The following is a 52,728-nucleotide window of genomic DNA, read 5'->3' as shown; positions in this document are numbered from 1 at the left end:
ACATGCTGCCGCAAAGACCCAGTGCAGCCAAAAAATAAAATAAATTAGATCAATATGTGGTGAAATTTGGTGTCTGCTGAGAATTTTGTGTTTTTCTGTGTGTGTGCTCAGTCGTGTCTGACTCTTTGTGACCCCATGGACTGTAGCCCATCAGGCTCCTCTGCCCATGGGATTCTCCAGGCAAGAATACTGGAGTGGGTTGCCATTTCCTCCTCCAGGGGATCTTCCCAACCCAGGGACTGAACCCATGTCTCTTTCACCTCCTGCAATGCAGGCAAATTCTTTACCACTAGCACAACCTGAGGATATGCCTCCAGATCCATGGAAGACCATCTCCTTCTGGCTATGTCCTCAGGTGGCAGAAGCAGGGAGAGAGCTCTCTGGTGTCTTTCTTTTAAAATAAAATTTTTAAAAAATTTTATTTGGCTGTGCGGGTCTTAGTTGCAACGTATGAACCTTTGGTTGCAACATGTGGGATCTAGTTCCCTGACCAGGGATTGAACCATGTAGTCCTCTGCTTTGGGAGTTTGGAATCTTAACCACTGGACCACCAGGGAAGTCCCTGGGGTCTCTTTTATAAGAGTGTTGATCCCATTCTTGATCTAATTACTTCCCAAATACCCCACTTCTGAATATCATCTCATTGGGGATTAGGTTTCAAAGTAGGAATACCAAGGTGGGGATGTTGGACACAAGCATTCAGTCTATGATACAGACCCACCTCACAGGTCTGTCATGAGAAAAGTTAGGTCTCTTGGCACCAAACAATTGCCCAATAAAATTCATTTCTTTCTCTTCTTTAAAAAAACTTTTTTTTTTTTGGCCATAGCCTGTGGGATCTTAGTTCCCCAGCTAGGGATCGAACTTGTGTCCCCTGCATTGGAATGCACAATCTCAGCTACTGGACCCCCATGGGAGTCCCATTCCTGCTCCTTTTTTTAAAGAGCAAAAACTCCTCCAAAACACCTTGAACATGTTGCACAGCTATATCTCCCATGCTCTGTCCAACCATCCCACCAGCACTGCTCACTCTGGTTGTATCACTACTTTTCCATCAAGAATATACAAGCAATGGGATTTCCCTGGTGGTCCAGTGGTTAGGTAATATTCATTGGAAGAACCAATGCTGAAGCTGAAGCTCCAGTACTTTGGCCACCTGATGCGAGGAGCTGACTCGTTGGAAAAGACCCTGATGCTGGGAAAGATTGAGGGCAGGAGGAGGGGTGGGCGACAGGATGGCATCACCGACTCAATGGACATGAGTTTGAGCAAACTCTGGGAGATAGTGAAGGACAGGAAGCCTGGCGTGGTGGAGTCGGACGCAACCTAGCAACTGAACAACAACAAGTGGTTAGGAATCTGTGCTTTTGCTGCTAAGGGCGGGCATTCAATTCCTGTTTAGGGAGCTAAGATCCTTCAAGCCACATGGCGTGCCCCTCCCCCCCCCCCAAAAAAAAACTTAAAAAAAGAAAGAGATAAAGGGAAAAAAAGAATATACAAGTGATAATTCGTTTATTATCATCTTTGAATTGCCCATTACTTGCCAGTCAGTGTTCCTAACACTGGGATGTAGTAGTGAATAAAACAGAGTTGGTCTCCTTCCTCTGAACAGCTGGCTCCAGCTGTTTTTATAAATAGTTTAGTGAAACTCAGCCCCACCCAGCCACTGATACATATTGTCCCGGTTTTTACAGGGTTACAGTGGGAGTAACTGTGGCAGAAATGACACCCAGAATATTTGGTCCTTTTCAGAAAACACATTTGCCAATTTTTGGTCTAGAAGGTTACCTTCTGGGTGAGACACCTAGGTTCAAATTTTGTCCTCTTCTCTCTTTTTCTTGTTGTTGTTCAGTCACTCAGTTGTGTACGACCCTTTGTGACTTCATAGACTGCAGCACACCAGGCTTCCCTGTCCTTCACTATCTACCGGAGTTGACTCAAACTCATGTCCAATAAGTCGGTGATGCCATCCAACCATCTCATCCTCTGTCACCCACTCCTCCTCCTGCTCTCAATCTTTCCCAGTATCAGGGCCTTTTCCAATGAGTCAGCTCTTTGAATCAGGAGGCCAAAATATTGGAGCTTTAACTTCAGCTTCAGTCCTTCCAGTGAATATTCAGGACTGATTTCCTTTAGGATTGACTGGTTTGATCTCCTTGCTGTCCAAGGGACTTTCAAGAGTCTTCTCCAACATCACATTTCAAAAACATCAATTCTTTGGAGCTCTCTTTCTCTTAGACTTCTCAGTTAAGAGATGCAAAGCTATCAATTCTCACTCCGCACTCCAATGGGTATTTTTTGAGCTGGTTTGAATTGAGGGACACAGCGATGAATGAAATGATGTGCTTGGGATTTCACTGGTGATCCAGTGGTTAAGACTCTGTGCTTCCAATGCAGGGGGTGTGGGTTCCATCCCTGCTGGGGGAACTAAGATCCCATATGCAGCAGGGCATGACCAAAAACTAAAAAAATAAAACATAACAACAACAACAACAAAACCTACATAAGAAAAGAAAATGATGTGTTTTCATGGATTAACCCCCAGCATTTATAAGCTGATGGATCATGGACATTTGATGTGACCTTTGAACCTCTGTATGTATGTGTATACCCAGTTGCTCAGTCATGTCCAACTCTTTACAACCCTATGACTGTAGCCTGCCAGGCTCCTCTGTCCATGGGATTCTCAGGCAAGAATACTGGAGTGGGTTATCATTTCCTCCTCCAGGGGATCTTCCCAACCCAGGGATCAAACCCACATCTCTTTCACCTCCTGCATTGACAGGCGGGTTCTTTACCACTGCATCACCCGGGAAGCCCTTGGATCTGTTTGCTCATAGGTAAAATGAGGGCAGTAGTAGCTGTGTTGTGGAGATTTGCTGAGGTCGTGTCTGAAAAGCATTTAGCACAAAGTAAGTGTTGAAAGAGTGATGACAGGATTTCCACTGGTGAGAATGCAGAAATTTCCCAAAGACCCTCCTTTCTACGGTGATAACTAGAAGACTCCACACTTTTCAATAGGACTAGTCAAAGTGGTAAATGCAAGGAAGCCTCAAGGAGCTGGGTTTCAGAAATAAAAATGAGCCCTTCAGGGACTTCCCTGGCAGTCCAGTGGTTAAGACTCTGTGCTTCCACTGCAGGGAGTACAGGTTCAACCCCTGACCAGGGAACTGGGATCCCACATGCCATGTGGTGTGACTTTTTCTTTTTTTAATTAACAACAACAACAAAAACTCCTTGTAGGTGATCCAACAGCAGTTGCAGCTTCTATACGAGAGGACAGGCAGGCACAAGCTCTGGGTATGGACAGGCTTACATGGATGGAGAGGTGTTTTGGGGACAAGGTAAGTCAGCCAGTTCTTAGATGACAGAAGGAAGCATTCAAAATGGCGGCTGATCTGATCTGAGAGTGCTGGAGTCCAGACTTGGGGAGGAGAGCATCCTAGTGGAGAGATGAGTGGTATGCGATGTCAGAGCCCAAGTGAGGTAAGAAGGACAACAACAGGAGGGCCTGTCTACCTGGCAGGAGCGGGTGAGTGCCCAGTGCATCTACATAGTATAAGGGATGGTGATGGGAAAATGAGGTTGGCTATACATATGGTGGGATTGATGAAATGAGTAAATAAATGCACCCAGGATAATGAGAACCAGGTTTCCCACCATCAGAGAAGAGTGTTACAAAGATGAATGGAGTGGGAATTCCCTTGTGGCTTAGTGGTTAGGATTTCAGGCTTTCACTATCATGGCCCCAGTTCAGTCTCTGCTTGGGAAACTGAGATGCTGAAAACTGTGTGACCGAAAAAAAAAAAAAAAAGAATGGAGGGCAAATTAGAAATGAACTCTACTGTATTTAGTGTTGGTGTGAACTCATGGTTTTCAACATATGTGTGTGTGTGCTTAGTCACTCAGTTGTTTCCAACTCTGTGATATATATAGAGAAATATGCCAACAAAGGTCCTTCTAGTCAAGGCTATGGTTTTTCCAGTGGTCATGTATGGATGTGAGAGTTGGACTATAAAGAAAGCTGAGTGTTGAAGAATTGATGCTTTTGAACTGTGGTGTTGGAGAAGACTCTTGAGAGTCCCTTGGACTGCAAGGAGATCCAACCAGTCCATCCTAAAGGAGATCAGTCCTGAGTGTTCATTGAAAGGACTGATGTTGAAGCTGAAACTCCAATACTTCGGTGACCTGATGCAAAGAGCGGATTCATTTGAAAAGACCCTGATGCTGGGAAAGACTGAAGGCAGGGGAAAAAGGGGCCAACAGAGGATGAGATGGCTGGATGGCATCACCGACTCAATGGACATGAGTTTGAGCAGGCTCTGGGACTTGGTGGTGGACAGGGAGGCCTGGCGTGCTGCAGTCCATGGGGTCGAAAAAGAGTTTGACATGACTGAGCGACTGAACTAACTGATAGAGAAATAAATGTGCATGTATCTGTTTTCTTGTCTGTCTACTCAGAGGTCCTGGGATTAATGACACCCTAATAATAACGATGCACTCAACACTCAGGTCTTGGTTCTGAATGTCATTCTCCACTTAAAAGCAACCGGGTCTCTTTTGGAAAATGGGTGATTCCAGGGTTTGGGCAAGGAAAGCCTGATCAGCAAAAAACTGATAAGCACATGTTGAATGGACACAGAGCCAGAGAGAAAGGCTCCCACTAGCCAAATCAAAGACACTTTAACCATCAAAAAAACAGAAAGAAAGAAAAAAAAAAAAAAAAGAAATGTCAGCAAAAATGGCAGAGTAAAAATTTTGCCCTTCCATGAAAGCAATGGAAAAACTGAAGAATTTGTCAGAATCAACACTTTTAGAACACTGGCAATCAACCAAAAGCTTACAGTAATTCAGGGAGTATTTAGACAAGAAATACGGCTGAATCTCAATAAAGAACAGTGAGCTTGGTGGAATTTTAACTCACCCTAGTCCCATTCCTCACTCTCCAACACAGAAATAGCTTTACAGACTCACAGACATAGAGAATAGATTTGTGGTTGCCAAGGGGGTGGGGAGGATTGGGAATTTGGGATTAGCAGATGCAAACTATTATATATAGAATGAGTAAATAATAAGTTCCTACTGTAGAGCACAGGGAGCCTTATTCAATATCCTGTGACAAACCATAATGAAAGAGAATATGAAAAAGAATGTATATATGTGAATAACTGAACCACTTCGCTGTACAGCCGAAATTAACACAACATTGTAAATTGACTATACTTCGATAAAATAAAATTTAAAAACAAGATAGCCTTAAAAAATAACAGGTCACATTTCTGGTACAGGAAGAAAAACGGAGTCAGAGCTCTTATAAAGCCCTGTTCCCAAGGAATAGTATTACCTGATCTATCTAGTGGTTCCCTGGAAGACCACCCTTGAAAAGATTATCTTTCATTGACTTCACTCGAACTTGCCCAATGCTAAAAACCTCTCCCCAGGGGGTGTCTGTCAAATATTTTAACATCACAGCTCCCTGAGGTGGTGGATAACAGCTGGGACAAATAATAACCTAACCAAACAGTCTTAAAAAGAAAAGTTAAGGAATGAGATGTCCCTAGGGACTTTGAAAGGGCTTTCCAGGTGGCTCAGTGGTAAAGAATTCACCTGCTAATGCAGGAGATGCAGAAAATAAGGGTTCCATCCCAGGGTCAGGGCAATCCCCTGGAGGAGGAAAGGCAACTCACTCTAGTATCCTTATTTGGGAAATCCCATGGACAGAGGAGCCTGGTGGGCTATAGTCCGTGGGATTGCAGAGTTGGACATGACTGAGAGACTGAGCATGAACATAAGAGGCTTTGAAAAGCTCCAACATATTCCTGGGAATCTGGAAGGCTACATGCATGTGGAGGGCTGTGTGCATACTCAGGAAAGATCTGACAAGTTCCTAAGCTCTTAATTCTGGCTGACTTCAAGGCTCTAAGAAAGCGGGAAGTGGCAGATAAGGCTGGGTTGCAAGTTTCCTGACTGAGTGTTGACTGTGTGTCAAAACATACAGAGATCCTGGATGAAGACTGGGAGACTTTTAGTTTCAGATTTTCAAGGAAGTTTGTTCAATCACTTGCTAAACACCAAGCTAAGTAGAGATTTAAGTGATCGTACATGACAGAGAATAGAGACTTTGCAGAATTAATTCAGAAAAATCATTAAATCAACAAGAAACAACTACTATGGAAAATCACAATGGCAACAAACCTTCAGAAGGAGGTAGAATATGATATCCATAGTTGCCATATTATATTACAAGGTATACCTTGGAGGTACTGTGAATTTTGGTTCTAGCACAATAAAGCAAATACTGCAATGAAGCAAACCACATAAATTCTTTGGTTTTCCATTTCACATAAAAGTTAACACTGTAAATCAATTCTTCTTCTTTTTTTTTTAAAAAAGAAGAAATTACTTAACATGAAAAAGATAGTAACAAAGGAACCGAGGAATAAAAAGGAAATAAGACATATGAAAAACAAATAGCAAAATGGCAGATAAAAAGTCTAACATATCAGTAATTATGTTAAATATAAAAGGGTTAAATTCTCCAACTAAAAGGTAGAGATTGACAGAAAGAATCAAACAGATGATCCCATTATATGCTGTCTACAAAAGACTCACTTTAAGATTAAGGGGAAAAGGATAGTTGTATATACTCAGTTGAATCAGATAGGGTCAGTATAGAAATAAATTGGAAGTTCGATACACAAAGTTTCAAAGTGATTATCTATATTATATTTAGTAGTTACAAAGGGGGAAAAAGTAACTGCCCTGTGTAGTGGTTAAGCAGGGATTCAGGGGTCAACTCCCAGCCCCACTGCTTTTGAGCTGTGTGACCTCAGGCAGTTCCTTGCCCTCTCGGTTTCCTCATCTATAAAGAAGGATAGTAACTACCTTTCTCATAGGGCTATTGTGAGAACTGTTAGACCACTGTGGTTAACGAGTCTGGATTTATTACTGGGGGCAGTGAGGGAGAACACACACCAAGGAGAATGGTTGGCACATGCTCAAGTGCTGTTATTACTGAGTACTTATCATTAGAATAAGCCGTTTATATCCATTACTAGTGCACTGTATTCAACCTCATAATTATAATGTGAAGCAGGATTGCTATCATCCAATCACTAAGTCCTGTCCAACTCTTTGTGACCCCATGAACTGTAGCACGCCAGGCTTCCTTGTCCTTCACTCTCTCCCAGACTTTGCTCAAACTCATGACCACTGAGTCAATGATGCCCTGCAACCATCTCCTCCTCTGTCACCTGCTTTTCCTGCTCTCAGTCTTTCTCAGCATCAGGGTCTTTCCCAGTGAGTCAGTTCTTCGCATCAGGTGTCCAGAGTGTTGGAGCTTCAGCTTCTGCATCAGTCCTTCCAAGGAATATTCAGGGTCAGTTTCCTTTAGGCAGGCTCATTGTCCCATTTCCCAGGTGAGGGAACTGGGGCTCTGGAAACATGAGGCTGAAGGTACCAGGGTTGGACAGGGGTTGGAATAGTGCCTTCTGGCTGCAAAGTTGACTGCCCAGCCTCTGCCCCGCCCGAAGTGACCTCTCTTTAGTTGTGTCAGCCGCTTCACGGGTCCCCAGATTTTTCTGAGAGGAAGTGTTATCCCTATCGTGTTCCTCATTCTCTGTGAGTTGAGAAAGAACAGGTCTGAGGAGGGGCTACAGAGGGAAATACATGAGGTTATAAAAACCATAGTCCAGAGAAGTGTTGGGAAGAGGAACAGAAAGGGAAGAAGGATGGCAGAGATGTATGAACACAAGGAGCCAGATGACTCTGGTGAGGCTGGGCCCCCAGTCTGGGGTGATAGTGGGGATGACAGGGTCCCAGGCTCCTGATGGTGCTTGGGGCCTGGCAGCCAGCTTGCAACTCTGAGAGCAGGGCTCAGCCGACTTCCAAGTTCAAGTGCATGTGCTCTGTTCTGTCCAGAGGAGGAGACATTTGGGGGCCAGAGACTGGCTGAGAGACACCCTCGACCACTACACAGTTTGAGGAGCTTGTCAGGTACGGGAGTGCTTGGTTCAGGAGCAGGCAGCTAGGGGAACGGGGGCAGGCAGGGGGTGGAGTGGGGGCAGAGTCTGCCCCCAGCCCCAAGCCCCAGCCATCTGCTGGTCCTGCAGAGTGTCTGACCTGGGGCCCTCTGCTTCTCCTGCTGCTCCTCTTCATCTCACTGGGCTTCTTCACGCTCCAGCTGACCACTCTGGTTCAAGGTGAGTGAGCATCTAGGGGCTTAGAGTCCTCGGTCCCTTTGGGTTTTCTCTCTGAGATGGTCTTTGCCCTTTTCCACAGTCCCTAGACCTACTAGGGCTGGGTCGTGCGGGCTCTGTGTCACCTTCTGTGTGACCATGTGCCAGTAACTCTCCCTCTCTAAGTCTGCTTCCTTATTTGAAAGGTGGTTCATCCTCCCGGTGGGGAGACCTTGAAAGCAGATTTGGCTCAGGGTCAGTGCTTAAAGAGGGATTTCTCTGCTCCGTTGTAGTTTCCAGGATCCAGTGTCTGCAGAGAGATTCGGGAGACCGTGAGAACAACAGCCTGGATAAGTGGCTGGACACCAGGTTCCGGAGTCTGAGTAGGGAGGGGCTGTATGGCTGTGGACAAGCCACCACTGCCAGGGGTGGAGGAGAGAGGGCAGGAGTCAGGGAGGGGATCGGACCCCTGCAAGAGGTCCTGGTGAGCTGGCGATGTCGGGCAAGTCACTCTCTAAGCCTCAGTTTTCTCATCTGTATGATGGGCTCTCTGGGTCACCTGACATCCACACACGATGTTCTCATGGGGCTCTCTGCACCACATACACAGTAGGTGCTTAATAATTGACGTCCTCTCCCTCCAGCTGAAGTTGCAGAGAAGCAGATGCAATCAAACCTGGAGAAGATCCTACAGCGCCTGACCCAGATGAATGCCACCCTGGGTAAGGGAACCACACCAACGTCAAGAGGAAGTCACAGGATGGTGGGTGGGGGCTGGGCCACACCTGCTGCAGCTGCCAGGCTGAGGAGGGCAGAGCAGAGCTGGAATGTTCCTCATGGGTTTCTTGAGGAACTGAGCTGACAGCTGAAGAGAAGGGCCTAGCCCTGGGTTCCGAAGATCTGGAGCCTAGGAGCCAAGCAATGTCTCTGTCCCAACTCCACTCCTCTTCCCCAGCTGGCCTGTGCCATCCTTGTCCTCAGAATTGGGAGTTTTTCGATGGAAGCTGCTACTTCTTCTCCTGGACCCAGAGTGACTGGAGATCTGCCGTCTCTGCCTGTCTGCTTATTGGGGCCCACCTAGTTATCATCGAGAGTACTGAGGAGGAGGTGGGCTGGGCAAGGTCCCCCGAGAGGCTGGGCCATATTGCCAGGTCAAGAAAGAACCTTCTGCTTCCCTCTTCTGCCCTCTGAGAGATGGGCAGCTGGGGGTGTGGCGGGGGGATGAGAGGTGAGATACAATCAGGGAAGGCTTCTGGGAGGAGGAATCATAATGGACTCAGGAAGGTCATGTGAGAGAAGAACATGGATGAGAGGAGCCCATGTATGGACAGGAAGGGAATTCAGAGTGCCCTTGAGGCCATATACAATGCATGTTAACTGAGACACAAGTCATATCCACATGTGTATTACATTAACACACATCCACAGCCTCCATGCACATGTTAACACATACAACTTGAGTAAGGCCTCTAGGCTAGACTGTGAGAAGAACTTCTGTGGGAGGTAGGGGTCCATGGAGATGTGGGCAGACATGGGATGTGTGGCGTCCAGGGATCTTCCTCCTGATACCCCTCTCCCCACCCACCTCCAGAAATTCCTGAACTTTTGGTATCCCAGAAATAATAAACCCACCTGGATCGGCCTCAGTGACCACCACAGTGAGGGTTCCTGGCGGTGGGTGGATGACAGTCCTGTCCAACTCAGGTAACCTCCCAGTGACAATGTCCCAGGAGAGGTGGGCAGGAACTCCAGACCAAGGGTGCTCAGACTCTGGACTGGAAAGCATCACCTGAGAAGCTTGGTGAAGATGCAGAGTGCTGCCTTCATCTGGGGGTAGGGAGTAGGAGTTGGGTGGGAGTCTGATTCTATACGTCTAGGTACAGGCCCAGGAATCTGCATTTAATTTTGTGTTAGTGTCATCACTCAATTGTGTCAGGCTCTTTGCAATCCCATGGACTGTAGCCCACCAGGCTCCTCTGTTCATGGAATTCTCCAGGCAAGAGTACTGGAATGGGTACCCATTTTCTTCTCCAGGGAATCTTTCCAACTCCAGGGATTAAACCTGGGTCTCCCACATTGCAGGTAGAGTCTTTACCATCTGAGCCACCAGGGAAGCCCACATTTAACTTTCCCAGAACTGATTGGTGGATGTGGTGTTTGAACCCACATTTCAAAAACCCTGCCTCCGAATTCCTCACCAACATCTGGCTGGTACTTGGCAATTTGCTGTCAAAGTCCAGGGACCAGCCCCTCCAAAATTGGGGGTGGGCACTGGGTGGAGTAGGGGTCTCATTGCACTGATGCGGTTCACAGCTTCTGGAAAAAAGGGGAGCCCAACAACCACGGAGATGAGGACTGTGTGGAACTGCACAACGATGGCTGGAATGATGGCAGATGTGTTACAGAAAACCCCTGGATCTGTGAGAAGCCCTCGGTTCCCTGCCCAGTCCTCTGAGGGCTGCTGCCTCCACCATCCCACCTCGCCCCGCCCCGCCCCACCCCCGATCCTGCCCGGTTAGCAGAGATCAGCCAACTGGAACATGCACTCCGAGGTTCCTCTTGGGCCCCACCCCTTTCTGTTTTCCCCTTTGGTGAATGCCCATCCCCTTAGTATTCAGAAGACTTTGAGATTCTCTAAGACCAATCTCTCCACAAGCTATAGACCATTTTTCTTCATCTATCGATAGGCTCAGCTCCCCGCTCTGTCCCACCATGATATCCCCCTAATAAAGTCATACCTTGCATTATGTGTCCCATTGAACTTATTTTTGTTCCTTTGCCACTGTTTGAGTCACTGTAGTTTGATAATCTGTTTGATGTACTGGAGGACATTGTCTTTTTTCAATACGCTTTTCTTTTTTGTGTAGTTGATACCGTTTTGTTTTGTTTTTTGACTGCACCACGTAGCGTGTGAGATCTTAGTTTCCTGACCAGGGATGGAACCTGTGTTTCCCTCCCCCTGCATTGGAAGCATGGAGTCTTAACCACTGGACTGCCAGGGAAGTCCCCCAGATACAGTTTTTATTGAATTTAGTTAAATTATTTATGTTTGGCTGTGCTGGATCTTCGTTGCTGCATGCAGGCTTTCTCTAGCTGTGGTAAGTGGGGAATGGGATGGGGGGGTGCTACTCTTCACTGCAATACGAGGGCTTCTCATTGCAGTGGCTTCTTTTTGCAGAGCTTGGGCTGTAGGGCCCACAGGCTTCAGAAGTTGTGGCACACGGGCTTAGCTGCGCTTCGGCATGTGGGATCTTCCCAGAGCAGGAATTGAAGCCCTGTCTCCTGCATTGGCAGGCAGACTCCCAACTACTGGACCACCAGGGAAGTCCCCAGATAGGGTTTTGAATCAGTTTGTAATTTTGATTGGGAATATGCATATATACAATATGTATATGTTTATATGTGTCTGTCTAGCTATGTGTTCATTTATTCATGAACCAATTATTATTCAGGTACTTTGGTTTAAAAAATTTATTTTATTAATGTATACTTGATTTACAATGTTGTCTTAGTTTCTAGTGTACAGCAAAGTGATTTTATGCATATATATATTTTTTGTATTCTTTTCCATTATGGTTTTTATAATAATGTTTTTATAATAATCCATTACAGGATATTGAATATATTACCCTGTGCTATACAGTAGGATCTTGTTGTTTATCTATTCTGTATATAACAGTTTGCATCTGCTAATCCCAAACTCCCAGTCTATCCCTTCCCCACCTACCCTCCCCTATTCAGGTACTTTAAAAATGTCCTTTAGTAAAGTTTTATGATTTTCTTCATATGAATCTGAAAAAACCCACTATTTCTAGGCATGTGTTTTGGCTTCCCCAGTGGCTCAGATGGTAAAGAATTGGCCTGCAATGCGGGAGACCTGGGTTTGATCCCTGGGTTGGAAAGATCTCCTGGAGGAGGGCATGGCAACCCACTCCAGTATTCTTGCCTGGAGAATCCCCATGGACAGAGGAGCCTGGCAGGCTACAGTCCATAGAGTCCCAAAGAGTTGGACATGACTGAGTGACTAAGTACACATTGGCTTCCTATTGGTGCTGTAACAAATTATCACAAACTTAGTGGCTTCAGACAACACAAATGTGTTATCTTACGGTTCTGGAAGTCAGAAGTCCAAAATGGGTCTCGCGGGCTTGAAATCAAGTAGGGCTGCCTTCCTTTCTGAATATTCCTGGGGAGAATCTGCTTTCTTGCCTTTTCCAGTTTCTAGAGGCTGCCAGCAATTGTCGGCTGGGGGCTCCTTCCCTCCATCTGCAGAGCCAGCCATGACTCAGTCTTTCTCACCTTGTGTGGCTCAAACACTGCTTCTTCTGTTCCACATTTAAAAGACCCTGTGATTACATTGGTCCCACTGGATAAGCATAGGATTCCCAGGTGACTCAGCAGTAAAGAATCCGCCTGCAATGTAGGAGATGCAGAAGACGTAGTCTCGATCCTTGGGTTGGGAAGATCCCCTGGAGGAGGGCGTCCATTCCAATCCCACAGACAGAGCAGCCTGGCAGGCTATTCCTAAGATTGCAAAGAGTTGAACATGACTGAAGCGACTAAGAACACACACACACTGGATAAGCAGTCTAAACTCACTATTTTCAGATAAGTCAATTAAAGACCTTATTTCTATCTGTTATCTTAATTCCCACTTTTCCATTTCTCACATCCCCACTGCCTTACTCATGCCTCTCAGGTTCATCTCCCAAATAAACCACGCCTGAGTGTGGGGTCAGCTGGTGGGTAACCACTAAAGGCACAAACTCAATAGAAACGTTATGCTAAGATAAAATTTGTGAGTGAAATAAGCACTGGAGTGCAGTTATTTATTTTACTTTGTACTGTGAAATGATTTTAAGACTTAGAAGAAAAGTTGGGGAAATAGACATGAATTCCCAAATACTCTTCATCCACATTCCACCAATGTTAACATCTTACCAACCATAGTATAATAATCAAACCCAGGAAATGTCATGTTGATACACTATTATTAACCAAACTACAGAACTTATTTGGTTCTTTTCCTGGCTCAGGACGTCAAATCGCATTTAATTGTCATTTCTTAGTCTCCTCCAATCTGTAATGGTCTAATCTTGTCCTGACCTTCATGCTCTTGTCATTTTTGATGAGTGCTGGTCAATGTTTCTGTACACTGTTCCTCAGATTGAGTTTGCCTGGTGTTTCCCCACCACCCTCCTGTTTGTGCATTTCATGCATGCTCAGGTGTGTCTGGCTCTTTGCAACCCTATGGACTTTGGCCCGCCAGGCTCCTCCATCCATGGGATTTTTCTAGGGAGGAATACTGGAGTGGGTTGCCATTTCCTCCTCCAGGGAATCTTCCTGATAAAGGAATTGAAACTGCATTTCCTGCATCTCTTGCATTGACCCGCAGATTCTTTAGCACCTAGCCACCTGGGATTGGGACTTCCCAGGTGGCTCATATGGTAATGAATCCACTTGCAATCAGGAGCTGCAGGAGATAGGGAAGATCCTCTAGAGAAGGGTATGGCTATTCAGGCCACTATTTTTGCCTAGAGAATCACGTGGACAGAGGAGACTGGTGAGCTACAGTCCATGGGGTCCCAAAGAGTCGGACACCACTGAGTGACTAAGCACATGTGTGTTCGTGTGTACATATATATATATATACACACACACACACACACATACATAGATTAAATTCCTTAATTTCTTGTACATGTTTGAAAGACAGCTGGGCTGGATATCAAATCCTTGGTTCATACTTTCATTCACTGAGTAATTTTTAATGTTCCTCCATTGTTGTATTGCTTTGAATATTAGCTTTGAAAAGTCTAATACCAGTATAATTCTTATGACTTCATAAATTTCTTGATTTGGAAGACCTTAAGAATTTTATCTTAATCTTCAAAATCAAGTAGCTTTTCCTATGTCAAATAGACATAGGAATATGCCTCAGAGTTGACGTTCTGGGCTACTTTCCCAGGTACCTAGTCAGCCCTCTCAATGTGTAATTTCAGGTGATTTTCTATTTCAGGAAAAAATTTTATTATGATTTTACTTCATTCATCTGGCTGTGTTGGGTCTTTCTTGTATCAGGCAGGGTCTTTCATTGCAGCACACGGACTCTCCAACTATGGCTTGTGGGCTCAGTAGTTGTAGTGCCCAGGTAGAGTTGCTCCAAAGCAGCAGAATCTCAATTCCTCGACCAGGGATCAAACCCACATCCCTTGCATCACAAAATGAATTCTTAACCACTGGCATACCAGGGAAGTCCCATATGTTACCTTTTAAAAATTGATTAATTTTTGTTTTTGCCCGTGTGGCATGCACGGTCCTAGATCCCCCACCAGGGATTGAATCTATGGTCCCTCTAGGGGAAGTGTGGAGTCCCAATCACTGGACTGCCAAGGGATTCCCTATGACTTTAAATATTTGCTGTTTTGTTTTGTTTCTTCAAGGATCCCCAAAAGTGTGTATTTCTCCTTCAATGTCCAAAATTCCATTGCCATTCATTTCTCCCCACCTCCGAAGCTTTTCTATTTCTTCCTCTTTATGTCATTGTCACTCTCTTTGTTGTTTTTCTGTCTTTTTCCAACGTCTTTTTATTATACTTTCATTTGCGTTTATTCTCTCTTGGGTACCTTATTTAGTCTGCATTTCTGAAATAAGTTTGTCTTTTTCTGCCATATCTTTCCCTAGTTGATTCAAATATCTCTTCATCACATCAGTACTTGGCTCTTTAGCTTTTGAATTAAAAAAAAAAAAATCTGGCTGCAGAATGCAGCCAGATCCCTATTGGGATCTCAGTTACCCGACAGGGTTTCATCCCTGGTCAGGTGAAGTCTTAAACACTGGACCTGCATCAGAAGGTGAAGTCTTAAACACTGGACCACCAGGGAAATCCCTAGTTTTTAATTTTTGATGTATAGTGATTTTTCATATCTGAAATGTTTGTTGGATTACATTTGATTCTCTTTGGAGTGTTGACTTACCGTTTTCTTCTACTTCCTGATTCCACTTCAGAGGAACTTTTTCCTTTGTTAATTTTGTCTGTATTTTCATTCTGTGCTGTGCTTAGTTGCTCAGTCATGTCTGATTCTCTGTGATGCCATGGACTGTAGCCTGCCAGGCTCCTCTATCCATGGGGATTCTCCAGGCAAGAATACTGGAGTGGGTAGCCATGCCCTTCTCCAGGGGATCTTCCCAACCCAGGGATCAAACCCATGTCTCCCACATTGCAGGTAGATTCTTTACCATCTGAGTCACCAGGGAAGCCCAATAGACATCATAAAACCAAATTTTAGAAAGTTGAATTAAACACACACACACACTAACACATATATAATGTCTACAAGAACAAATCAGGTTGTTACTCGATCTGATTAGATACTATTTGAGAACTTTCTGGATATCAATAAAAGCCTTAACTCTGTCAGAAATCTTTTTCTTTTCCTTCCTTTTTCTCGAGGTGCTTCCAATTACTCTCTCTGAATTTACTTTTGTCCTTTTGTTCAGATGGGCAGCTCGATGGTCCCCACTTATGCCAATGCAGCAAAATCGACTTAATTTAGTGGATTTTGTTTTTGTTTGTTCTGTTTGTGGCAGAAATAGGAGGGGAGACCTGAATTTTTAAAAAATGTATTGGAATATTATTGATTTACAATGTTGTGTTAGTTTCAGGTGTACAGCAAAGTGAATCAGTTATACACATACGTACGTCCACTATTTTTAAGATTCTTTTCCCATATGGGTCATTACATACTACTGAATAGAGTTCCCTGTGCTGCACAGTAGGTCTTTCTTAACTATCATTTTTTTTAATTCAAAATTTTAATTAGTTTGTTTTTATTTAAGTTTTTAATTTTTGGCTGTGCTGGGTCTTCTTTGCTGCACTTGGGCTTTCTCTAGCTGCAGTGAGTAAGGACTACTCTCTAATTGCAGTGCCCAGGCTTCTCATATGTGGTGGCTTCTCTTTGTTGTGGAGCATGGGCTCCAGAGTGTGGGCTCAGTAGTAGTGGTGCATGGGCTTAGCTGTCCCATGGCATGTGGGATCTTCCTGGACCAGGGATGGAACTTGTGTTCTCTGTATTGGTAGGTTAACTCTTTACCCACTGTGCCATCAGGGAAGTTCCTTGCTATTTTTTGATTGAGTTTTTTTTTTTAAATATTGAGCTGCCTGAGCTATTATTATATTTTGGAGATTAATCTCATGTCTGTTGCTTCTTTTGCAAATATTTTTTCCCATTCCCAGGGCTTACTTTTTATTTTGTTTACTGTTTCCTGTGCTGTGCAAAGCTTTTAAGCTTAATTAGGTCTCATTTGTTTATTTTTGCTTTTATTTTCATCACTCCAGAAAGTATATCAATAACACCTTGCTGCAATTTATGTCAGAGTGTTCTGCCTATGTTTTTCTCTAAGAGTTTTATAATGTCCCATCTTGCATTTAGGTCTTCAATTCATTTTGAGTTTACTTTTGCATATGGTGTTAGGGAGTGTTCTAAGTTTCATTTTTTACATGTAGCTGTCCAGTTTTCTCAGCATCATTTATTGAAGAGACTGTCTTTTCTCCATTGTATATTCTTATCTCCTTCGTTATAGATTAGGTGATCATAGGTGCATGGGTTTATCTCTGGACTTTCTATTATGTTCCATTGATCTACATTTCTATTTTTGTGCCAGTACCATACTGTTTTGATTACTGTAGCTTTGTAATATAGCCTGAAGCTCAGGAAGCCTGATTGCCCCATCTCTGTTATTCTTTCTCAAGATAAAGCAGGTATTTTTAAATTATCTCCATGTTCAGGACTGAAACTGAGCAGGACCCTGTGGGGCCCATGGGTGCAGAAGCCTTTTTTTCATTAGAAAAGACCCTGATGCTCGGGAAGATTGAAGACAAGAGGAGAAGGGGGTGACAGAGGACAAGATGGTTGGATGGAATCACTGACTCAATGGACATGAGTTTGAGCAAGCTCTGGGAGATGGTGAAGGACAGGAAGCCTGGTGTGCTGCGGTTCATGGGGTCTCAAGAGTCGGACACAGCTGAGCAACTGAACAGCAGTAACATAATAACAGCAGAAATACGAGTGAAAGAATGAGTGAGTGATTAATTGGTGTGGCTCACTGTAAGTTCTTTTTTACAGTGGTCCTCGGCAGATCAGAGATGCTGTTTCTGACCCCATTCTCATCCATCTCTACCTTCTGTTGACTTAAAAATTAGTCAAAATCTAAAAGTTAAGAGTTATGTTTTATTCCATGGGAATTTTTAGGACTTCAAGGCCAGGAGGCAGCATCTCAAGTAGGCTTGAAAGAGCTGCTCCAAGGAGGTGAGAAGAGGAGCCAGGTTATATAGAAGTGTTGCAACAAAGGGTCAGTAGTCTAAACATCAGAAGATTATTGTTAATTAAAGAAAACCAGATATCCCAGGTTAAGGAATTTAGTGCTTACCTATGCATGGTAAGATGCAAGAGTCTAGGCTCATTGAAAATCATTCCTTCCATATGCATCTCAGCTGTCTGGAGCCAGTATCCTGTGTTTTCACATCTTGCACTCCCTTGGGGCTCACAATGGAGAGTGGCTGCAGTCTAATGGCTGTCGGATCACAGGTTTTGTTCTCTTCCCGGTTGCCCTGGAAGGCTCCAATTGCTGATGACTGTGACACCCTTGTTTATTGATATGGCAAGAAATACTCCATTTCTCACTTCTGTGGTCTCAGCTTCATCCCATGGTATAAGTTGACTATGTAACTCAGCTTGGGACTTAGACCCACAAGGGATTCTCCAGGCAAGAATGCTATAGTGGGTTGCCATGCCCTCCTGCAGGGGATCTTCCCAACCCAGGGACTGAACCCAAGCCTCTTAAGTCTCCTGCATTGCAGGTGTATTCTTTATCACTGAGCCACTGAGGAAGCCCCATAGCTGCTTTATAATGTTGTGTTAATTCATAAGTAAGCCATTTCTGTGGGTTCCCAGAAATTCTCACTTATCAAAAGAAGAAATTTTTATCCCGTTCTTTGTTTATCTCAGCATTTGTTTTGTGTGTGTGGGTGTGTGTGTGTTTTAAGAAGAATGAGCATTGAATAGATATATTTTGTAACTGCAATGTGGAAAGGTCAAAAATAAATTGTGGAAGGATGTATCCCACATGGTACTGTTTAGACAAAGTTTTCAGATGTATGAAACAATCCAATAAATTGTTTAAATGCACACATGATTCAGATATGATTTAATATGAGAAACACAAAGTTTGGGAGGGCATCTTCTTTGAGGAAGGAAGGAGAGAAATAAAACCAGAGTGGGTATATGAGACTATCAGCTACAATTTATTTACTTTTAAGAAGATCTCAAAAACACAAAGAAGTCAGTACTTGATAAAGCTGAGTAGAAGGCAAGGGGGTTTTCATATTTAACCTTTGTACATGCTTAGTTTTTTTAATAATAAAAAGGCAAAGCCAAAAGTAACATCAGCGACCAAAGCACAAGATATGCTTTGCACCAAACCAGGTACCCTGGTCAATAGTGAGCTTCTCATCTTTGGCAAGAATGGAAATCAGAGTGGTCTTGGCCTTGGGACTGAACCTTGTGACTTTCACCTTGCGAACTCAGTCACTTTAGACTCTTTGTGACCCTAGGGACCATAGCTCACCAGTCTCTTCTGTCCATGGGCTTTTCCAGGTAATACTGGAGTGGATTGCTGGACCGTCCTCCAGGGGGTCTTCCCAAGCCAGGGATCAAACCAGAGCCTCTTGCGTCTCCTGCATTGTAGGCAGATTCTTTACTGCTGAGCTACCTGGGGAAGTCTGACTTTCACCTTCCTCCCACACTAATCCAAACCCTCTGTCTCCATGATCCAAGTCCCTTTACAATCTGGCCCCAGCTGGCACCCCAGCCTCAGATTACCACTCTGACTTAGTCTCAGCTTCTCTGAAGAGTCCTGTGGCCTCTCTCCTCCCAATCTTAGCAAATATTAATATCACGCTCTCTCATCCTCTGGAATAATTCTGGTTTTTTCTTCAGGCAACACCTCCTCCTGGAAGCCCCACCAGATCCTCTAGGCTGAGTCAGATGCTTCTAGGGGTTCTCCTAGTCTCCTGTGCTTCCTAGACTCATCACATTGTTTTCAAGGCCCTGGTCACATGTTTCCCATCTCCTTGCTCTCTCTCTCCCACTCCCAGGATGAGTTTCCATTCCCTTCCCTGGGTGGGGGACAGGGCTAGAAGTTAGAGGGCTGTGGCTGATCTTGTGCCTGGGACCTCCCTTCCCTTTGAACTTTCCCTGTGGGAAAATTCTGAGTACAGGACAGGGAGTGGGCAGCCTCTGGTTGCCTGGTAGTGGTGCACATCTCCCCTCTTCTGCCGCCACTCCCCAAAAGTAGCCTCAGCTACAAGTATGTACAACAGAGATCCACTTTCCTGTCTCCTTGCCTTAGCCTTGGCTGTGCCCTCTGACTGTTCCTTTCTCTGTCAGCAGTGCACAAGTTCTTGGTGGCCCTGTTGCAATGCTACTTCTTCCAGAAAACTTCCTCTAATGCCCCCCATATGTGTGTGTCAGTCGCTCAGTCGTGTCGACTCTTTGCAACCCCATGGACTGTAGCCCGCCAAGCTCCTCTGTCCATGGGATTTTCCAGGCCAAGAATACTGGAGTGTGTCGGCATTCCCTTCTCCAGGGGATCTTCCCAGCCCAGGGATTGAACCTATGTCTCCTGCTTTGCAGGCAGATTCTTTACAAAGATCCAAGACAGCCAAAAGTAAATAGCAATGCCCTCCATAATGGCTGACAAATCCATTCCTTCTAGATCCTTTCCCAAGAACATAGTCTAATGAGATTGTGCAACGCTTGTGGGTTTTTTCCTTCCGTTTCCTCCTACTGAGCCCTCAACCCTCCTGCGTTCTGCTGTCCTTGAGAGCCCTAGAAGGAGGGTGCACCCTCCCAGAATGTCTTGCCCCTCTGTAACCTCCTGCTGGTAAGGCAGCTGTCAGCCCCTGTTGATTCAGGTTCCATTTCTGATGACAAAGGCAAGATAAGCCTTGTGCATCTCAGAACCAGGGGACTTCTAGAAAGAGGAGCGGGAACCTCCCATCCTGTGGACAGGAATCTTCGTCAGCCCTGCATGGCCTCTGAGCCCTGCTGACTTTTGCTGTTGTAATTATCTGTTTTTTGGCCACTCAGTGCAGCTTGTGGGATCTTAGTTCCTGAACCTGTGCTCACTGCAGTGGAAGTGCAGAGTCCTAACCCCTGGACCACCAGCGAATTCCCCAGGCCTGCTGACTTTAAAAATTTTTATTTTATTAATTTTTGGCTGCATTGGGTCTTCATTGCTTTGCATGGGCTTTCTTTTTCTCTTTGCATGGGGTTTCTGCGGTGAGCAGGAGCTACTCTTGTGGTTCAAGAGCTTCTCATTGCTTTGGCTTCTCCTCTCGTGGAGCACAGGCTCCAGGCGCGCAGGCTCTGTAGTTTTGACACACGAGCTTTGTTGCTCTTTGGCATGTGGAAATCTTCCTGCACCAGGGATCAAACCCATGTCCCTTTCATTGGTAGGCAGATTCTTATCCACGGAGCCACCAGGGAAGTCTGACTGTTGACTTTTAATGTCTAACCATCTTCCCCAACTCAGCATCATGGCCAGCCTCTCTCTGAATGGGTGATGCACACCCTTGCATATGTAATACATACTTGGCGTGGTTGTGTGTGTGTAAGTTACAGAAATGTCCCAGAGCTATATATCTCAAGTGGTTCCTGCTTCTTGTCTATCTAGGTCACTGGGATCTAGACCATGGCCGCCTATGCCACTAGTTTATTACTCGTTTGTTTCAGAGTGAGTGTGCATCAAGTTCTTCTTATTCATTAATGAACAATCAAAAGCATCACAAGAAAAATGGAAAGAACCCTCCATTACTTGGGAGATACTATTTGCCTTTGCATCTCTACCTACAGAACTTCTCTAAGTTAATAAAGAAAAAAAAAAAAAACCTAAACCATCTCATAGAAAAAGATGGAAAAAGGATACAATGTATAGAAAAGCAAACCAGAAGAGTCAATACATACTGATACTCAAAATCTGCAGGATTCAGGAAACAGGATCAAAAGCCACAATGAGGGGGGGAAAAGCCACAATGAGATTCAGTGAGAAGCAAAAGAAGTTCTCTGATAAAAATGTGAAATCTTTTTGTTTTTTAAACTAAGGCGAGGGGGATGTGTGGAAAGTAAGAGAGAGGAGTTGGGGGGAAGGGTGGATTGAAAGGATGGTTCATTCCATTAACAAAGGACTGAAAATGAAGGAATTAAGAATCTCACTTGACAAGTTAGTTTTTTTTAATGGGTTGTTTCCACTTAATGGCTATTATAAACAATGCTGCTATAAACATTTGTACACAAATTTTGGGTGAACATACTTTTTCTTTTTTCTAGGATAAACGTCCAGGACATTAGTTGCTGGGTCATAGATAGACAAATTAGTTTATAAAAAGCCAAAATAAACTAAAAGAAAGTAAGAATAGGGGATGTTTTTTAAATTAAAGTTGAAGTAATTGAATAAAAATAAGAATAGCCATGAGTTTTAAAGAACTTTTATACATGTTAACTGATAAGCTCATAACAGTCTGAAGAAGTAGAAACTATTAATTTTACTCTCCCATTTTTTAGATGGGGAACTGAGTCATAAGAAGAGTCATTGATTGTTCTAAGATTGTATTGGTTTGGCCAAAAGATTCATTCATTTTCTTCCAAAAGATGGCTCTAGTGGTTCTTAGTTGTCTTTAACTTCATTTGAAACAATTTTGTTAAAATGTATTGTGACAGCTATCATATCAGCATGCATTTAAAAAAACATCAAAATTGGTGAATTTTGGGGTGGCCATTTTATATTGAAGGTGGAAGGAAAGAAAGCAACATTTTTAGCATACAATGCTTTATTATTTCAAGAAAGGTAAAAAGGCAACTCTTCCAGCCAACTCATTGGAAAAGACCTTGATGCTGGGAAAGATTAAGGGCAGGAGGAGAAGCGGGCAACAGAGGATTAGATAGTTGGATAACATCACTGACTTAAGGACATGAGTTTGAGCAAACTGCGGGAGACAGTGAAGGACAGGGAAGCCTGGTGTGCTTCAGTCCATGGAATTGCAAAGAGTTGGACAGAACTTAGTGATTGAATAACAACAAAAAACATAACTGAAATGCAAAGAGATTTGTGCAGTGTATGAGAAGGTGCTGTGAACATGTCAATAGTGGTCTGCGAAGTTTTGTGCTGGAGATTTCTTGCTGAATGTTGTTCCATAGTCAGGTAGATCAGTTGAAATTGATATCAATCAAATCAATACATTCATTGAGAATAATCAATGTTATACCACATGAGAGATAGCCAATACACTTGATTATGTTAATCACTTTGATGTTTGGGTTCCACATAAGTTAACGGGGGAAAAACTTTCTTCACTGTATTTCCATATGCAATTCTCTACTGAAACATAACAAAAATGTTTCATTGTTTTAAATGACAGTAGAATTTTAAAAAGTATATATATTTATTTTTGACTATGCTGAGTCTTCATTGTGGGACACAGGCTTCTTACTGCCATGGCTTCTCTTGTGGCAGATCATGGGCTCTAGGGCTTCAGTACTTGCAGCATGGGGGCTCAGTAGTTGTGGTACATGGGTTTAGTTGCTCCATGGCATGTGAGATCTTCCCAGACCAGGGATCGAGCCCATTTCCCCTGCATGGGCAAGTGGATTCTTAACCACCAGATGACCAGGGAAGTCTGAAACCACTCCATTTTTCAAACAAATTGTGATAGGCGATGAAAAGTGGATACTGTGTGATAATCAATAATGTGGAATGGAATAGATTTGGGGGCAAGTGAAATGAACTACTATCAATTACAGCAAAGGCCAGTCTTCATCCAAAGAAGGTGAGGACGTGTATATGGTGGGATTGGAAGGGAGTCCTTTATATGAGCTCCTTTTGGAAAACCAAACGATGAATTCCAACAACTACTTCTCCCAACTAGACCAACTGAAAGCAGCATTCCATGAAAAGCATCAGGAATTAGTCAACAGAAAACCCATAATCTTCCATCAGGATAACACAAGACCACATGTTTCTTTGATGACCAGGCAAAAACTATAAGCGCTTGACCAGGAATTTCTGATTCATCTGCTGTATTTGCCAGACATTGAACCTTCAGATGTCCATTTAGTTCAATCTTTACAAAACTTTCTTAATGGAAAATTTTCAATTCCCTGGAAGACTGTAAAAGGCACCTGGAACAGTTCTTTGCCAAAAAAGATAAGTTTTGGGAAGATGGAATTATGAAGTTGCCTGAAAATGGCCGAAGGTAGTGAAACAAACTGTGATTATGATGTTCAATAAAGTTCTTGGTAAAAATATAAAACTGTGTCTTTTAGCTTTACTTTTTAAACCGAATGAACTTTTTGGCCAACCCAATACATCTTGTAAAGGGTATATTTGGGATTTAAACCCAGGAAGTTTGACTCAACTAGTAAATAACACCATGTCTTTAAACCAAAAATAGTAGAAAGAACAAAACAGAACCTATTTTTTAGAATCAGACTAGCTAAGGTAAGCCTGGAATGTAGAATCAGACTAGCCCATGGGGTATATCTAAGGTAAGCCTGGAATGGACCAGAAATGGATATAAAAGTACAACAAAAATAGAACAGCAATTAAAATAATTTTTTAAAACCCCACTGTGTGTGCTTATATGGTAATATACTGAGAGATCTGGGGAAAACAGCCTCTTAAGGAAACATGACCCAAATAAAAGTTGAATTTCTGAAAATGTAGTTTGGGGACTTCCCTGGTGGTCCGGTGGTTAAGAATCCACTTTTTCACTCTCTTTGATTTCTGGTCCGGGAAGTAAGGTCCCACATGCCCAGGAGCAACTGCTGAGCCCTCACTCCACAACTAGAGAGTCTATGTGCTGCAGTAAGAGATCCCACATGACACGATGAAGACCCCTGTGCCACAACTAAGAACAGACACAGGCAAATAAATAATAAATAGATAAAAAATAGACAAATAATAGATTAAAATAGTTTATTAATCATTCTTTTGTCTTCTCGATATTTTGACTAAGAAATCCTTTCTACCTGGATATTTCCCCCAACATTTTGCTTTTCAAATATTTAGATTTAGATCCAGCTGAGCTGGGGTTTGCTGTCTTATTTGCCATGACTTGGCCTTCCACAGGGCATGGTACACGGTAGGCACTCAAATATTTGTTAAAGGAATTCACGAGAGGCCAGAGAAGGCAGTCATTAAATACCTATTCAAAGAGTTTGGGTGAAGCTTAAGATAATGAGTTCCTGGGATGGTGGATATGGGTCTGTATCTCAGCCCACACGTCCCTTGGTGAGAGTGAGTGCAAAGAGACAGCTTTGGCTTCTGGGTACCTGGATCCAGAAGGCTGCCCATCTCATTGGTCAACCCATAGAGACTGGTCTTCAATAGCGCCACTGCGTGGTTTGGAAAGGAACTGCAAAAGTGAGCTGAAAAAGTCCCAGTCTCCATTGGGGGTGGAAGCCTTTCTGCTCAGTCTCCTCCCCTTTGGTTTTTAGGGTCATTAAACAAATCTGGAGAAGGCAATGGCACCCCACTCCAGTACTCTTGCCTGGAAAATCCCATGGATGGAGGAGCCTGGTAGGCTGCAGTCCATGGGGTCACTAAGAGTTGGGCACGATTGAGCGACTTCACTTTCACTTTTCACTTTCATGCTTTGGAGAAGGAAATGGCAACCCACTCCAGTGTTCTTGCCTGGAGAATCCCAGGGACGGGGGAGCCTGGTGGGCTGTTGTTTATGGGGTCGCACAGAGTCGGACACGACTGAAGTGACTTAGCAGCAGCAGCAAACAAATCTAGTGGAGGTGATGGAATTCCAGTAGAGCTATTTCAAATCCTGAAAGATGATGCTGTGAAAGTACTGCACTCAATATGCCAGCATATTTGGAAAACTCAGCAGTGGCCACAGGACTGGAAAAGGTCAGTTTTCTTTCCAATCCCAAAGAAAGGCAATGCCAAAGAATGCTCAAACTACCACACAATTGCACTCATTTCTCACGTTAGTAATGCTCAAAATTCTCCAAGCCAGGCTTCAGAAATACATGAACCGGTTCCGCCCCGCCCCCGCCGGCCGGGGTGCTCTAGGTGCCGCGCGGAGACCCTCTGCACCCCTGCGAACATGGCGCTGCGCGCGGTGCGGAGCGGGCGGGCCGCGGTCGGCAGCCTGCGCGCCATCTCGGCACCCAGCGCGCCCTGCTCGCCGCGGCCCTGGGGACTGCGAGCGGGTGCCGTCCGGGAGCTGCGCACCGGCCCTGCTCTGCGGTCGGTGCGGAAATTCACAGAAAAACACGAATGGGTAACAACAGAAAATGGTGTCGGAACAGTGGGAATCAGCAGTTTTGCACAGGCAGCTTTGGGAGATGTTGTTTACTGTAGTCTGCCTGAAGTTGGGACAAAGTTGAACAAACAAGAGGAGTTTGGTGCTTTGGAAAGTGTGAAAGCTGCTAGTGAACTCTATTCTCCTCTATCAGGAGAAGTAACTGAAATTAATAAAGCTCTAGCAGAAAATCCAGGACTTGTCAACAAGTCTTGTTACGAAGATGGTTGGCTGATCAAGATGACATTTCAGAACTAGATGAACTAATGAGTGAAGAAGCATATGAGAAATACATAAAATCTATTGAGGAGTGAAACTGGAACCCCTAAATAAACTACTTTGAAACAACAACAACGACAAAAAAAAAAAAAAAGAAATACATGAACCATGAACTTCCAGATGTTCAAGCTGGTTTTGGAAAAGGCAGAGCAACCAGAGATCAAATTGCCAACATCTGCTAGATCATCGAAAAAGCAACAGAGTTCCAGAAAAACATCTATTTCTGCTTTATTGACTATGCCAAAGCCTTTGACTATATGGATCACAATAAACTGTGGGAAATTCTGAAAGAGATGGGAATACCAGACCACCTGACCTGCCTATTGAGAAACCTATATGCAGATCAGGAAGCAACAGTTAGGACTAGACATGGAACAACAGACTGGTTCCAAATAGGAAAAGGAGTACATCAAGGCTGTATATTCTCACCCTGCTTATTTAACTTATATGCAGAGTACATCATGAGAAACGCTGGACTGGAAGAAGCGCAAACTGGAATCGAGATTGCCGGGAGAATATCAATAACCTCAGATATGCAGATGACACCACCCTTATGGCAGAAAGTGAAGAGGAACTAAAAAGCCTCTTGATGAAAGTGAAAGAGGAGAGTGAAAAAGTTGGTTTAAAGCTCAACATTCAGAAAACTAAGATCATGGCATCTGGTCCCATCACTTCATGGGAAATAAAGGGGGAAACTGTCAGACCTTATTTTGGGGGGCTCCAAAATCACTGCAGATGGTGACTGCAGCCATGAAATTAAAAGATGCTTACTCCTTGGAAGGAAAGTTATGACCAACCTAGATAGCATATTAAAAAGCAGAGACATTAATTTGTCAACAAAAGTCCGTCTAGTCAAGGCTATGGTTTTTCCAGTGGTCATGTATGGATGTGAGAGTTGGACTGTAAAGAAAGCTGAGCACCGAAGAATTGATGCTTTTGAACTGTGGCTTTGGAGAAGACTCTTGAGAGTTCCTTGGACTGCAAGGAGATCCAACCAGTCCATTCTAAAGGAGATCAGCCCTGGATGTTCATTGGAAGGACTGATGCTAAAGCTGAAACTCCAAATGTCTGGCCACTGCATGCGAGGAGTTGACTCATTGGAAAAGACCCTGATGCTGGGAGGGATTGGGGGCAGGAGGAGAAGGGGACGACAGAGGATGAGATGGCTGGATGGCATTACTGACTCGATGGACATGAGTTTGAGTAAACTCCAGGAGCTGGTGATGAACAGGGAGGCCTGGCGTGCTGCGATTCATGGGGTTGCAAAGAGTTGGATACGACTGAGCAACTGAACTGAACTGAACTGAACTGAGAGATTCTTGGACAATTCAAGAGAAAGGAGGGGAAAATCTGAGCTTGAGAATTAGGAAAGTAGGAAAGTCATTGATTAGAAAATGAAATTAATTTATGGAACATTTTTTCTAGTAATGTAGTAATTGGAATTCTTAGTTTCATGTGTGACTTCTATGAGGGCAGAAATTGCAGCTGCTTCTTTTTGACATCTACAGCTCCTTGGTCTGGCACTTAGGAGGTGTTAAATGAATGTTTGTTAAATAAATGAGAGTAAATAGCGAAGATTTTGCACCTGCTATTCCCTTGGGTTGCAATGTGCTTCCTCTAATATGTTGAGGCTATTCTCTTGTTTCTTTTGGATCTGTGCTTAAATGTTTCCCCTGCCTTCCTTCCTTCTTTCCTTGCATCTTTCCTCCCTTCCTAACTCTTTCCTCTCTCTTTCTGGCTTAATTGAAATACTGTTCACATACCATACAATTCACTCTTGCGATGCAATGGCTTTTATTATATTCACACCATCATGCATCCATCGCCATAACCAACGTAAGAACTTTTCATAATCCCTAAAAATAAGACCCACACTCTATAACTATCACCCTCCACTTTGCCCCCAATCACTCCTAGCCTCTGTTATTGTTTAGTTGCTAAGTCATGTCCGACTCTTTCTGACCCCATGGACTGTAGCCCACCCGGCTCCTCTGTCCATGGGATTTCCCAGGCAAGAATACTGGAATGGGTTGCCATTTCATTTGTCAGGAGATCTTCCCAACCCAGGGATCGAACCTGAGTCTCCTGCATTGACAGGTGCATTCATTACCACTGAACGACCTGGGAAGCCCCACTCCTAGCCTTAGGCAACTGCCGATCTATTTTTGCCTCTATTTTTTCTGGATATTTCTTACATGTGGAGTCATATAATATATGGTCTTTTATATCTGGCTTCTTTCCTTTAGCATAATGTTTTTGAAGTTCACCCATATCATAGCATGTATTAAGATTTCATTCTTTTTATGGCTGTGGCATTTCATTGTTTAAATGTACCCCAGGACAGTTGGCTTAGTTCCACTTTTTGGTTACTATGAATCATGCCGCTATGATCATTCAGTGTGACAGTTTTTATGTGGATGTATCTTTTCATATTTCTTGGAAACTGCTGGGTCACATGGTAATACTATGTTTCACTGACGTAAGAACTGTCAAACCACTTTCCAAAGAAATGTTGCATTTTCAGAAGACCCTTTCCTGACTGTCTTAAAACAGCTGCCCCAAATCATGCACTATCTGCTTACCCTACTTCATTTTCCCTTCATTCCTTGGTGGAATAGTATAGAATAGTGTATATGCTTACTGCTCTGCAACACTACAATATATGGCACATATTCATTTGCTGTCTATGCAAGATAAATCACCCTACTTCTTGGGGCTTAAAACTGACTTGTTACTTTTCACAATTCCACGGGTTTAGGGGGTGACTCCTTTGCTGGTCTTGCCTAGAATCAGTTGGGTTGTTGCCCTGGGGTGACAGTTGAACTGGCCGGACAAGCCAAGAGGATTTTTCTCGCTGGAGGCCATGGGGACTGCCTTCCCCTCCACGCGGCCTGTCATTCTCACCCAGTAAAGTCAGAATCTCTAACCAGGAGACCCGCAGCACGCCAGGAGCACGCGGGTGGAAGCCGCAAAACGCACGGGCGCCCCCGGACTCACGTGGTGGCGCTTCTGCACACCCATTGGTCAAAGCACGTCGCGCCGGCGTTCTAGATTCTGACTGAGAGGAAATCGATTCCACTGGAGGGGAGGAGTAACGAAATCACAATGCAGGGTTTTGTGTAGGAAAGCGGTGAGATTTGGTCCGGATGTTTCAGTCTTGCACAGTAACTAAGAGAATTGGCTGTGTTGCAGGAGGAACATGGCTTTGGATTAGGGCACAGACGCGTTTTGGCTAAATCCTGGGTGAACTACCTTTCCTGTCTGAACTTGTGATTCCTTCCTGTGAAGTAGAAGCAATCCAGTTGTTTTTTTTTTTTAATTCACTTATTTGGGCCCTGCTGGGTCTTCTTTGCTGGGTGTACTTTCTCTAGCTGTGACAAGTGGGGGTTACTCTCTCCTTGTGGAGCAGGGACTCAATAGTTGTGGTCCACGGGCCTAGTAGTTGCCCAGCACGTGGGATCTTCCCAGACCAGGACTTGAACTCGTGTCTCCTGGGTTGGCAGGTGGATTCCTTACCACTTGAGCCATCACAGAAGACCCAGCAATCCAGTCTTATAATCACTCTGATAAGCCTCCTTTTAGTTATCACCAAGAATGCTTTCAAATTGTGGTGCTGGAGAAGACTCTTGCAGGGTGCCTTGGGCTGCAAGAAGATCAAACCAGTCAGTGCTAAAGGAAATCAACCCTGAATATTTATTGAAAGGACTGATGCTGAAGCTGAAACTCTGATACTTTGGCCACCTGATACAAAGAGCTGACTCCTTGGAAAAGACTTTGATGCTGAGAAAGATTGAAGGCAAAAGGAGAAGGGCACAGCAGTCGCTAAGATGGTTAGGTAGTATCACAGACTCAATGGACATGAATTTGAGCAAACTCTGGGGCATAATGGGGAACAGAGAAGCCTGGTGTGCTGCAATCCATGGGGGTCTCAAAGAGTCGGATACGACTTTGCCACTACACAACAAAAACAAGAAAACAGGTTAAAATCAACATTTCTAAGACTCTTTCTCTCCCTGAATATGGGTAATCCATTTAACTAGAGTTTTCAGTTGATCTTGGATGGCCAGTTATAGAAAGATTATAATAACAGTATCAACAGCAAAAATAAAAGCAGCTGCCTCTTATGGAACCCTGCCAGGCTGAATGTGTTACTCTGCAGGTCTCTTGAAACAGCCAGGGAGTCTTTGGGTCACCCCAGAAGCAGAGCCTAAGGATTAGAGGACTTGTAGTTTACCTGGGAGGTGGTTCTAGAAGCCCCTGGAGGAATGTGAGGATAGGAGAGGGAAGGGAAAATGCTTGTATAGGATGTGCTCAGGTGCAGGTACTGCTGTGGGCACCTGGGGCTGAATCTCACTGGGGACCTTTGGGAGTTGGTGCAGAACACACGACTCCAAGTTACACTAACGAGTGTCTTCCTTAAAAAAAAATCTTGTCTTTCCATTTTATTTGATCGTGTAATTCTCTCTCATTCCTGCCTGAGACAAGGTGAGAGAATAGGAATCAGATAACAATTTTAAACAAAAAGTGGATAAGGTTTGTTATTTCTGAGGGTTGTTGAGAGGTTGTGAGAAGGTGGAGTGTGTAAACGCATCTATGCTGCTGCTGCTGCTGCTAAGTGGCTTCAGTCGTGTCCGACTCTGTGCGACCCCATAGACGGCAGCCCACCAGGCTCCCCCGTCCCTGGAATTCTCCAGGCAAGAACACTGGAGTGGGTTGCCATTTCCTTCTCCAATGCATGAAAGTGAAAAGTGAAAGTGAAAGTGAAATCGCTCAGTCATGCCCGACTCTTAGTGACCCCATGGACTGCAGCCTACGGGGCTCCTCCATCCATGGGATTTTCCAGGCAAGAGTACTGAAGTGGGGTGCCATTGCCTTCTCCGAAATGCATCTATAAGGGGGGCTAAAATGCAGGAAGTGCTCCTTACCAAAAAAAAAATTTTTTTTCCTTTTCAGCGAAGCCCACCCAGGCCACATTACTTGCTGGTCACTGCTCCAGACTGGCACTCCAGGGCTCCTTGTCCAACTTGATTGTTCTTCCTTTTCTTTTGTAATACTTGTGATTTTTTGTTTATTTCATATTTTATTTTTAAATACTTTTAAAATTTTATAGTGGAGTACAGTTGATTCACAATGTTGTGTTAGTTTCAGTCTTACAGAAAAGTGATTCAGTTATACATGTACATAAATCTATTCTTTCACAAATTCTTTCCCCAGTTAGGTTGTTACAGAGTTCCCTGTGGTGCACAGTAGGTCTTGTTGGTTCACCATGTTAAATATAGCAGTGTGTAAATAATCACAAATTCCCTAACTATCCCTTCCCCCACCCTTCCATTCTGGTAACCATAAGCTTGCTCTTTAAGACTATGAAGCCTGTTCCTGTCTTTGCTGTGGGGGGCTGTCCTGTGCATCGTAGGATGTTGAGCCCCATCTTTGGCCTCCATTCACTAGATGCCAGGAGCACCCCCACCAATTGTGACAACCACAAATGTCTCCTGACTTTGGTCCATATCAGTGGGGGAGATGAATCGCTTGGAGTTTAGAGCCACTATACTATTCAGCTTATCTTTTGATTATGTTCATTGTTGGCTGTTCCCACATCCTGAAAGTGAAAAGTGAAAGTCGCTCAGTTGTGTCCAACTCTTTGAGACCCCATGGACTGTCCATGGAATTCTCCAGGCCAGAATACTGGAGTGGGTAGCCTTTTCCCTTCTCAAGGGGATCTTCCCGACCCAGGAATTGAACCCAGGTCTCCCGAATTGCAGGTGGATTCTTTACCAACTGAGCTATCAGGGAAGCTCCTACTGGAATGCTAACTCCAAGGGAAAAGGAATTTGCTTCTTCGGGGCATTGACGTAGCTTCAGCTCCTTGGCACGTGGTAGGCATCCAATATTAGTTGAAAGAATGAGTGACATTTGGAGGGTTTTGTGCCTGGGGATGGTGTCAAGGCTTGCCACATATTACTTCATTTCTTTATCACAGCATTCCTTGGAGGGAGGCCTTGTCATTGTCCCCCTTTACACAGAGGAGAAAAACAGGCTTCTAGAAGTTGCATATGGATACCCTATACATACACACCCAATCGTAGAGTCCAGAAGCTTAGCTGACTGCCCCTCAACAATCAGCAATGTTCTCCCTTCTGGCCAAAGAGGACTGAATGAAGCTCAGGTCAGATGCAACTTCTAGCTGGCACATGCAGCAGAGCTGAAAAGGGATGAGCAGCTGGCACAGGGTGGGGTAGAGTGGGGGGCACACCTGAAGGGGCTTTCTCAGGGACCAGAAGGGAGTGGCCTTGAACTTGACTGGGTTCAACCTGTCTCTCTCTGAAGGAAGATTGGTGCCAGACCTATAAGAGATGTAGAATGGGCTGGAAAGCAAAGCCCCAGCAGACTCTGGGGACTGTCGCTGGAGTGTGTACTTGGTGATGGTCCAGCCGGGATGAGCAGCCTGGAGATGCTGCTGCTGCAACCAGGCCCACACGCACGCACGCACACACTTCACTCTCCAGCCCTCCCTCCCCACTTCTACCCCTCCACCCCCTCCAACTCCCCACTTCCCCTCCCCACCCCTCCCTTACTCCAGCCTAGCCCAGCCCAGCCCAGAAAGGGTCCATCTCTGTGATTGGTCGGTGGTTCTCGGTACCAGGAATTGAGACCAGGAAGATGGGAAGGAAGGAAGAGGGTGGGTAGGGTGGGGGGAGGGATGGGACTACTTTTGTATCTACTCCCAGAGCTAGGCGCCTGCTCACCATGGACACTGCTGGGTACAGCAAGTGGGACGGCAGGCTGGAAGAGGTCCCCGGAGGTATGAGCAACGGGGCTGCCTCAGAGGTCCCCTTGGGTCCCTCTCTGGCCAGTGGTTTGGGGTTTGATGGGGAAGGGAGGGGCTTCCCAGGTGGCAGTAGTGGTAAAGAACCCCCCTGCCAATGCAGGAGACATAAGAGACGTGGGTTCATTCCATCCCTAGGGTGGGAAGATCCCCCAGACGAGGGCATGGCAACCCACTCCAGTATTCTTGTCTGGAGAATCCCGTGGACAGAGGAGCCTGACGAGCTACCATCCATAGGGTTGCAAAGAGTCAGACAAGAGTGAAGCGATTTGGCACACACGTATGCACACGTGGGGGAAGGGAGATGCTCAGCCACGAGAGAGCTTTTGTAGTGGGTGCAGGAAAGACACCACCCATCCTAGAGTCAGCTGGACCTGGTTTCAAATTCCAACTCTGCCGCTTAGGGGCTGTGTGACCACAGGCAACTTATTGCACCTCTCTGAATCTCAGTTACCTGGGAGAAACCCAAGTGACTGGGGCTCAGTCCTGGGAGCCCAAGGATCCAGGGAAGAGCTCAGGAGTCCGTCTGTGTTATCCCAGGGCACTTGGGACGCTGGGGACGGAGACCCCTTTTCCTGCTCTTCGCTCTCGTGGTCATCACAGTCCTGTGGGCCCTCATTCTCAGCGTCCTGTTTTCCAAGGGTGAGTGACTGGACGATGGGAGATGGCGTGTGCACCGCCCCCCTCACCCCCACCCCCACCCCCACCCCCACCCTCACCCCGCAGAGAACATAGACGTTTTCTGCGCCCCAGGGCTCACCAGCCAGATCCGGAGCCTCTGCCTGGTCTGAGTGCGAGCACCCACATGTGCGAGTCTGTGCCCCGTGCATGTGCCTGTCCGCCCATGCTGCACGTCCGTCCGCCCCCTGCTGTGCACCCCATGACCCGGGTCCCCGCACTCCCAGGGGCCGAGGGGAGAGTTTTCGAGTCCTCCTCTCTCCGCAGCGTCCACCGAGCGCGGGGCGCTGCTTGACCTCCAAGACGGGCTGAGCGCAAACGGTACGGAGAGAACAGAGGCTCTTGCCAAAGTTCGGGGGCAGAAGGGTCTCGGACCCGGGTGTCGGAGTAGTGGGCGGGAGCGCGGGGATCCCACGGTCCGCGGGGCTGGCCCTGGAGTTGGGTGGGGTCCTGGGAGTCCCCGAGGATGACCTGGCGTGCGTGCGTGCGGGCGTGGAATCGTTCCAGCCTCCAAACAGACGGCGGTGCTGGGTATCTTGGAGGAGGAGGTCCGAGCGTGCAATAGCTGCTGTGAGTGAGATGGTGGTGGTGGGCGGGGGGCGAGGGGGCGGGACTTGTGGCCGGCATTGGAGGAGGCGAGTGGGAGCGGGGGCTCGCGGCGCGTAGGGGCTGGGCGGGCTGACCTCAGGTGTCCCGCTCCCATCACCTCACCCCCTCCCCAGGCCTGAGGACGCAGGCACAGCTGCAGACAGTCAGCAAGGAGCTTACAGAGGCAAGGTCGAAGTTGTTGCAGCAGGAGAGTGCCCTGAAAGAACTGAGCGAGCGCGGTGAGGGCGGGACCATCCCTAACCCCTCACCCCTGCTGTTACCCGAACCTTGATTCACTCTGGACCCTTCTGTGCACCCCCCCACACACACCTAACCTGTGATCTTGACCATTGACCCAAATAGTGTCCCCCATCCTGACCCTGACCTGTGGACTCTAACCTTAACTGCAAGTCCTAACCCTAAGCATAACGGGCGCCCTACCCAGCTCTAACAGTCCTTGACAGTAATGTCATTCGTCACCTTGGCACTGACCACGGACGTGGATGCTGACCTTAACTAATCATGATCTTACCCTTGATCCTGACCCTAGCTATAATCTTCTCCCTCTCAGTGACCCAGAACCTGGCTGAAGCGGGGAGGGACCGTGAGAACATTCGCACTGAGCTCTTCCGGGCACTGGAGCAAGCCCGGCTTGGGAACAGTGAGCAAGCAGGGAGGGCGGCAAGGGGAGAGGATCAGTGGACTCTGCCCGGGGTTCCCTGATCCGCCTGGCCCCGCCCTTTGACCTTGGCCTGGTCTCGGAGGTTCCAATCCTGGGCCCGGGATGGGGGGGTTGTCCAACACCCCCCTCTCCAATCCACTTCGTCTGCTCCACTTGGGAGCAAATCACCTCTTTGACCCTCGCCACCCTGCAGGCTCCTGCAAGGAGTGCCCCGAGTCGTGGCTGCCGTTCCAGGGTTCCTGTTACTTCTTCTCCACGCTGCGGGCCACGTGGGTGGAGGCACAGCAGCACTGCGAGCGCTCTGGCGCGCACCTGGTGATAGTCGGAGGCCTGGAAGAGCAGGTGCGAAGCCCCGGCTGCCTGGGAGCAGGGAGAGCGCTGAGTTTACCCGAGGGGGCGTGGCCCGGGGTCGTAGGGGGCGGGGCGGGACGGATGCCGCCGGCTCAGTTTTCCCCACTGCCTAGGGTTTCCTGAGTCGGAATACGCGTGGCCGCGGTTATTGGCTGGGCCTCAGGGCCGTGCGCAAGGTGCGCAGGATCCAGGGCTACCAGTGGGTGGACGGAGTCGCGCTCAGCTTCAGGTGAGAGAAGGGACCTGGGGAGGCTGACCGTTCGGATCCTAGGGGAAATGCTTCGGCCAGGTCATAGGGTCTCCTTAGGGCTGGGCGGGCCAGACCCCAGGAACTGACTAGGGTTAAATTCTGGGCTGAGAAAGTTATACACCAAGGTGCATACTCAGGTTAATTCTCAGGATGTGAGATCCAAGTACTAAACAGGCTAGAACTCGGAAAGTCCTAGCTTTTCAGCAACACCCCCTCTCCCCTGCCAAACCACTGCAGCCACTGGAATCGGGGGGAGCCCAACGACTCTATGGGGCGCGAGGATTGTATCATGATGCTCCGCACGGGGATGTGGAACGACGCGCCATGTGACAACGAGAACGACAACTGGATCTGTGAGAAGAGGCTCAGCTGCTGACCTTGTCCCTGGCCCAGAGCCGCGCCCACTGGCACTTGTCCCATCGCCTGAGCCGCTCACCTTCCTGGCTCCGCCCACCACCGTAAATCCCTTCCCCACCCAACTCTAGCAAGAACCATGGTGCCACCCACAGTCCAAGCCAGTAACTGCACGGGGAGACTTTCGCTCCAACCTCGCTGCAACCCCTCGCCCATGCACCTCACCAAGTCTGCTCCCGCTCCAAAATCTGAGTTCCTTGGACCCGTGATCTGACCCCCATCTCCCTCCCTAACCAAGGCCCCGCGACTCAGGGATGGAGCTGTTTGATTTACTTGCTTTTTTACCCCAGGTGAGCTGCCTCAAAGATAGGGGATTTTGTGAACCTTCTTGGCAGCCCCAGGGAGCATCAATAAATGAGAAAATGAATCTTGGCTCCTGCCTCTGATCTAAGCTTTATCTCAGAGACTCTGATGTAATTCATGTGAGTGACCCTGACCTCAGGGGCCCGTGTGCATGCATGTGTGTCTGACTCCCACTTCATGAACTGTGGCCCGCCAGGTTCCTGTCATGGGATTTCCCAGGCAATATACTGGAATGGGTTGCCATCTCCTTCTTCAGGAAATCTTCCCGACCCAGGGATTGAACCCACATCTCCTGTGTCTCCTGTATTGGCAGGCGGATTCTTTACCACTAGAGCCACCTGGGAAGCCTCCAGGGCCTGATGATTCCCCTCCCCCCACACCCGAAACCCAGTGTGTAAGCTGCATTGGGCCAGGGGGGTTGTAGAGCCCTGGGGACACAGGAATGAGCCAGACCCTGTCCCTACGCTCTGGGACAATGTGACCAGTGACTGGATTGAGGAATACATGGAGGAGTCTCCTGTGTCCCCAGAAGAGGGACTCTGCTGAGATGCTGCCGTGCTGGCCCAGTTCCCTGAGGACACTGTCACCCTGTTGAGATTATAGGTAGCCTGACACAGGCCCTAACACAGAGATGGGAGAGGGGCAGCTCGGATCTGATGAGCAGACTCCTTCTGTCTCGGGCACCCCAGGTCCTGTGGGGAGTTCAGGAAATATATCCAGAAAAGATGGACTTTGGAAGAACAATGGGATTTCAACTCTGGCAATGGAGCTGGGAAGGGAGGGCTTTGCAGATAGAGGGTGTTGCTGAGCCCATTTCGAGGTTGGGGGAATGTGAGGAGCACACAGCCTGAATTTATCAACTGGGGACTTTCTATCTGAATTTACCCAGCACTCCTGTCCCGGGGACCTGGAGGCTCTCCCAGGTTTTCCAGTGGAGACAAGTCCAACTGTGCAACTGAGGGGAGTGACAGGCTAGCAGCATTTAGTTCAGTGCAAAGCTGAGTCCAGAACTAAGCTGCCCAGCCCTGAGAGCATCCACTGAACAGGAAGAGGAGGGATGAGCACCGAAACTCCCTGACCAGGGGGATCTTTCATTGTTGTAACCAGGAACCCCTCAACCTGTCTCTGAATCCTCCAAACTGCAGCCCAGAGCAAGGCACTGACCTTGCCCAGGAGCTGTCTGAACTTCTGGACAGATATCGTACCTAGCGGACTGTTGGTCAGACTGATGGATTTCCGGATAGTCAGCTAGGGAGAGTGTATGAGCGTCCTACTGCTGCTGTAACAAATGTCCACCAGCTTGGTGGCTTGAAACAATATACAGCTATTTTACACTTGTGGAGGTCAAAATTAGTTTCACTGGGATGAAATCAAGGTCACCAGGATCAGGGTCCCTCCAGAAACTCCATATGACCCAGCAATTTCACTTCTGGGTAGATATTCAAAGGAATTGAAAGTGGGTTCTTTAAAAAAATTTTGGCTGGACTAGGTCTTCGTTGCTGCACACAGGCTTTCTCTAGTTACAGTGCACAGGCTTCTTATTGGGGTGGCTTCTCTTGTTGCAGAGAACAGGCTCTAGGGCTCACAGGCTTCAGTAGTCATGGTGCAAGGGCTCAATTGCTCCACAGCCTGTGGAATCTTCCCAGACCAGGGATTGAACCCATGTCTCCTGTATTGGCAGTCAGATTCTTAATCACTGAACCACCGGCAAAGTCCTGAAAGCAGGCTCTTGAAAAGATATTTGCATACCCATGTTTATGGCAGCATTATTCACAATAGCCAACCGGTAGAAGCAACCCAAGTGTGCACCAATGGATGAATGGATAAACCAAACAAGCTCATCCATACAATGGAATATTATTCAGCATTGAAAAGGGAAGGAAATTCTGACACATACTATAACAGTATGCTGTGTGAAATAAACCACTCACAAAGGACAAATACTGCTGCTTAATGGATACAGAGTTTCAGTTTTGCAGGAGAAACAATTCTGAAGATCTGTTACAGAACAATGTGAATATACTTTTTTTGGCAGCACTGGGGATCTTAGGTCCTCTAACCACAGAGGCCTAACCACCAGCCCGCCAGGGAAGTCCCCAGTGTGAATATACTTAACACTCCTGAAGTGTCCACTTAAAAATGGTTAATGTGGTATGATTACAAGGAAAGAAGAAATGTTTGGATGGAGGTAGCTCTTTTTCATCACAAAATATATTCATCCTACATATAATACATTTCATAAAATTTTATGAAACATTTCATAATGTTTTTAATAAAACGCTGAAAAATGTAAAAAATAGTGGTTAACATGGTGAATTTCATCTTATGCGTATTTCTCCACTATTTCAAAATTTTTATTTTCACTTTATTTATTTTTTTTTCCACCAAGCTGCCCACCTTGTAGGATCCTAGTTCCCCAATCAGGGATTAAACTCATGCTCCCTGCAATGGAAATGAGAAATCCCAACCACTGGACCACCAGGGAATTACCCCCAATTTTTATTTTAAATGCACTTATTCGCAAGTTAACAAGTTTTGAGGACTGTATACAACTGTGTAGCCACCACTGTATTGCAGATATAGAACATCTCCATCAGCCCCTAAAATTCCTTCTTGTCCCTTCCCTGTCAGTCCTCATCCTCTTCCTTCCCCTAGGCCACCAGGACCTGCTTTCCATCAGTATTGACTAGATTTGTCTTTCCTCAAATGCCATATAAACTGAGTCATACAGTGTAGAGTGCTGTAATTTGTTTCTTTTTTTAAAAAAATATTTATTTATTTTTGGCTTCAACGGGTCTTAGTTGGGCTTGGTGTTGGGACTCTAGTTGCAGCTCATAGGCTCAGATGCCCTGAAGCATGTGGGGTCTTAGTTCCCTGACCAGGGATTGAACCCACATCCCCTGCATTGCATGCTAGATTCTTAGCCACTGGACCACCAGGGAAATCCCTGAAGTTTGTTTCTTTTCATTGCAGATCATTTAACTATTGGCTGGCTGGACTGCCTTCTGTGTATCCAGTCACCTGTTGACAGATGTTTGGCTTGTTTCCAATATGAGACTATGAATGAAGCTGCTATGAACAATGTTTTTATGGATTTAAGTTTTCACTTCTCCTGGGCAAATACCTGGGAGTAGGTCAGATAGGTGAGGATTAACTTTATAAGAAATTGCCAAACAGTTTTCCAAAGTGGTTGCACCATTTCTGCACCCCCAATGCTCAGCAATGTCTCAAGCCTGCGGTAGCTGGAAGAGGGGTATTTTTTTAAAGATATATTTATTTGATTTTTGGTTGTGCTGGGTCTTCATTGCTGCACACAGGCTTCTCTAGTTGCGGCAAGCAGGGGCTACTCTTCATTGAGGTGCTTGGACTTCTCATTGCAGAGCACAGGGTCTAGGGTGTGCGGGCTTCAGTACTTGTGGTTCCCAGGCTCTAGAGCACAGGCTCAGTAGTTGTGGCGCACAGGGGCTTAGTTGCCTCGAAGCATGTGGAGGATCTTCTTGAACCAGACATCAAACCCGTGTCCCCTGCACTTTGCAGGTGATTTCTTAACCATTGGACCACCAGGGAAGCCTGAGGGTACTTTTGACCCAACAGAGTCTTCAGCAGTTCTAGAATCAGGTGGAGGGGCTTATCTAGAGAAAAGCAGGAGGGCCGGAAATGAGGGTGGAAACTGAAGCTGATATTGTGGGAAGGCAGGAAGCACGGGTTGACACGTGCCTGATAACACGTGTTTTCACAGGAAGATGAGACTGGGGGGCTGGGAAGCAGGCAGTGGGGGAGGGGGTCTCTGCTATTTGGAATGGCACTCACCCACTCACCCAGAGACAGATAGAAGGGTGGTTACTGCACCACAAAGGGAGGTCTTCTGGGGATGACAATAGATGGTGCTTCAGCAGACCAAGGAGGAGGTTGGCCCCAGAGAGAAGCTGGAGAGAGGAGAGATGATGGAAGAGCAAGTCTCCGTGAACAAGGAGCAATTTCATTCATTAATTTAATGCAATCATTTTCTCACCCAGAAACATTTCTTGTGCACTTATAATACATCAGGCACTGGAGTTACAGTGGAAAACAAGAGGTCAGCAGCAAGGGACATGAAGGAATCTAAAAAATCTTAGGCTGAGCAGAAGCAGCCACCCACAAAATATCAATAGTATAGACTCTATGAATCCATTTATATGAAGCTCTAGAAGAGGCAGATAATCAAGCAAATCGAGACAATGTTGATTGTAGAATCTAAGGATGGGTTTTCATTCTAAAACTCAAGCTTTCTGTATGCTTAGAAATGGTCATAATGAAATGTTGGGGTTCAGGCTGTGGCTGCTGCCCTCCTGGGGCTCACAGTCTGGCCAGGAGAGGAGGAGATGGTGAGGCGAGATAGAAGGTGGTGAGTCCACATGGGGAGATTGGAGGTGGAACATTCTGGAAACACAGTCCCCTGCTCCTTGCCCTTCTAGCCTAAGGATGCGTTAGGGCTTGTGCTGGGAAGCAGGGGGTTCAGGGCAGAAGAGAACCCTTGTGGCCACCTTCTTATCCTTTCCCAGTAGGTGTCCCTACCAACGACCCCTGTGCAACCACATGACTCACTGTCCAGGGCTGAGTCAGCAAGTCAGAGGTGACCTTGCAGCCCAGCCAGAGCTTCCTGCATGGAACAGCCCTATCCATCACCCCCCTTTCCAAGGAAGTGACCTTGGGACAGAATAGCCTGTCCTTTCCAATCTCACTCCCTGAAATTCCAGGAAACCCCCAGGAATCCCTGGGGCATCTTACCAGATTGGCTGGGGTGTCCGGGGAAGCCCCCAGGCTAGGACAGAACACACACTCCTCTGGCCCCCTTGGCAGCCCCTTGCCCATCCACCTCACCTTGCCCCATGCCCAACTCTTGCCTCTCCTATGTCCCCACACCCACTCACAGATGGCTCAAATGGATGGATTTCCCAGACACAGGCAGAAAGGCCACACTGCTTGCCTCTCAGTCCCAGGGTGAGCCTACGCACGTGACACTGCCTCCCCGAGCCTCAGTTTTTGCATCTGTCAAGTGGGAACAATAATAAAAACCCTCATCTCCTTGGGTACTGTGGTCGGTACATCCCCAAAGATGTCCCCATTCTAGTCTCTGAAACTTCTGAATAAGGAACCTTACAGAGTGAAGGGGACTTTGAGGTGAGATTAAGATCTGAAGTTGGGGAGATGATCGTGGATGACCCAGATGGGCCCAGTGTCATCACAAGAGCCTTTATAAGAGGAAAGCAGGAGCATCAGTGGGGCTTCTCAGGTGGCTCAGTAGGTAAGGAATCTGCCTGCCAATGCAGGAGTCCCAGGAGACGCAGGTTTGATGCCTGGGTCAGGAAGATCTCCTGGAGGAGGAAATGGAAACCCTCTCCAGTATTCTTGTCTGGAGAATCTCATGCACAGAGGAGTCTGTTGAGCTACAGTCCACGGGGTCAGAAAGAGTCGGACATGACTGAGAACAGCAGGAGGATCAGAGTTAGAGAAGGAGATGTGACCACCAAGGCGGAGTCAGAGAATGTGGAAAGCTGCTGCACTGTTTGGTTCACAGATGGAGGGATGGACCACAAGCCGAGGAATGTGGTGGGTGGGTGGGGCACTCTAGAGGCTGGAAAAGGTTAAGAGGATGGATTCTTTCTAGAACATCAAAAAGGCAGGACTTCCCTAGTGGTTCAGTGTTTAGGACTCTGTGCTTCCACTGCAGAGGGGCCACGGGTTCCATCCTTGGCAGGGGGCGGTGGAGGGGGGGAGTGTGGGGGTGGGTGCTATGAGGACTAAGATCCCACAGGCCCCACCACGTGGCCAAAAGAAGGAGGGCCTTTCTGTGAGTGCCTTGATTTTAGCCAGTGAGACCAGTGTTAGGCTCTGACCTCCAGAACTGCACAATAATACATGTTGTTTAAAACCAAGTGGTTTACAGTAATTCTTCACAGTAGTCATAAGAAACTCGTGCAGAGGCAATGCCTGTAAAGCACCCACTGTGTGCCTAGCCTTGAGCCACAGGCTGGGGACACTGTGGTGACAACAGGCAGAGCACCTCTCCTCCTGGAACTCCTGTTCCAACAGGGCACCATGCAAGGAACAAGCAAAGGAACAAGCAAACCAGACTCATTCACATGTTTCGGGGCAGGGGTGTTGTTGTTCACTCACTGAGTCATATCCAAATCTTCGAAATCCCATGGACTGTAGCCCACCAGTCTCCCCTGTCCTTCACTATCTCTTGGAGTTTGCTCAAACTCATGTTCATTGAATCAGTGATGCCATCCAACCAGCTCATCCTCTGTTGTCTCCTTTTCCTCTTGCATGAAATCTTTCTATCAGGGTCTTTTCCAATGAGTCGGCTCTTCGCATCAGGTGGGCAAAGTATTGGAGCTTCAGCTTCAGGATCAGTGTTCCAGTGAATATCCAGGGTTGATTTCCTTTAGGATTGACTGGTTTGATCTCCCTGCAGTCCAAGGGACTCTCAAGAGTCTTCTCCAGTACCAGAGTTCGAAAGCATCAATTCTGCAGCGCTCAGTCTTTTTTATGGTTCAACTCTCACGTCTCTACAAGACTAAAAGACCATTGAAGGGCTGAGAGGCTAGGGACCGGTGTAGCCGGGACCACTTCCCTCGGAGAGCAGAGACCTGAAGGATGAGGAACGACCAGCCCAAAGGGCTCAAAAACCAGAAAAGCGTGCTGGTGTGGCTGGAGCTGAATACAGTGGGAGCGGTGCAATGGGGAAGGTGCCAGCCGCACAGGGTCCTGCTGGCTGTGGGGAGTTTGCTCTAAGAGCCTTTGCGCTTTGAGTGTGCGTGTTGGGGAGGGGAGCTATTAATAATGGGAGATACGCAACAGCAACATGTTTCAGGAAATAACGCCAACAGGGCTCCCATTTATGGCGGACTTCTCTCTATGCGGCGGAAGACACCTTTTTTTTTTTTTTACTGCGCAGGACTTAGGCACACGAAAACCTACGTGGGGGCATTGTCCGTATTCCCACTTTACAGATGAAGAAACTCAGGTCCGCAGGGATGGGTGTGGAGCTAGGACTCCAAGGCCTTCTCTCAGCAGCTGTGGGTTGTGGGGAGGCACCTAGGGGGAGGGCGCAGTGACCAGATGTATCCAGCAGAGGGCAACACTCCTACAGACAGATCTAGGGAACCAGCCTGCCGAGCCTCCAGATGGAGTGGAAAGAACTCACCATGCTAGACAAGGTTCCTAAGGGCCTGGGGGCCTGGGGACCTAGATTTCTGGGTTCCTGAAAGTCAGGATGAGGGTTGTGGAATCCTGGATCTCCTAAAGGCAAGGGGCCTGGGTCCCTGATGATAGAGCCTGGGGTTTTCTGTTTTCTCAGCTGCCTAGAGATTTCTGTATCTCTAGGCAGCTGGGCTACTTCACTTTCACGCATTGGAGAAGAAAATGGCAGCCCACTCCAGTATTCTTGCCTGAAGAATCCCAGGGACAGGGGAGCCTGGTGGGTTGCTGTCTATGGGGTCGCACAGAGTCGGACACGATTGAAGTGACTTAGCAGCAGCAGCAGGCAGCTGGGAACTATCTGTTGTCTGGTCTGGTCCCCACACAATTCCCATCCTCTCTGAGAACCATGGGCAATGTCCCAGAGCAATCCCTGAATCTCCCAGTACAAGCCCTGGAATGCTCTCAGGATTCCCAGGATGGGCTGACTCAGCCCCCTGGTCCCAGGGAGTGTGCTGGGGCCTGGAGGGGCTGAAGGGAGTGGGCCTGGGGCCTGGGAGTCTCTCCAGAAGGAAGAATGTGGACAAATCAAGCTCTGTGTCCCCCTCACCCTGAGCTCCTCTCCAACCCTTCCCTACCCTCCCAACAACATAAAAAAACAAACCCAGCTCCAGACTCCAAGGCTCCAGGAGATAAAAATGCAGAGCCAGCCCCTCCCCATGCCACTCAGGCCTGCCCTCTTCCTGCTGACCTGTTTCCCGCCCCCCACCCCGGGATAAGGAGGAGCTACATGGCTGTGAGCTCAGGGCCCCTCCAGGAAGGGTGCCTAGGTTTCATCCTCAAAAAGCTCTGGATCCCAGAAGAGCTCATGTATTGCAGATGGACTGGTGTAAGAGGGATACAGGGGCCTCAGAGGAGGCCCCCTACCTGACCTCTGCAGGCAGGGAGGCTCCTTGCAAACAGTCACTGCAGGCCAGCTTGACGCCCTAGGAGTAGGAGCTGCCAGTGCAAAGGCCCTGAAGTGTAAGTGTGTGCCTAGGGAGTAGGGGTGGGGAGAGATGGGGCTAGAGCAGGTTAAAGCCCTTGAACTCCAGGCAGGGGAGCATGGGGAGAGGTGGCTGGAAGCAGGGGGAAGATATGGTCATGTGGCTGCCAGAAGGGGGGCTGCTGCCATTTTCTAGGGGGTAGGATGGTGATCAGAGTTGAGGTCATGGAGGAGGAGAGACCCTGAAGGGGAAAATGGCAACCCACTCCAGTATTCTTGCTGGGATAATCCCATGGACAGAGGAGCCTGGTGGGCTGCAGTCCATGGGGTCACAAAGAGTTGGACACAACTGAAGCGACCAAGCACACATGCACGCCCACAAGAGGAGAGACAGATGATGAAAAGATAAGGAATGTGGATGATGGGGGTGGGGAGGAGCAGGTGATGGTGGGCAATGTTGTGCTCAGCCCAGGGCAGGGGCGGCATCTGCGCTCACTCTGCTCATCACACCAGCTGACTTGATTTGCTCCAAAACACCCTACACCATCCAGCCCAGGGGATCCCCAGGCATGGGCAGAAGGGGAAGATGGCAGTTTCACAGGGCTGTGTGGGCTCTTCTTTGGCCTTTTCACATGCTGTTCCCTCTACTGGGAACCCCTCCCCCATCCATGAAGCTGGGGATTCTTATTTCCTTCAGGGGTCCCAGCCCAACCATTACCCACTCTGAGAGCCTTCCTGGATCACTATTTAAACAGCTCCGGGGTTTCCCTGGTGGTTCAGTGGTAGAGAATCCACCTGACAACGGAGGAGACATGGGTTTGATCCCTGGTCCAGGAAGATCTCACACGCCATGGAGCAAATAAGCCACAACTATTGAGTCTGTGCTCTAGAGCCTGGGAGCGGAAAGTACTGAGCCCACATGCTGCAGCTCTGAAGCCCTTGCGCTCTGAAGCCCCTGCTCTTCAACTAGAGAAGCCACCGCAATAAGAAGCATGCCCCACAGCTACAGAGTAGCTTCCATTTGCCGCAACTGGAGAAAAGCCTGCACAGCAATGAAGACCCAGTACTGTCAAAAATAAGTACATAAATAAAATTATAATAAATAAATAAACAGCTCCTCTGACACCCCTCCTCCTGTCTCCTTTATGACTCTTCCTGGCCTTCATCACCCTCTGACATTTGTCTGTCTCCCCTGCTAGAATGTCAGCTTCAAGGGCATAAACATTTGTCCAGTTTGTTCATGACATCAGTCCTAAGGGCCCCATTATGGTGTCCAGCATCTCACTGAGTGAATAAATGAGTGAATGAATGAATGAATGAATGAGTGCATGACAGCAATGAAATAAAAATTCACATTTTAGGGCAAAACAAGACAAATTTAAACATAAAACTTTTCCTCTGCTCTTTGGCCTCCTCCCTCGTTCTCTTGTGTGCATCAGGCACCTGCATTATGTGTGAACCAGACCCCCGCAAAGGTAGAAATAACCTGCTTCACCATAAAGATCAATTTTCTCCTCCTGCACCAGTCCCCATAAATCCTTAGACGGCGACATCCCTTCCGCAGTCTGAAAGAGGTCATGATGACCACTCGCCCTGTAGGCACAGACACCTCCAGGGAACTTTATGTACGATGCCAATAAATCATTTTGCTTCAAGGTAGAGATGGATGCAGAACAGACTGGTCAGATGACCTGGGGTGAACCTGGGCTGTACCTAATGGATAATACTTTATCCATTACATGGATGATGTATCCATTACATGGTTAATGTACCTAATGGATAAATACTTAAATACCTAAGTATTTAGCTTAAATACTTACTTATGGGAGATCCAACCAGTCCATCCTAAAGGAGATCAGTCCTGGGTGTTCATTGGAAGGACTGATGTTGAAGCTGAAACTCCAATACTTTGGCCACCTGATGTGAAGAGCTGACTTATTTGAAAAGACCCTGATGCTGGAAAAGATTGAGGGCAGGAGGAGAAGGGGATGACAGAGGATGAGATGGCTGGATGGCATCACCGACTCAATGGACATGGGTTTGGGTGGACTCCGGGAGTTGGTGATGGGCAGGGAGGCCTGGCATGTTGCGGTTCATGGGGTCGCAAAGAGTTGGACACGACTGAGTGACTGAACTGACTTACTTATGACCGTATTAATGCCACTAGCTACACGACTTGTAGTCTCCCTATTTTACCAGGTTGTTTCTTGCATTACCAAATGTGTAATCAAGCCTCAGGTAAATTTAAACATGATTAGATGACTTGAAAGACTTGATTAAATGTACAGTCCTATAAGATCAATGACTGTAACAGTGTAACTCTAGCTAGGGGAAGAAGCAACAAGAGGGAACAATTTCCTGGACCATAACAGGCTCGTAGGACAGGTGGTGCAGGGGCTTTTGGCTGCTGTTTGTCTGGTCTTTTTAAAAATATTTTTAAGGAGTTTCCTTGGTGGTTCAGTGGTAAAGAATCTATCTGCCAATGCAGGAGACACAGGTTCGATCCCTGGTCTGGGAAGATCCCACATGCCGCAGAGCAGCTAAGCCTGTGCACCACAACTATTGAACCTGAGCTCTAGGGCCCAGGAGCCACAACTGCTGAGTCTTTGAGTCACAACCATTGAAACCTACACAGCCACACTCCACAAGAGAAGCCACCGCATTGAGAGGCTTGTGCGCCGCAATGACAGAGTAGCCCCCAATCTCTGCAACTAGAGAGAAGTCCATGCAGCAACAAAGACCCAACACAGCCAAAAGTAAAGAAAATTATTTTTAACTCTTTTTAAAATTTATTGTTGTGTCATGTGGGCTCAGTAGTTGCGGTGAGCAGGGTTAGTTGCCCCATGGCATGTGAAATCTTAGTTCCCAGACCAGGGATTGAACCCGTGTCCCCTGTATTGCCAAGTGGAGTCTTAACCACTGGACCACGAGGGAAGTCCCTTTTGGCCATTGTTAACAGTCCACTAATAGCACATGGAGTGGCTCTATCATGAAATCCTTGCCTGACCTGTGTGTGTGTGCTTAGTTGCTTCAGTTGTATCTGACTCTTTGCAACCCCATGGACTGTAGGCCACCAGGCTCCTCTGTCCGTGGGGATTATCCAGGCAAGAATACTGGAGTGGGTTGCCATGCCCTCCTCCAGGGGATCTTCCTGCAGACCCCGGGATGAACATTTCTAGCGCCATGGGACAAACTGGTCACAAAATACCTCCCGAACTCGGTCAAAATTGAGACCAAAAGGGAGGGGATTGTAAAACAAAGAATGTTGCACATTCTTGATTCTACAAGAAGCAAGTCATTAGCCACTGCAATCGCTGACCTATGGCAAGAAACCCAGAGTGAAAATCAGAACGAGGCACTTTGTGCTCTGGGAAAATTGACAGAACTGGCCTTCAGATAGTTAGACAGTTCAGGAGACAATGTTATGAACTCAGTTCCTTGTATTTGCCCATCCTCAGGGAAGCACTAAAACCATTAAGGAAGATACCTGTTTCTTGTGAATAGCAGCAACCTTCTATCAAGATGAGTGCTCAAATATGAAATGGGGGAAAAATATGTATAACCGAGTCATTGTGCTGTACAGCAGAATCAACACAACCTTGTAAATCAACTACACTTCAATGAAAGTTTTTTTTAAAAGGTGAGGGACTTCCCTGGTGGTCCAGTAGTTAAGATTCCAGGCTTCTAATGCAGGGCTTGGAGAAGGCAGTGGCACCCCACTCCAGTACTCTTGCCTGGAAAATCCCATAGATGGAGGAGCCTGGTAGGCTGCAGTCCATGGGGTCGCTAAGAGTCAGATATGACTGAGCGACTTCACTTTCACTTTTCACTTTCATGCATTGGAGAAGGAAATGGCAACCCACTCCAGTGTTCTTGCCTGGAGAATCCCAGGGACGGGGGAGCTGGTGGGCTGCTGTCTATGGGGTCGCACAGAGTCGGACACGACTGAAGTGACTTAGCAGTAGCAGCAATGCAGGGTTGCAAGTTTGATCCCTGGTCGGGGAACTAAGATGCCACATACCACATGGCATGACCAAAAGTAAAAATTAAAAAAAAATTTTTAAAGATGAATACTCAATTGTATGAACCCCTCTTCTCCCAAATCACATCTATACCAGCGTCCCCCTTTATTTCTTTCGAACAGCCCTCAGAGATGAGAGACTGTCTCCTGGGTTATCATCCTCAGGTTGGCTCTAATCAAATTTTCCATTTCTTTCTTAGATTGATTGTTCATGAGTGTTTTCATCGCATGAACAAATGATTCACAAGGGATGCACAGGGCTGAACAGAGAGATGGTGGAAGTAGAAAGGATGGGGAGTGATTTAAGCCAGATGTTGGTACAGAGGTGGAGGGAGAGGTCCTGAGGGTAAACTGAGCCCTGCAGCGGGGAGGAAGGCTGAGACTCGCAGAAGGGCTGCTGCTGAAAGGGCCTGCTTCTGTCCATCAAACCCTCTATTGAAACAGTTCTGCAGAAGCCCAGCAGAGGGCGCGCGCGCATGTGTATGTGGTGTGTGTGTGTGGTTTGGTGGTGTCCTGTGGTCTGTATCTTTGTGTGTGAGTTGTATAGATGCCTCTAGGCTGTGTCTGTGTGTCTGTGGTACATGTGTGGTTTTGTGTTGTGTAGGTATCTGTGGTTGGATTGTGTTGTTTGTCACTGTGTGTGAGTCTTTGTGTTTTGTTTTCGTGTTGTGTCTTATGTGTGTGTGTTGTGTGAGTGTGTTTGGTTCATTTGGGTAGTGACTGTCTGTTTTGTTTTTGTGCTGTGTCTGTGTGTGTGTTGTGTGGGTGTTTGTGGTTCATTTGCGTAGTGGCTGTCGGTCTGTGGTGTGCCTGTGTGACTCTGCAAGTGATGTTACAACACTTCATGCCTCTATGTGTCTCCATTGTTGGGGGCCCCTACACCCCACATCCCTCACCCCAGTGAGTCACTCAGAATCAACCCCAGTTCTTCAGAATTCCTACTTCCCCACAGCGCTGGGAGCCTGCCTGCAAGAGGCTATGACGAGACCTGTGGTCCTGCCAGGGAGGGGCTGATTGGTGCCCCTGGGCTTCCAGGAGTCCAGTGCCCTCCTCCGTAGGGAAAACTGAGACCTATGGGGTCTGTGTGTAAGTCACACAGCCAAGGTCAGGCGAGGCTGCAGGGCCCCTGGCCCCTCTCTGGGACCTGGGGCCTCTGGGAAAGGATGGTGTGGGTTTCCCCTGACTGCGAGAGCATCCACTCATGACTTTGAGGCGGCAAAGCCCTGGGGAGCAACTGGCAGCATGAAACATTTAGACAAAAGTCCAGCAGCAGGGTCTGCTTCTCCAGGGGTGGTCTCCTCCGAAGCCCCCTCCCTTCCCCCCAGGTTTCTGAGTCCTCCTGTCTAAACCAGCTCTTCCTCCGCCTAGCCCGCACCCTGCTCTCCACCACCTGAAATTGTCCTGTGGATTGATGAATTTTAAACTTTGTTTTTGTGCTGCAGCAGGGATGAACCTTGGGGACCTTCCACTCAGTGAAGTGAGCCAGAGGCTAAAAGAAAAATACTGATTGATTCCACTTCTAGGAGGTCCCTAGAGTAGTCAGATCCATAGAGACAGGAAGTGGAGTGGTGGGGCCAGGGGCTGGGGGAGGGGAGTTCGTGTGTAAGGGGGACAGAGTTTCAGTTTGGGAAGGTGAAAACATTCTGGGATGGATGGTGAGGATAGTTGCACCCCAGCAATGGACTTAATGCCACTGAAAATGATTAAATGGTACAATTTGTGTCAAATATATTTGTATGTGTAATATAAGCAATATAACATTTGTGTATATTGTATATACAGAATTAAAACTGAAAATCTTTGTTTTCCTCTCTCAAGAGAGCTGGGACTTAATCTTGTCTGCACTGTCGCACACAGTAGGTGCTCAGTGATTGTTGAATCAATGATTGTTGAATGAATGAAAGAGGTCAGAGTTTATCTGTCCACAGTGGATGGAGAGAGAGAGAGATGGGAGACAGGGAAATACGGAAAAGTCTGAAATCAGTACTTCTCCACTGGAAATCTGCTACGAAGCAGTAGTCCTCAACTGTGGGTGATTCTGTGCCCCTCAGGGGTCATCTGGAGAAGCCTGGACATTTTTGGAAAGGAGAGGGGAGGTGCTAAGCAAGTGGCGAGTGGAGGCCAGTGCGCATGCTCAGTCGCTAAGTCGTATCCGACTTTTTGCGACCCCATGGACTGTAGCCCGGCACGCTCCTCTGTCCATGGGATTTCCCAGGCAAGCATACTGGAGTGGGTTGCCATTTCCTCCTCCAGCGGATCTTCCCAACCCAGGGATCGAACCCGTGTCTCCTGCATTAGTAGGCAGATTCTTTAACACCGAGCCACCTGGGAAGGCCAGAGCAAAGACCAGGGACGTTGCTAAATACTGGATAATGCACAAGACCGCTCCCCCACGACGAGGAATCATCTGGGTCCAACGTCAACCAGTGCAGAGAATGAGAAACCCAGCTTTAAAGACACCTCGCCTGGAAGTCCTCCTGAAGTTGGCACGCCTACTTGCCTCCCCCCCCACACACTCACACACCCTTTGCTTGCCCCTCCTCACAACATCAGAAAAAAATGGACAGGTGGGGTGAGCCCTGAGCAGTTCCAGGACGGGGTCTGGATCAAGGCCGCGAGGTTCCTGCTTTCATCACAGCTGCTTTGAGTGTCGTGCCCTGTCCCTGGTGCTGAGAGTCCTAGTGGGCGCCGCACCCAGGACCGGTTAGTGTTGGGGATGGGAGCCTCGTGGGGGACGAATCGGGGTCCAGGGGGTCCCTGTTGCGGCTGGGATCCCGCCTGAGAATTGTTTACAGTCATTGCCTAATCTCTGACCAGTTCCTACCGGAGTCCAGATTCAGGAGTGACTGGCAGCAGTGTAGGGATTCTGACCCTGAAAGAAGAACCGACACCGTCGGGTCACAGCCCACATCCGTGTGGTTTCCTGTTTATCCTCTAACGTCAGTGAGAGACGTGGGTTGTCACTGCCGAAGGGAAGAGGGAGCAGGGTCTGTGATACGGTCCCCCGCCCCCAGAGTCGGGGGCGGGGGTGTGGTGTGCCCTTCAAACATCCTCTTGTCTAAATTGAGTCTTGGTGGGGACCCAGGACCGCAGTGAGCCCTCGAGCCCCAGTGAGAACACGGAGGACCAGTGGGCACCAGTAGAGATTGGGGCAAGGTGCATCCACCTGCAGAGCTGTCAGAAGCTGGGAAACTCCAGACTCCATCACTAGCCTCTACTCCAGCTGCAGCCTGTATCCAGGACTCCATCCTGAGGCCTAGCTACAGCCCAGCAGGACTTGTTCCCAAACTTTCTCCTCCTCTTCCGGTGTCCTCACTGCCCGCCTGTCCACCCAGACACTCTTGCCGAGACTGGTCATTTTCCATAGCATCTTCTGAGCACCCGTCCCCATCTTTTTCCTATCACCAAGACCATCTCATCTCAAACCTACCTGCTTCTCTCCATCTACATAACCACTGCCCCTGGCCACTTCCTCTGGTTCCTGGACCAGGTGACAGCCCCTACCATTGTCCCCATTGCCACCTGGCCCCCATGGACGTTCCCCAGGGTCCCCACTCCCCAGGCTTCCTGCCATCTCTGGCCACCCAGTGGCTCCCTGTGACCTCTCTCTGATGCCCAGCTGATAACTCTCTCCCCAACTTAAAGTGTTTCTCCTCTGTCACTTGGCAAACCATGCCAAGGGTTCAGGCCCCCACAGTTAGCCCGGATCAAGGTTGCAAGGGACACTTGGGGGCCCAGTATGAGCAGCCTCAGGCCACCAGGGTCATTCATTCAGTAGACAAGTGCTGAAGGCTACCCATCCCCAAGCCGGGGATACAATGACAGGTGAGCAAACACAGTGCTTGCTATCTTGCAGTCCGCCTTCCAGGGACATTCCAGCCAGCCCCTTCCTGCTTGGTGGACAGCCTGGCCTAGTCGTGGTTGGGAAGTGGAACACGGTGGGCACAGGTGGACATCTTTCTGAGAGGCAGAGCATCAGGCCTGGGGCGGGGAGACAGCCCAACCAGGAGTTCAGCACAAGACGTTTCCCCACTGAGAAGCCCTGGGTTAAGGATCAGGAGATACATTTCAGGGAGGAAGAGCAGGATGCATGCGGTGTCAGGAAGTTCCCTGTCAGTACAAAGCTAGGTGCATGGTGGGGAAGGCTGCAGACTCAGGACCCACACCACCTGGGTTCAAATCCTGGCTCTGCCATTTGTGAGCTGTGTGACCTTGGAAAGTTACTTACCCTCTCTGTGCTTCCCATCTTTCATCCGTAAGACAGCATTGGTAACAAAACGGTCTGCCTCATAAGGTTGTTGGTCAGGAATGTTACATTTGTTAATGCATAAGACACAGAGGACTGTGCCCAACATGGGTTGCTACTAAAATAAACCATATAACAAAACTCTCAGTATTTGACGGGAAGGTTATCACATTATCTCATGTATGTTTCTTTTTCATCCTTCCCTCCCTCCCTCCTTCCTTATTTTCCTCTCTCCTCCCTCCCTCTCTCTCCTTCTCTCCATCTCCTTGTCTCTCTTTCTCTCTCTCCATGTCTCTCTCTCCCTCTCTCTCTCCATCCCTCTCTCTCTCCACCCCTCTCTCTCTCCATCCCCCTCTCTCTCCATTCCTCTCTCCA

At 47.3% G+C, this 52,728-nt stretch overlaps 2 protein-coding genes and 1 pseudogene across 2 annotated transcripts; all 3 read left to right on the top strand.

Moving 5' to 3' along the window:
• The first annotated feature begins 7,692 nt into the window (after positions 1 to 7,692).
• LOC147368660 (CD209 antigen-like protein C) lies at positions 7,693 to 10,921 on the top strand. Its single transcript, XM_086409603.1, has 8 exons — positions 7,693 to 7,770; positions 7,921 to 7,995; positions 8,112 to 8,201; positions 8,471 to 8,560; positions 8,822 to 8,899; positions 9,133 to 9,284; positions 9,769 to 9,881; positions 10,491 to 10,921. Exons 1-8 carry the CDS (start codon positions 7,731 to 7,733, stop codon positions 10,630 to 10,632), a joined length of 780 nt encoding a protein of 259 aa, XP_086265729.1. The 5' UTR covers positions 7,693 to 7,730; the 3' UTR covers positions 10,633 to 10,921.
• Positions 10,922 to 25,284: 14,363 nt separating this feature from the next.
• LOC147368659 (glycine cleavage system H protein, mitochondrial pseudogene) lies at positions 25,285 to 25,902 on the top strand (annotated as a pseudogene).
• Positions 25,903 to 32,489: 6,587 nt separating this feature from the next.
• CLEC4G (C-type lectin domain family 4 member G) lies at positions 32,490 to 35,988 on the top strand. Its single transcript, XM_086413601.1, has 9 exons — positions 32,490 to 32,629; positions 33,194 to 33,295; positions 33,599 to 33,652; positions 33,839 to 33,901; positions 34,054 to 34,158; positions 34,491 to 34,580; positions 34,795 to 34,943; positions 35,066 to 35,181; positions 35,440 to 35,988. The coding sequence occupies exons 1-9, from the start codon at positions 32,575 to 32,577 to the stop codon at positions 35,576 to 35,578; spliced, it is 873 nt and encodes a 290-aa protein (XP_086269727.1). The 5' UTR covers positions 32,490 to 32,574; the 3' UTR covers positions 35,579 to 35,988.
• Positions 35,989 to 52,728: the final 16,740 nt, after the last annotated feature.

Source organism: Bos grunniens, chromosome 7 (genome assembly GCF_055505025.1).
Source record: "Bos grunniens cultivar Pamir isolate PY7600 chromosome 7, Bosgru_T2T1.0, whole genome shotgun sequence".
NCBI classification, from domain to species: Eukaryota; Metazoa; Chordata; class Mammalia; order Artiodactyla; family Bovidae; genus Bos; species Bos grunniens.
The sequence above is the reverse complement of the archived record's forward strand: the minus strand, read 5'-3'. Positions and strand labels throughout refer to the sequence as shown.

Bases quoted from the DNA above. Each gene is read 5' to 3' on its own strand.
- CLEC4G (XM_086413601.1), top strand. From the start codon at position 32,575: ATGGACACTGCTGGGTACAGCAAGTGGGACGGCAGGCTGGAAGAGGTC. The intron at 32,630-33,193 runs GTATGAGCAACG...GTGTTATCCCAG, and splicing joins GCTGGAAGAGGTCCCCGGAG to GGCACTTGGGACGCTGGGGA. The intron at 33,902-34,053 runs GTGAGTGAGATG...CCCCCTCCCCAG, and splicing joins CCGAGCGTGCAATAGCTGCT to GCCTGAGGACGCAGGCACAG.
- LOC147368660 (XM_086409603.1), top strand. From the start codon at position 7,731: ATGGCAGAGATGTATGAACACAAGGAGCCAGATGACTCTG. The intron at 8,900-9,132 runs GTAAGGGAACCA...CCTCTTCCCCAG, and splicing joins CCAGATGAATGCCACCCTGG to CTGGCCTGTGCCATCCTTGT. The intron at 9,882-10,490 runs GTAACCTCCCAG...TGCGGTTCACAG, and splicing joins GACAGTCCTGTCCAACTCAG to CTTCTGGAAAAAAGGGGAGC.